We start from the raw sequence: 72,089 nt of genomic DNA on the forward strand, positions 1-72,089 counted from the left end.
TCACACTTCAAAGTTGAGGTCATTACATTGTGTTCAAAGTTCAAAATCTCACACCACAAATCATCTCCTTATCACCCTCAGACTAATGGAGCGGTCGAAGCAGCTAATAAGAATCTCAAGACTATCATTAGGAAAATGTGTCAATCACATCGAGATTGGTCAGAAAAACTACCATTTTCATTATGGGCATATCGAACTTCAATTCGATCTTCTACTGGAGATATTCCCTACTTTCTAGTGTATGATATGAAAGCAATCTTACCAGTTGAAATGGAAATCTGTATCTCAAGGCCTTCAAGGAAAGTCAATTGTTAGAAACTGATTGAGTTAGTTAGTGGTATAAAGAATTAAACTTGATCGGAGAAAAAATGACTAAGAGCTTTGTACCACTTGCAAGCTATCAAAGAAGAATCGCCCGTGCGTTCGACAAAAAGATCAAGGCCCGGATTTAAAGAAAATCGAACACCTATCTTTGACCCTAGAGGGAAGTTCAAACTAAATTGGAGAGGTCCGTTCATCATCAAGAAATATTACCAGGAAAAGCTGTCAAACTTCAAGATCATGATGGAATCGAATTACCAGAGTCAACCAACCTTGACCAGATCAAACGGTACTACATTTAAGGAGGCCATCTTTGGCCGAATCAATTTTCCTGCTATCCAGTTCAATATCTTCTTTCTCAGCCCTTTACAGCCTTTTCAAGAAAAAATGATGCCTTTTTCTTTCTCAGCCCGTTCACCTAACCTAGGGGAGGAAAAATTTGAACTACGTTTTGGTCTGATCCCAAAATTCTGGGGTACGTAGGCAACCTGAGAAATTACTTCAGGCCCGACCACATCAAAATAAAAAAAAATAAAAATAGATTCCCCGACAAAGAAAAAATCTAAAAAGAAATAAATTCAAAAGAAAAAAATTGTCAAAGTGGGGAAGAAAATTCAAGGAAAAAGAAAATAATTTAAAAGGAAATGCCACACAAGGGGCATTTGGGTTTTTGAGCCTCAAGATTCCTTTCTTTTTATACCCAGTCCTAAGATTATCCATGAAAGTCCTCCTAAGTACCATGCGAAAAGTCAAAGAAGATAGCAAAGCATGATCAGACAGCAACTCCAGAAGTTCAGACAGAAATAAAAAGAGCCTGCTAGGTTGAAAACCCAAAAGGGCAACTTAGGCAAAAATTAAGGCAAGCTCGCGAGGTTAAAAATCTGAAAGGATGACCTTGCAACAATCAAAGTAAGAAAAAAAGAAAAAATTGTAAGCTCACTAGATCGAAAACCTAAAAAGACGATCTAGGCTAAAGCTAGAGCATGCTCGCTAAATTGAAAACTTGAATAGGCAATCTAGGCAAAACTTAGAGCAATTAAAAAGTAAAATAAAATCTCCGTTGAGTTGAGAAGCTGAAAAGGTAGCCCGTGCCAAAATATCAGAAGTCTGAATGATCAAGTTTCAATATCCAGTTTGAACCAAATATAGACTCAGTGGATACAAGTATCTCGTCTATGATTGATCTGAAGAGTTTCATGTCCCTAAGCGAACCGACGGGGAGAAAGAACAAATTCTATGATGAATTTCAAAAAGAAATATTTTGTTCCAATGTCTTTGAGCCTGACTCAAAATCTTCAATATAAAAAGTCAAAATTAAAAGTTAAACCTTTATTACGCTTGCGGTAATCAAGGATTTCAAACTTTCATAACAAGGGCACTTCCTTTTTCTAAAGAGTACAGTTTCCCCCCTTACACTAGGGGCATGTATTTTCAAATTATGTTCAATTATCCCCAGTGCAATGTTCCTTGTCAAACTAGGAGCATTTTTGTTCTGATGCCTGGTCAATTTCAATCCCAAAGGATAAGGTTAACTTTGAATTAAAGGTTACCCTCTTGATAGCAATTTTGAAAACTCCTCAGATTCAAAGAGAGTAAAAATGTTTACCGGACCTTCGCAAAATCCAACTTTTTATTAAAAAAAAAAAAATCAAATGCGAGGTTAATCCCCCGTTTGTTCCCTCAAAGCTTAGTTCATTATTCTTGCACCCTAGGCAGGTAGAATAGAACTTCCTAAAAAAGAAAAAATTAGTTCATAACTCTTTTACTCCGAGTAGGTAGAGTAGAACTTTCCAAAAAAATTAGTTCATTACTCTTTCACTCCGAGTAGGTAGAGTAGAACTTCCAAAAAAAATTTAGTTCATTACTCTTTCACCTGGGCAGGTAGAGTAGGACTCCCAAAAAAATTAGTTCATTACTCTTTCACTCCGAGTAGGTAGAGTAGAACTTGCAAAAAAAAAATTAGTTCATTACTCTTTCACCCTGGGCAGGTAGAGTAGGATTCCTAAAAAATTAGTTCATTACTCTTTCACTCCGAGTAGGTAGAGTAGAACTTCCCAAAAAAATTAGTTCATTACTCTTTCACCCTGGGCAGGTAGAGTAGGACTTCTAAAAAGCTTAGTTCATTACTCTTTCACTCCGAGTAGGTAGAGTAGAACTTCCAAAAAAAAAAAATAGTTCATTACTCTTTCACTCCGGGTTAGTAGAGTAGAATTTCCCAAAAAAAATTTAGTGCATTACTCTTTCACTCTGAGTAGGTAGAATAAGACTCTCAAAAAAATATAAATTCATTACTCTTTCACCTAGAGTAGGTAGAGTAGGACATTTAACTTTCTCCCAACTTTTGCTCAGATTTGTCTCAAATATCATTCAAATTTTCTCGAGTTTTGTTTTACTCAGATTTTACTCAATTTCACACAGTGCACACACTTGCACATTTGTTCTTTTAGTCAGGGAGAATTCTCTAAAATTCAAGGATCTGACACTGTCAGTGAGAGCTCATGCTCAAGGTCCTGACAACCTTTTAATTCGGGGAGAGTTTACACTCAAGGATCCGAACACCTCGACGAATTGCTAAATCAGGCTGCAAAATGAACTGTCACTAGCTTTGGCATTCAGATATCGCACTATCTACCAAAATAGATTTGCTATCTAGTTTGCTTCAACCCTCTGCCAAAGAGGGGCATCTATAGACACCCCATTTTTGCACTCGCCTAATTAATCAACTCGTCAACCCGATCGCAATGATTCCCAATGATGGATGTTATTTCCATTGTTTTATTTTGTTACCAGATATGTTTCAGAAATCCGGATGAGGTATCTCGAGCTGACAAAACTTTAGAAACCACACTACACTAGGAAAATACGACCCCAAAAATATAGAAATCATCATCTTGCAGACCAAAAAGAAGCTTCACGATAAAAATCACTAAAAATGACCAAATTACCAAAATACCCCTAACATCAAAACAACCCTAGAGCTTACGTTACGATTAGGAAAACTCATTAAAACACATAAAATAACAAATCGAAACTAAATAAATTATTTCACCAATTTTCACAGAATTTGACAAAATTACAAAAATACCCCTCATAAAGTTCATGACCATTTCACACAAAAATTTTTATAAATGACACAAACTAATATTTCCATTGAATTCCTTACGAAAAATCGATTCTAAAACATCGTGGAACATAAAAAACCGACTTAAAACGTGAAAAGTCCTCTCCGGGGGTAAAACGGTAATTTCACAATTTTCATAATTAAAAATTTCGAAATTAATAAATAAAACATTAAATAATTAAAGTGAAACATTAATGAAATTAATTTAAAATTTTGAACTAAAAAAGTCGATCAATCGGGCTCTCATGAAAAATTGTTGAGGGTTCGTGAGATATTTCTTTAAGACCCCTCCATTTGGGGGTCCAAAGAATTAAAGATGTAATAGAGGGGGGTTCTCCAAAAATTTAAAGCCAATCAAGCAAGACTAAAGTCAAGGTATTAAAGTCAATCAAGTAAGACTAAAGTCAAAATTAAAGTCAATCAAGCAAGACTAAGGTCAAGGTATTAAAGTCAATCAAGTGAGACAAAAGTCAAAATTAAAGTCAATTAAGCAAGATTGAAGTCAAGATATTAAAAGTCAATCAATTAAGACTAAAGTCAAAATGTTAAAAGTCAATCAAATAAGATCAAAAGTCAAAATCATAATAGAATTCTAATTAAATAAGAACTCTATCTAATAGAGTTCTAACTAAAAAATAATTCTACCTAAAACAATTCTAATCAAAACACAACTCTACCTAAAACAAGTCTTATTAAAACACAACTCTAATTAAACACTAACTCCATCAAAATCAACCCCTAAAAAAATCTATAAATAGGGGTGCTCAAACCCTTTTTTCGTAAAAAATCATAAACCCTAAGAGAAGTAAGTCTAAAAGCCCCCTAGCCTCCCATAAACCCTAGTTTTGGAGTCCCAACTCCTTATTTAACATCCCTCCTTCGCTTTTAGCCTAAAGAACACCTAAAAGCCCTCCAAAAATGTCCCAAAATCCACAACAAACTTGAAGAGTTCAGATCTAAGAAAGTAAAGATACCTTACCTCGGAGATCAGAAATCAAATCCGGAGATAGAACGAAGCAAGGAGTACAGTACAAGGAGCAATTTCTGTCGGATCTGAGGGAACAAAGTCTTTGCTATCGGAAAGGTATAAATTTTTTTTATTATTTATTTATTATCATCTAGGTTTTTAGCAATGTAATTTATTTGGGAAGTTAGTAGAGACCGACTTTGGCCGGACGGGATTGGTGCCTAACACCTTCCAACCCCGTAACATGATCCCCGAATTCAGTTTTTTTTGTTCTAGATTAGTCCTTTATCTGTTTAGAGTCATTGATCGGTTCCTAAACCGTAAAAACTAGGTGACGACTCCCAAACCTCAAGGGTCAAAAACGGATCCGCGCACCCCACGGATCAAGGGCGCTTTCACTATGATGACTCGGTAAAAACCTGAACTACCCGATCGTATAGGATATCGGACGATCTTTCGACCTAACTAGCTGTTCCTATTGCTAGGGGATTTATTCCTCCACAATAAAAATGGTACTTTTGATAATTTTGAAAACTAAGCAAAGTGATAAGACTGTGGCATTGGAACTTTCTTGATTTTTTACCCTATAAAGAAATAAAGAAATTTCCTTATAATAGTAAAATAAGATATAATTTCTTTTACCCAATGAATTAATATAAAAGCAAATCAAGAAATTTCTAATAAATGTAAAGGTTATCATAAGTCAGTCGTCTTCCAAACGAACCAATCTATCATAGTCTTCACTTACACCCGTCACTTTATTTTTATTATATATTTTTTGCTTGATTCAAGTTGATACGCTATTTGTGTATAGGATTCATGATTTGCTATTTTTCTTAAAATATAAATAAAGATTTATTTACCTTCTTTATCTGTAACACATGCCATTCCCTTCAAGATGTACCACAAGAAATTTTCTTTTAAAATTGATGAGACAGAGAGATCCAATATTATTATTTTGAGAGTGCAAAATAGTTTCACTGAAAATTAATTATTGTATTTATTACTCTTTTTTTTTTAATAATGGCTATTCAACTTATTTAAGGGCCTAATTTTCAAGTCAATGACTAAAAAAATATAATTCATTGGTTAAGAGTCACCGATGAAGTTGTTTTTTTTATCTCATTCTAATATTATTTATTTTAACATTAAATTTTTATGAATAAAATATGTGATTGTGCCTAGCATCATCTTATTATATTGTAGTCTTTGATTGAATTTGAACCATTCTTACTCTCTTTTATTTGACTAAAGTTAATTAATTTTTTAATTCTTAAAATAATAATAATAATATATAATAACATATTCCACAGGACGGGCAATTTACTAGTATTTTACAGAAGTGGTTAGCAGTTGTACAGTCATTTTGATGGATTTACCTTTATACCCCTCAATTGAGTTTATGTGCTGGGACTCGATTTTTCCAAAGATAATACCTATTTAACTGAAATAATCTTAATGCACTCTGTCTTCAACCGTCAACAAATGCTCTTATATAGAATGGTATTTTCTAGTTTCTTGAAAAAAAAAAAAAACAAAAAAAATAATAATAATAATAATAATTCTTTTACATTATAGAATAAGAAATTAGAAATACCGGAGTCTCATGATCATCATTCACAATGTCTTGGACCAACTATTGGGACCTTCACAATTTACTCAGATTAACTAGTCTGGCTGCTCGTGAACTCCTCTCAGCCCTATCGACCTGATAGAGCTGACATAGCAAATGAGTAGGTCGATGTGAGAGGGGGCTGACTCTCATCTTGACGTGCTGGGCGCATTGGTCTTTTAGGACCGTCTATCGGGTCATGATCTATCGACAAGAGGTCAAGAATGATCATCTCAGGTTCAGGTGGCTTGTCGACAATCCGACGCCCTTCGAGCATCTCAACGACATGGGTCATGCTAGGCCTAAGCCTAGGGTCCTCTTGGATGCACCACAGAGCCACATGAACTAAGACCCTTACTTCCCTCTCATCAATTTCCCCACTCTTAACCAACCTCTCATCAACAACTTCCATAAGCTTCCCTTCTCTTAATTTCTCAGTTACAATTCTAGGAAAATAAGACCATCTCCTCTGCGAATTTTCTCCCTCTTCAACTCTACGCACATTTCTCCGACCCCCAACAATCTCTAAAAGTACCATACCATAGCTATAAATGTCGGATTTCTCCGAAATTCCATGCTCCAATAGCCATTCTGGAGCCAAATACCCCTTGGTCCCTCTCACCGTAGTAAAAACTCTGCTCTCATCTTTCCCCATTAATTTGGACAACCCGAAATCCGACACAACCGCTCGAAAATTCTCATCAAGTAGTATATTTTCTGGCTTGACATCAAGGTGTAATATTCGTGAGCGACAATCATGATGAAGGTATGCAAGGGCCTTAGCAACATCTAACGCAATTCTATACCTCAAGTCCCAAGGAAAGCATGGCTCCTCTGTACCCCTTCGCGGGAAAATCCAAGTATCAAGTGACCCGTTATGGACGAATTCATAAACAAGAAAACGGTAACCTCCGGGGACACTAGAATATCCGAGAAGGCGTACAAGATTAACATGTTGTACACTAGCAATAGCGGCGACTTCAGCTCGGAATTCCCTCTCCCCATGCTCTACCCCTTCAATTCGTTTCACGGCTATGGGTGTGCCATCATCAAGAATTCCCTTGAATACTGAACCAGAAGCACCACGTCCAAGTAATGCTTTGAAGTTATCAGTTGCTACTTCAAGCTCGTTGTATCGAAATTTCGTTGGAACTCCAGCTACTTTTCTAAGGAAGCTGTATTCAATTCGAAGCTCCCGTCCCTCCGAAACCAATTGTAGCTCAAACAATTTTCTCCTGTGATCCATGCGGTATTGGATGAAAACCCATGTGATTATGAAGAGAATTCCCGCAATATCGGCTCCAACGATGAGGAAGAAGGTCTTGGAGAGTCCTAGGCAAACACGAAGAATGATGAGCAAAACCACGAGAGCAACAATGGCCACGATGGCGATGATCTTCAATTTCTTGAACGTCACCATTAAAGCTTCTTCATTATTTTAAATGAGAAGGGAAGAAGAAGAAGTACTAGAAGACTTCTCCTTTTCTCTTTGGTGTTGAGAAGATACAGAGTGATTCTCTCCCCAATGTTTTTTCTTTTCTTGACTAATGTTAATGGTATTAGGTAATTCGAGACTTTATTAATTTTCTGTATCACACATTCTACCTCTCATACGTTGAAAATTAAAGAAGGGAAGGTCTTTTTCTTACTTTATTTATATTATTATTGTTCACTCTATCTACCCTCAACACCAAATCATTTTGAAGGAGTCTTTCAAGAATATTTTTTTACCCATATTTAGTCTAAAAGTCAAAAGGTAAACTTTCATCGTACTTGTGAAGCCTAGAGCCATAAAAGTTCAAGGTGATTGGAGATCTTATTTTACAGGTCTAAGGATTTACTTATTTCTTATTGATTAGAATCCACATGTTAGTGAAGATACTCATAGTAGTACTGTAATCCAAATTTGTCTAGAAAGAATTTTGTGTCATATATATAGGAAATTTTTAACTGGACTAGCTAGGCTTCGTGATTTTTCCTGCTTTCACATTGAAAGGTTTTCAATCATAGTATTTCTTTCATAATTTGTTTTACATGGGTTGATTTCCATTGATTTTTGATATAGAGATAAGGCTTTGTGCGTGGTAGTTTCCCAACATCTTCGTTGAGCTTTGTTTTCTTCCTAGGAGGTGAAAGAGTCAAATTTGTTTTAAAATTTTAATTTTAGGAGGGACCCCTTCGCATGTGAGCCAATTAACGGTAATATTATGCGATTTTGGATTTATATATATATATATATATATATATATATATATATATATGGGGGTGGTCCAAGGGCCATATGAGAAAATATATGAAAAAACTTTTGTTTTTCAAAATAAGAGTTAGAGGTTTTGGATTGAGCTGGTTTTTTGCAAGGATGGTCACTATGATGAAAAGATCATCCTCACAAAAAATCAGCTCAATCAGAAACTTCTAAATCCATCAAAAGTGATTTACAAATTAGTGATAAAAATTGGTAAAAAATCGACGGTCCACATTCTAAATCACTTTTAATGGGGTTAGAAGTTTCAGATTGGGCTGATTTTTTTTTTTTTTTTTGATGATCTTCCCATCATAGAGAGCATCCTCAAAAAAAATCAGCTCAATCCAAAATTTCTAACCCATATTTTAAAATTTTATTAAAAACGAAAGTTTTTACATATGTTTTCTCATATGGCCCTTGAACCCGACCCTATATATATATATGGGAACGGATAAACAACATAAACAAACATATGTAAAAATAATGTAACATTAATAAATTTTCAAAATATGGGTTAGAAGTTTCGGATTGAGCTGATTTTTTGTGAGGATGATCTTTATGATGGGAAGATCATTCGAAAAAAAAAAAATTCAGTCCAATCTGAAACTTCTAACCCCATTAAAATTGATTTAGAATGTGGACCGTCGATTTTTTGTCAATAATTTGTAAATCACTTTTGATGGATTTAGAAGTTTCATATTGAGCTGATTTTTTGTGAGGATGATCTTCTCATCATAGTGACCATCCTCACAAAAAATCAACTCAATCCAAAACCTCTAACCCATATTTTGAAAAACCATGGTTTTTACATATGTTTTTACATATGTCCAATGAACCGCCCCAATATATATTACATCTAACAAACCGGGTCAAATTTACCCTTCTTTTTAATATTTTTTATACAGTTGTCTTCTGATTATTTCAATCAATAATTTTTCAAATAATAAAAGGTTTCATGGAATGATATATTCTCCTCCATCTCTATGGTAAACATATTATCTTACATAAGGATAGTTGCTAACAGTTTTTAGTAAAATTTGCTGGTTAGTTAGAGAGATGGTGTGTATATATTGCTTATGTAAATTATTTTTTTTATTATTATAAATATGCCTTTGCACATTAAATGACACAACACATTTTAAAGTTATATTATCTTTCAAAAAATTTAAAATTAATATTAACGATAATTCTAACCTTACATATATACTAAATTTTATAAACCACCCACTAGTTAAGGCAATCTCACAACGTTGTACATTATGTAATTTCCTATAACATCCATTTTACTGTTTTTAATGATCACTTTTAAACAAATAATGGATTGTTATAGATTATTTTCTAAATTATTAAAAATGTTTTTAATATTTCTTTGAAAAAAAAAACAATATTTTAATATATTCTTTTATAAAAAATAATGGCCATGGATGTTGTTGAACTTGTTAGTCTTTTTTTTTTCCCCAAAAGAAAAATGCTGAAGTAACATTGAAAATGACATCATTTCACACATTGCTAATGCATGTGTATGTGTATACAAAACAATAGATGCTTTTCATCGAGATATGAGTGAGAAGCATCTATGGTTCTGGGCACACGAATATGTGAAATCCGGGATGTTAATTTCAATGTTCCTTCGGCACGACTAATTTGAAAATTTAAAAGTCGAGTGTAAATGTCATCTCACTCTAGCTACATTTTCTTTTTTAATTATTTTGTGACGTACCATGGACAAAGTCATGAGTATTTGATTATAACCTTGATTTTATGTTTTTATCATCCTCAATCTAAATATCCGTTTTATTTTTACTTAGAAATTAGAATAGTTAGTGTTGGTTTTGATAGGGATATCCATGTCGGCCTCATCTTTGTAGCAAACATCCAATTAGGTCTCTTCCAATTGAGAGTTGGTAAGAACCAAGTCAACCGCTACAAAAAGAGGATGTGAACGCATAAGAGAAGTGGAAAATTCTCTTGAATCTCCTCTCTTTGACCTTCTATCTAAATTTGTTGGGTTTTTTTTTTGCTGAATTTTTATTTAGTAGTACTGTAGAGATTTAAGGCATGAATATTACAGTGATCTATGTTACCGGGTTCATTAATAATTGTAACGAACAACAAATTGGTACAAGTCTAGCCAGTTCGTTTCGTAGTGGGTTCATAAAAACCAGTGAACCTTGTAGACACCTCAATTTGTCTAAACCGAGTCCTAGAGCTCTTCAAAATCCAATGAAGAAGGATGGAATCTAAAAAACTTTAAATTCACCAAGTGGGACTCATTTCAACAAAGCTAAAAGGTTTTAAAAATTCATTTAAGCATGACCTTTAGTGACAACCGATCAAACTTAAATTTACCTTGGCCGTTGATCACCTAATGTAAGGTTAAAATTTTTTTTTTACCTTCACTTACCAAATGTTAACTATCCTGACCTTCACGCACCTAAGGTACTTTACAAATTTATTCTGGCCTTCACTCAAGTAAGGTCCAATCGGTTGGGTAGTTATGCTTGGAATGATTGCACTAAAATACTCTAGATTTGTTTAGGAAAATTACTTCTTCAACCCCTTCTTAATTAATTTTAATTTTCTTAAGAAAATCCAAGCATTTTCCCATGCATTAAGCCTTCACTAATTTTGCAACCTTAATTTTCTAGTAATTGTCTAATGTTATTGGGGGATTTTTATGGAATAGGGAGTCGCCCCCTAGTTTAGGTCTTGGAACAAAAGATAACTCCAATCATGGAATCTGGCCAATCAACAAATAAGAGATGAGGGCAAGGGATCAAGTTATGGGTTTCAGAAGGTGTTAGACACTAAATCCGTCTGATGGAGGTGATTGGCATTACAACAAATATGGCAATTAGGAACGGTTTATTACCGTTCCTAAGCTACTATGAAACGGCTTGCAGACCGTCTTTAATCAAGGCGTCGTTAATGAGGTTAAACGGCTGAAAGCCGTTCTATATTTCATGAGTTGGAACGGTTAAAAACCGTTCCAGATCTCGGAATTTGGAACGGCTTAGAACCTTTCCTAATCTGCGTCTTTATACAACAGCACACAATAACCCAAAAAGATTTGAGACATTGGATTTTATAGAACTGATGTCCTACGTCTGAGACTTTAGACATCGGTTATAAACCGATATCTAAAATTGTTATAAATTGATATCTAAAATAATTTTTTTTTTTGCTACTTGCCTATTACCCACGGTTAAAATGGATCAAAATAGAGAACATCGAGGTTCTCTATCGCATTAATTTATACACACAAAGAGTTACAATGAGTCATAATTTACAAATCTAAAATTACAATACATCGATAAATCATTCACAATCATTACACAAGCACAAATGCTTACAAGGAAGCAATGCCATCACTCCCATCCCTCCCTATCTTCTTTAAGATCCCCACAATGCCCGCAACTACCAATAAAAGAATTCTTTCGTGTCACCACATTGCATACTCTCACGATGAGTTTCCGCACCTTCAAAAGAGTGTTTGAAACAAGTGCTCCTGATCAACCAAAGATGATGCAGATAAGTTTCCACTCTCAAAGATGATGCAGATAGCTGTCTAATCAATTATTTCACCATCTATCGAACACAATAAATAGCTATTGTTTTACAAAGAATTATTGATGGAGGAATGTGATTCATGTCAATATAGTTGGGATAGAGGTGGTGATGATTATATAGCAAAAATTTTCGTGGGTCATAATGGTGATGATGATGATGATGATGATGATATAGCAAATGTAGTAAAAAGTCATTTTCCCAAAATGTGACTCACCTGAATTTCACTTTTATAAGGATCCCAAATTTATCAAAGTCCATGTCATGCTCATCTGAAATACATTATAAAAAACGAAATAAAGAGCAGGGGAACTGTTTTCGAAGTAAATTTGTTAACAGCCGTGGGAATGAAATTAAGTACCCAATGAAACTTCTCCAGCAACAGCCATCTCTTGGAAGTTTCGACTGAATGTCTCGTTTATCTGAGCAACAAGGTTTCTCAAAGTTGGAAGCCAGTTTTCCTGCAAAATCTCTTGGATCAGAAAATTGTTTTTCAAGCAATGACAACTAATTTACAATTCTATTAGATTACAAATGGATTAGGAACAAGCATATAATAAGTAAGGTCATCGGCATTTTATTAGATTTCCACAAATTTCAGAAATATTTCCATTTCCAAAGGAATTTGACAAACTATTTCGTGAAACCACTGTTGAAGTAGATGGTATCAATGTATGACATCATCATTTCAGGTCAATTACTAGACCTATAAATGATAGTTACGCATGACTAAAATGATAGTTACGTTCTGTAATTTTAAATTATAAGTTACTGATCTAAAATGTTTGGGGAGTAGAATGAAAGAAAAACGTATATGGGCCAAGCAGAATCATCAAATTTGTAATCAAAGAAACCAACAATATAGAATGTAGGCCTTACCTTATGTGTTCGAATGCGATTAAGCAATTCCTTGAGAGATTCTTCCATTGCCCTGATATCAGAATTCGACTACCATCAATGATATCTTCTAATAGCTTCACCAATCTATATTTATAACACAAATCAGAACCAATCCAATAATTATCACAGAAAAACATAGAGAACTGCTACTGGCACCCCAACTTTTACTTATTACACCCCAATTAAAAAATAAAGAACATAAGTAGTTGAGAATAAATAAAAGTTGGGGTGCCAATAGAAGCTCTATATTTTTTTGGGTTTAAGATTTTACATGAGCCCAATCATAATTGTAAAGAACTGAAATTGTTTCAACAAGTGTAATAATGTTTTGTAATGTTAAGATAATAATTTGTGCCCAACCTTTGTATTATTTGAATGGTGTGTTTTATCTTTAATTGGGGTGTGATAAAGAATTTAAGAAATTGGGGTGTATTAAGTAAAAGTTGGGGTGCCTATAGCAGCTCTCAAAAAATATTATAATGATAATAATGATCATCAAAGAAATTTACATTCAGCCTTACTTGTTATATTTCTGATTCTCCGAAACAATATCCACAAGTTGGCGAATTGCATGGTTAGCTTTCAAGTCTATGGAACCAATGACCACCTAGACCAAGTGAAAGAGAAGCCAATTAATTTATTTTATAGCAAAGGGACTCGGGACATGATACGCCTGAAAGAGTCCACCACATACTTCTAAGTAGGGCTATCAATGGATCAGGTCCGGATTGGATCGGGGTCAATTTGGTACCGATGCAATAAGGATCAGATGGGATCCAGAAATGACCCGATAAGTATTGGAACTCGATTTGGGAATCGTTTCATGATTAGCATGGACAACCGTTGGCAGAAACTAAAAAATAACACCAACTAGTCTACTAGGGGTGCCTCCAAGCACTTCTAATATGTAAAAATGAAGTGCAATGGCACTACCCTAGGTACACTAATAAGAAAATTTTCCACCGTGTTGTTGTACATTGATACCTATAATTTTGCACAGATATCTCCATTTCATTTGCAAATTCTGATAAGGGCGTTATCATTCAAACGAAATCCCAGTGCATATATAGCCCACTTTTTATGAAGCATGAAAATTAACAACCCATATATATATATCACAATGTGAGCACCAACCTGTTACCAGTAAGAGAAACACCTCTCAGTCTCTCAAGAAGCCTTTCCCTTGCAAGTAGAATAGCTCCAGGAAGTCTGTCATTCTGCACATATTGCAGCCTATTGACTCTACTACTTGTAATTGATAGTAAAACAAATCCTATTTCCAACAACTATGTGTGTCCCGTCTGGTTTATATGTGATATTGATGTTTCACCCACTGAGCTTCACATGATCAAGAAGTAACCAAGGTGGATATGCAAACTTGTACTAAGTTATCATATATACTTCAATGCAAATTGGATCACATTTATATAATACATAAAAGGCCTGTACTATGCAATCCTAGATATTGTTCAAGGAATAAATTTGTTGCAGAAAAACATGCATTGGTATTAAGGGATAAAACATGAAGTGTAATGAATCATATACTTTTATAAGCTGACATTTATTCAGAGGTGGCTGAAAGTTATAATGCAGCTTGAAACTTTTATTAGAGCTCCTGTAAACCAACATGAAGTTTATGGTTCACCAAGGTCCGGATTCTTGATCTTTGTTCAAGGGGAGTACTATTTGTTCAAGGGAGGAAAAATAGAGAGAATGGTAACTAATATAAAATAGAATTCTAAGAATAAACAATTGGGCTTGACCTCTATCAAGAATAGTTTCCATAGAGAACAACTTCTTCAATTGCTATGGATAGGACAGATTAAAGCACCTGAAATTTGACATCATACAAATGTAGCAGCCTCCAAAAAGGTTCAGATAAACAATATTTCAAGTTTCTCATTATCAATCAACGCTATCAATAAACAATATTTCAACAAGGGGAGCGTAGGATTACTGTAAATCTGACATGTAATATTTTCATCAGAATAATGCCCTCTTAGGTGTACCTTGTCATTGAATCTACCAACATTGCATATCCTCTTAAAGAGCTCATCAATAGCAGCAAATTCCACAACTATGCCAAGATGAGTAGGTGTAAGTAGGATCTGCAAGAAATAACCCTTTTTAGTCCTAATTTCAAAGAATATAGAACCTACTACATAACACTTATTTCCAACGAAACAAAAAAGCAAATAAGTTAAAGCATGTAGTTTATTTCTCTTCTTCAAGAGGACAACGTCATTACCTTAATAAGATTAATTATATGCACTTGCAAGTTTATAAAAACAGATGTAAGGCTTCAGTCATTTAAAGGGGAGGAATCTAAATCTATTATTTCTTAAATATTGAGGCTGCATCAACTTCCTCGAAACGAAAGCTAGAATTGGGTTCTTTTTATATGATTTAGTAACAGAAATGCTTGCCTGCTACAAAAGCTTTGATAAATCCTCCGAAGAAAACAATGAAAGCTAGAATCGGGTTTTAGTCATCTGATTTAGCAACATAGCTGCTTAATCACTATGAAAGCTTGTAGACAATTCTTGATCATCCAAAAAAGAGGAAACAAGTTGAATTCAAACATTTCATTCCCAAATTCCTGTTGGGTATCTAATTTCAAGAACCAACCCTGGATTCCTCCTTGAAAAGGTAGAATTGTAATTTTGGATGAACAAATTCACAATGATAAATGGGATCACTGATAGAATCATGATCCTTGCAGTATAGCTACCATTTTAATACCCTGACCTGTACTGAACATCCATACATTATTAAAAATAGAAAAAATGTTCAAGTTTAATATAAGAAGCTCAAGGTAACTATAGTACGAAATTTTAATGACCATTGTGAGAACATTATATCATCATCCACTGGTAGGGCTTATGCACAACTTATGGTGCCTTTTATAGTTGATTCTTCGAAGAAAATTGTTTGAGGTTATTGTCGAATGCTCTAATTAATGCATTCTCATATTTTCATGGAATGTGTGTGGAAAGAGAACAAACCAGTTAAGCATGATCGATGTTTTCTAGACTGTGAATCGATCAAAGTTGAGCTCTCTGGTTCTTTAGAAGTTGACCGCTCTGAAAAATTGCACTTTCCGACTATGACACAAGTTCCCCATAGTATGGTCAAAAGAAAAATTGTGGATCCGGCCAACAATAATGCTCAAGTGATTGACATTTAAAAGGACAAAAAATAAAAAAATAATGCTCAAGTGACCTCAAGCTGGAACCTCATATGGCACATCTTGATGTTAAAGTGTGTGGGAACCATAGATGTTGTTCATCAAGATACGAATGAAAATCATCTATGGTTCCTATCCACTTTCACGTCAAGAAGTGCGATATGAGGTTCTAGCTTGAGGTCACTCCAACATGACTTGTTTTTTAAAAACCAAAACATTCTAAAGAACATTTAGAAATAGTTATAATTTTTAAAAATTAAAGTCTTCCCCAAGACACTGGTCAAGGGTCATGGCATAAGTTTTAATCAAATATTTAACAAAACATGCAAGAGGGAATCAATTCAACAAGAAATAAACTCTTCAAAACCCTATCATCCATAATATTGATCAACTAAAAAAGATTTAGGCTAAGAGAGGAATATATGAATTAATCAACATAATTGATCTATCTGAAACACCTAAATATAGCCAATTACAATATAGGCAATAGGGAAAAGAGGGAATCAATAAAGAATCTGATCACCTTGGCAAAGTTGCCTTTATTTTTTTTTTCAAAGATCAAATCAAATTTATTATACCCACCATTTTCATTTAAATTCAACCAAAAAAAAAAAAAACACCAATACAATTTATTCTCCTATCAAAGTAACTATGACAAAAAGCCTCACTTGGATTTTTTTTTTTTGTTTAAAAAAAAAAAAATCCATAGCTCATGACAAGTATTCATCATTTAGGGCATCATTTTGTACACTAAAAATCGTAGATCTGACTTTTTTATTTTTTGAAGCAAATGAAAACTACATAAATAATTTTCACATATTAGAAAAGAAAATAAAAAGTGTGAAAGAAAAGTAAACCTTTTTTTATAAGAACAAGCAGCAAAATGAGGGGATTGGAGTTGTTGTTAACCTCTTGACATTTAAAAATGATTTATGTTTTCTAGGATAATAACTAAAAAATCCCACAAACATTAACATGAATAAGCAGAACTAGTACATTTAAACCACATTGTTTCTAGTACAAAAGAAAATCAAAAACATCAAAATAAAGTCGAGATCTAAGATTGAATCTAATGTAAATCAGAACTGTGAGATAATAGAACTAACAAAACTGTGTTTAATCACATCTAAAAACCTAAATCTGCAATCCAAATCCCTAATACAATTTATATAAAGAAAAGAGGGATTAGAGAGAGTACCTAGCCCGAGAGATCGATTGAGCAAGTGACGGAGCAAGAGATGAGATCGAGGGAGAACGACTGAGCGAGAGACTATCGGGCGAGTGATTGAGTGAGAGAGAGATGAGATCGAGTGAGAGAGAGAGATGAGATCGAGGGAGAGCGACTGAGATCGAGAGAGAGAGAGACGATCGAGCGAGCAACTAAGCGAGAGAGAGATAAGATAGAGGGAGAGCGACTGAGATCGAGAGAGAGAGACGACCGAGAGAGCAACTGAGATCGAGAGAGACGATCGAGAGAGACAATCGAGTGAGAGAGAGACGATCGAGAGAGAGAGAGAGAGGAGAGAGACGAGTGAGAGAGATGACAGAGAGTTCTATTGGTCTTTCGTTCCATCTAAAGAGATAGATACGGGTCGGATAAAACGGTTTTTAAAAATAAAACGGTTTAATACCGTTTTTTAATAAAAATGGCTTAATGCCATTTTACCCTTATGTTCCAATTTCGCAATTTTTTTGTAGTGTGGTCTCTACTACAATCCAAGAAAGTTCAAAGGTTAAGAAAAAAATACTATGATCCAATTATCGTCATTTAGGTCAAGTCGACCAACTAAATACTAAGTTAAAGTTCCCAGAAATATTACACAATTCCTCGAATTTTGCACACAAAAAGGGAATGAATAATTTGAGAAAACCTAAATCATGTCAATGCCCTAAGGCTCACGTGACAAATTCGGATGTTACAAGTGAATCCCAATACACAAAAAAAATCAATCAATGGGTCAATTCAAATATTGCATTTTATGGATATAAAAAAAATTAAACCTTTATGTGAGCAAAATCAACAAGTCAACTCATTGACCATTTTTATAAAAGCGAAACTTAATTTCAAATGTCGCCTGCACAGAAATTGCCAAGCCAATTCGCTTAACAAAAATCAATGTTTTAAGCATCCCTCACTCCAAAAAAAAACTCCAAAAATTATTGACTAGGGTTACCCAATTTCAAAATAAAATATCAAGCCCTTAAACACTCACTCTCTCTCTCAAGCCCTTAAACACTCACTCTCTCTCTCTCTCTCTCTCTCCAAAAGAATCACTGAGTTAACTCATTGACTAGGTTTTGTGAAAGCTTTCCAAATTAAATTGATCTAGAATATCCCAAAAGTTCAGTGAGTTGTCAAAATATTTTTTTCTTTAAAAAAAATTGACTTGATTGATGAAAGTGCCACCCTGAAAGGTGAGCCGACTCATTGCTTTGGTTGTATTATTCAAAGAATCCATGGTACACTTATTTCGAACTATCCAATCGATTTATTCAAAAAGGGGGAAGAGTGTTAAGGGATCCACCTTAGCAAGTTGAATGCAATCGCACATTAGATGGCGGTGTGATTTTATGTGGAAGCATAATTAACCGATATGATTTAAAGAACATGAGAAGCGAGTGAGGGCATCGTAACTATATTATCAACTTTTCAAGGAATGAATGCCTCATTGCTAACCTGTAAGAAGGGTTAGTAATAAATAAAAAAATAACCTCAAGTTTATGAGAAAAATAGACACGTCCATGCCTTAGGACCAGCGTGAGTACCGAATTGGTTGCGATAAACATATCTCATAATGAGTTAAACCTCATCAAACGATGCCTTCCACCGAATCAGCTATTAGCATTCCATATATAATGTTAGAAATATGATAAATCAAATAATATAAATTCTACCTTTTAATTTAAAGTTGTTGCTGTGATGCATTCAGAATTTAAAGATTAAGTTGAGTCCCGTGTGAGAAATGAAGTGCAAAGACGATTAAGATTGATATGAATAAAATAAAATAATTGAAAATAGAAGAGAGGAGTCCACAAATTCAATGGGAGCGAGAAGGAATAGGTTCGATTTGATTGCACAATAAAGGTTGAGATAGGTCGTGAATGAGAGGAGGTGGTTGAGGACGATGGAGTGGGGGTTTTTCTGGGTGATTGCTATAGAAAAAGAATGAGAAATAGGTAGGATGAAAAGAAAGTCTGTGAGAGAGTGGGCTGTTGTGGGGTGAACACTACGGGCATATTTGACGGGAGTGTCCGTCAAATTTTTCAAAATTTGACGGGCTAAGACCGTCAAATATGGGCTTTTTTCACATAGTGGAAGTGAGTGATATTGTGCTATTTTGCAAAGGTACAAAAGTTGGATGCTATCAATAGTGTTAAGATAAATGTGTACAAGGGGGTTGTTGGACAAGAAAGAGAGAATGACATGAAACAGACTGAGAGGGCCAAAACAGAGAGAGAAATTGAAGAACGTAAGGGTTGTTATGTGGGCTTGATAGAGAGGTGAGGTGGTTGCATGGGAGTGACTAAAGAAGAAGGTAGTTGAGGTATGGATGTTGGGTGGTGCTAATGGAAGTTAAGAGAGAGATGATGGAGGATTAATTTCTAAAAAATTTCTCATTATCCATGTTGCCATGTATCTTCCCCTTTTTCATCATTTTTTCTTGTTGATAAATAATGAAAAGGAGAACCTTTTTTTCCTATTTTTGGCTGAACCTACCTGGGAAGGATGTTGGGACATGTGTGTGAATGTGAAAAATGGAAGGGGTGGTGATTTTGTACTTCTCGGATGTCTCATTGGTTGATTGATCAGGATATTTTAGTTCAATCATGGATTTGACAATTTTTCAAGTTGATCAATTGAATTTTAATTCATTAAATGATTTTAAAATTGATCGGAGGTCAATTACAATTAGTTGGTTGGTTTGTTACTTTTAGGATTGGCCAATTTTTTATCTTTTAATAGTTAATGATTTAGGTAAATTTGATTGGTAATTTTTGGATTTGATTTAGATTTTACTTCTCGATTAGTTAATATTTTTAATTGATTGGTCGGTGTTTTAATTTGTTGGTCAGTCAATGGTTTAAATCGGGCAATTGATTGGTTGATTATGAATTGGTCAGCATCAAGATTAGTTGACTTTGAATTTCCTCGGTTCATGTATGATGAATCCTAACAATTACTATTGGCACCTCACCTTCATTTAATTTGGACTTTGAAATTTGGATGTAATAAGTAAAGTTTGAAATATCCAATTTTTTTATTAAAATTAAAATTTTATTATTTCGTTACGATTGATTGTTGTCATCTCATATAATGAAAATTGTCATTTTATGTGATCAATTGGTGTCATTCCACGTGGTGGAAATCGTCATTTCATGCGAAAAATCTCGTCATTGTATGTAAAAAATCATTATTTCATACAAAAATTTTGATCTTCCTAAGCATGGGGGTTTCTAGATGTGTTCTAAATTCTAAATTTTATCTTTTAGCAACGTGATGTTTCAAACTATGAATTTATTGTCAGGAGTATTCAGTCATTTTTTCATATTTTTGTGAATTTTGGCGAATGGCTTATTTCAACCCCAATATGATTATTTCTAACTCTCGAAGTCAGATTTTCACAATATTCTGAAGTTTCTAAGTTATCGAAATACTTGGTAAACTTAAGTGCATATACTTGCTAAATCGAATGTAGAGTATGAAAATCCTAAGTGTGCATAATTTTATGTTGAACGTGCCAAGGAAAGAGAAAAATAAAATTATGAGGGTTGAAAAGGGATTGAAGAAAATTAAGAGAGTTTCTCACAAGTTTTCGATTTCTTCGCATATTTTACACTCATAGTTAGAAATCCATAGCAACTAGGTGATAGGTTGCTAGATCTGATAGATACAAAATGGAGTGTCTACAGATTCTCCTCTTTGGTAGAGAGTGGAAGTAAATTAGATGGAAAATCTACTTTGATAAATAATGTGACATTCGAATGTCAAAACCGATGAAAATTTATTTTGCAATCTAATTTAGCAATTCGTTAGAGTGTCCGAATCTAGTAAGGCAAAGCTCCCACTGGACTAAAATGTGTTAGGTCCTTGAGTGTGAGCTCTCACCGACATTGAGAGTGTAAGATTCTCGAATTTTAATCATTCTCTCTGACTAATGCAAAAGTGCACATGTGTGTGATCATGTGATACTTTTAGATCATTGAGAATAAACTCTCCTCGATTTAAAAAGTGTCAGATCCTAGAGATCTTTTCTCATTGATAAAAATGATAAAAATTGAGGTGCACGTATGCAACGAAAGCAATGATTTGGTATTGAATTTTAATTTCTTTAAGTCATAGTATAATTGGACTACAAGATAGTTGGAGTCATGATATTATTTGACTTGGATGATATAGTCGTAGTATCTTCAGACTTAGATTGAAAACCTCGATATTTTTGAGCTTGAGAGATTGTCAAAGTCAAAATATTTTAGGGCTTAAAGGTTGATGGAGTCACAGTATCTTCGAGCTTGAATTGGTAAGAGCTTCATTAAATCTTATTTGAACTTCTTTTTCTAGAGTTTGAAAAGTTAAAGTCTCGTTTCTCGAACTCGAATTCATGAGGGCCACATTTCTCGGGCTTCGATTTTTAGGAGCTTTATTAAAACCTACTTGAACTTTTTTTTATAGAGTTCAAAAGTTAGAGTCTTACTTCTCAGACTTGAATTTATAAGGACCACGTTTTTTGGACTGGGGTTTGTAGGTACTTTGTTAAAATCCCACTTGAACTTGAATTTTTGGATTCAAAAAGTTAGAGTCTCATTTCTCGAACTCGAATTTTTTAGAACCATGTTTATCAAACTTGGATTAGTTGGAAGTTCGGTATTATCGAGTTCAAATATTGAGATCTTAGGCCTTTATCGGCATTGAAGACATCCCAATTTGAACGGGCCCCTACTCGAAAGGGTCCAAAAATACAGATTTTTCAAATAAAAGGGCAAACGGGCCTTAAGAGCCCAAGTCATTGAAAAGTGACATTTTGATTGAACCAAGGCCCCTAAGACCTCTTAATGGTTTAGGGGGCCCACCAAAATGACTCGGCCTACCCTACGCTTTCCCAATATTCGTCGCTTTACTTCCAAAATAAAAAATGCCAAATTTTCGATAAAATTCATCAACGGGCCTAAAACCCCGATTTGCTAACACGTGACATTTTGATTAATCCAATAATTTCAAAAACTCAAAAAAAAAAAAAATAGATAAAATTAAAATGAGACTTGGGACACCTATAACTTCCTCTACCCTTACCGCTCTATCTCCAAATCTGAAAAAAAACCTAAGCCCATCTAAGGCCTACGAATCCGCAAATTACCTAAAATGTATTTCTCACATCATCCCCTAACCTAAATCTAATCCCATATCATTTAAAAACTTAAAACGTATCCACCCTCCCAAATCCAATCTAAAAGGATCCCAACCAATTCCTAAAACTCAAAACCTATCTTAAAACCCAAGTCCAATGCCCTTAAGCCCAAATCCATATCCAATTCATATCTAACCAACAACTCTAACCTATAAACCACAACCTACATCAACCAATCACTCTTTTATCATCAAAGGGTGACACATGTCATCACCCCCTCTCACCTCCTTCATCAAACCACCCATCCCATCACCTCTCTCTAAAAAATTAACTACCCACATCACCTTTGCTCTAAAAAATCATATCAACCCACACCCTCTCCTACCTTACCCTCATTACTCCATATAAACCTTCATTCTCTCAAATCAAACACCTCCAACCCACACCCTCCCCTAACCTACCCTCATTACTCCCTATAAACTTCCATTCTCTCAAATCAAACACCTCCAACCCACACCTCCTCTTAACCTACCATCATCATACCTTCCCCTAATCTACCATCATTATTTCCTATAAACCCATCTCTACAACCTAAACCTAAACCCATCCTTTCAAATCAAACACCTATTCTCTCCCATCAATCCATCTAAACATCTAATCTCTATACATTTTGCCACATGTCACCATCTCCCTCACCCTCCCAAAACCTAATTAAAACCCACTCCCCTCAACTCACCAAACACTCAACCACCATCTTACACCATCCATTCTCTTTAATCAAACCACTCAATCAATCAACCACCCTCTTAAACACCCATCATCTCACCTTACCAAACATTCCACCCAAATGGTTTGGGTAAGATCCAAATCATTTGGATCAAAATACAACCCATTTACCTTCATTACATAATTATTCTTCTCCCAATTCCTGATTTCATACCCCCACCTTTAAAACATGTGTCATTCTCTACTCTCCCACACTTTACCCTATTATATCCCCAAAATATATTCCCAACACCTATAAATACCCCTTTTCTCTCCTAAAAATGGTTATCAAGTCTCATAAAAAAATTACTCTACTCTCTACTCATCTCTTCACTACTCTCTCACACTAATCTCAAAAGAGTTACATTCTTATAACTCATTAAGGACTCAACTCAAGAAAACATAGAAGAAGAAGAAGGAAGGAAAGAAAATAAAAGAAAAGAAAACCTTGAAGTTTCAAGGTGGGTCAAAAGAACACACTCCCCTTCCTCTCTACCTTCTCCATACCCTTCTTTTACTACCCCCTTTCACCTCTCTTTAATTTTTATTTTAGATAGCCCATAAGATGTAATGTTTCCCTCCCTTATCTCTAGTAGATCGAACTTCGGTTTGGTCGAAAGTATAAGGGTTGTAACCACCTTAAAAAGAAAAACAAAATCGATTTAACTCATCAAATCGTTTTGAGGCAATCGATTTTTGGTTCCTTCTCAACTCATGAGAATGGATCCATAATCATCGTCAACAATTTTAAAAATATGTTATTCCCAAGGCTAAGGATCTATAAGGATCATCTCCTTCAATGGGATGATCTTATAATCAAGCCAAAAATAAATCCCTACCTAGGGTATAAGTTATCGACACGTGTAACTTATTTTATTTTACATTTTTTATCAAAAAATTGATTAAGTTGAGTTGAGGTTACCACCACATGGTGGGGAGAAAATGGTGCCTAACACCTTCCCTTTTCTCCAACCGAGTCACTTACCCCGATTTCGAGGTTGATCGGTATTTTATCCATCGTGAGTTACTAAAACGCTAAAATATCACTTTTCCAAAATGTGCATCAGGTGACCATTCACACCCACTTACAATATGAATGGTCGCGACTCCAAACCTTAGTAGATGTGGTCATCGTAATCGTGAAAACAAGTATCTACAGGCTTATCATGTATCTGGAGTCATAACTAGCATTGGACTCCAACATATTTTTAGATTTATAAGTGAGATTTTTCTTTTTAATCATGTGATTTAAGAATGAAAACTTTGGAATCATGGTGACTTAAAAAATGCCCCTAGTTGAGAGTTTACTTTTGATCGAAACTAGACTGGAAGTTGATGAAGTGCATTGCACTTGGAGAATATACACGAGAGATTATGGACTCTAATAAATGACAAACAAAAGAACCGACATTCCTTTAAATTTTTAAGATTTTCAAAATTATCATATGCTTAGTAAGAAATTGATCATTTTCATTTAAATTTCTTCTGAGAAGTACTTGAGCTAGACTTAAAATCTTCATAATTATTGGAATAGAAGATATTTCTCCTCAAAGTGGTCGATGGTTCTACATTCTCCATTAGAGAATACTTCAATAAGTAAATATACTCTTGAAGGTCCAACATGTTTGAGATGGCTTATGTGTTTTGTCGACTTCAACTCCAATAGTCTTAACTAAATGAGAATTCTTTGCCGAAAAATAGATGATGCAACCTGAATAATTTTCTATATTTCTTAGCTTTCGTGTAAACATCTTTTCAGATTTTTTATGCAATGGGATCTTTTCTTTTTCTCTTTTAGAGCCATAATTTTTATCTAAGTCATTTTTTTAGGTTTTCAACCTAATAGACTTTGCTATTATATTTTGAGGATGCTTTGACTTTTGCCTAGGTTGCCTTTTTTAGGTCTTTAACCTAGTAGGCTTTTTTTATGGTCATGCCTTAACTTTTGTCTAAGTTGCCCTTTCGAGTTTTTAACTTAGCAGGCTTCCTTTTTTTCTTAATGATCTCAAAAATTTAGTTGGACAACCTTTGGCTTCTTTCACCTTGACCAAATCAATTAGTATTTAGGAGCACTTAATAAGTGGTTTAGGACAGGGTTTAGAAAGAAAGGGTCTAAGGTTTGATTTGAAAAAGGCCCATAGACTGGCATTCTCTTTTTATGTTAATTTTTTTGATTCTTTTTTTTTTTCATAATACCCTTGGATTTGCATTGTTGTTTTTTTTTCAATTTTTCAATAGGAAATTTTCTTTAGAATGACATTGTCCATGAGAGAATTGTTTTTTGTATTTTTTGTGTGATCAGGCTTGAAGTAACTTTTTAAGTTGCTTACAGACCTTAATTTTCTTTTTTGATCAGGTTAAAACATAGTTCAAGCAAGACTATCCTACCAAAGTTGGTTGGTGTGGTTTAGAAAAAAAATGTTATTGATTTTGCAAAGAAGGGCAGCTGTAAACACCCCAATTTTAACGGGCCCTCACTCGAAGGGGCCCAAAAATACCGATTTTTTAATAAAATTTGCTAACGGACCTCAAAAGGCCCGAATCAATAAAATTCGACATTTTGATATATTTGAAGGATCATAAGAACTCCTAAAGGCCTAGTAGGCCCACCCAAAAAGATTCGGTGTACACCTTCACCGCTCCACCCCCAAATCAAAGATACCAGATTTCTAATAAAGCTTGCCAACGGGCCTAAAAAATCCAATTTGTCAACGCGTGGCACTTTCATCGATTTAAAGTCACTAAAACCCCCTTAATTTTAAGGGATCCACCAAATGAGACTTGGGACCCCCCATCTTCCAACATTCACCTCTTTGCTCCCGAAACCAAAATACCAAATTCTCAATAAAATTCACAAACGGGCCTCTATAGCCCAATTCGGCAAAAAATGACATTTTGATTGATCCGATGATTCTCAAAATCCCTAAAAAGATAAATAAATGTAAAATGAGACTTGGGGTACCCACCATCTTCCATAACCCTCACCACTTCACCTCCGAATCCTAAAAAATTAAGCCCACAAACCTTCAACCCTCCAAAATTAATTTCTCACCTTATCTCCTAACCTAAACCCAATCCCACACCACCTAAAATCTAAAACATACCCACCCTAAAAAATTCCAATCCAAAACAAACCCTACCCAATCCAAAATAACTTACAACCTTCCCAAAACCCAAGCCCAATACACTAAAGCCCAAAAACCATTATCCATATCCAATCCACATCCATACCCATAACCCTAACCTACTAACCATTATCCACCTCAACTAATCACCATTTTTTATCATAAAAAAATGACACATGTCATCACTGCATCTCACCTCCCTCATCCAACTACTTACCCCCATCACCTTTTCTAACCATCCATCTAGCCACATCACTTATCTCTAAAAATCACTTCAACCCATACCCTTCCCTAACTTACTCACCTTACCCATTTTCTAACACAATCAAATACCCACATCACAACCCCTATCCCCTAAACCCTAACCCATCACCTTTCTATAAACACTCCACCAACTCACATCACAACCCATTCTCCTAATCTAAACACCTTACCTCTTCAACCAACCTAACACACAATCCAACACCTAACTCCTTACACCCCCATTCTCTCCATCTCACATCACTCATCTCATCTCACCAAACACTCTATCCAAATGGATTGGATAAGATCCAAATCATTTAGATCCAAACACAACCCACTTACCTTCATTACATAACTACCCTCATTTCAACCATAAATTTCATACCCTTCACCTTTAAAACCAATGTCATTCTCTACTCTTCCATCAATTTACCCCACTATATCCCTAAAGTAACCCCTAAACATCCATAAATACCCCCTCCTCTTCTCCAAAATGGTGACCAATTCTCCCCCCAAGATTCACATAAAAGTATTACACTCACCTCAATTCTCTCATCATCTCTCTCCTACTCCTTCAATCATACAAAAAGTAACATTTTCATAAATTACTAAGGACATAAACAAGAAGAATCTAAGAAGAAGAAGAAGAAAATATTAAAGGTTCAAGGTGGGTTCAAAGAAAATCCCCCCCCTCTCTCTCTCTTTTTACCCTCTCCACCTCCCTCTTTTATAATCACCTCCTCTCTTTATTTTATTTTTAGAAAGACTTAGGATGTAATGCTTCCCTTCCCTTATTTTCGGTAGATCGGACTTCGATTCAGTTGAAATTATGGGGGTTGTAATCTCTTTCAAAAATAAAAATCAATTTTAAACCTTTTAAAACATTTTGAGGCAATCAAAATCCGAATTCTTCTCAACTCATGAGAATAAATTCGTAACCATAGCCAACACTTTTTCAAAAATACATGTAATCCCAAGACTAATTGTTTATAGGAATCATCTCCTTCGATGGGATGATCCCATAATCGAGTCGAAAAAAAATCCCTACTTAGGGTACAAGTTATGGACACGTGGCACTTCATTTTATTTACATTTTTTTATCTAGTTGAGTTGAGGTTACAACCACTTGGTGGGGAGAAAAGAGTGCCTAACACCTTCCCTTTTCTCCAATCGAGCCGTTTACCCTGATCTCAAGTTGATTAGCACCTTATTCAAATGAGAGTCACTAAATGTCGAAAATGGCAATTTTTCAAAAATGTACATCAGGTGACCATTCACACCCTCTTATAAAATGAATGGTGGCGACTCCAAACCTTCGTAGAAGTGGACTCATAATTGAGAATCACGTATCTACATCTGGCGACTCCACTGGGGAAGAAGGCTCTACTCTCGTGTCAACTCGACCATTTTGAAAAAAAATATATAAAATACAAAATACAAAATACTTTTATTTGCAAGCTAACATTGTTTGTTGTGTTTATTGTTTATATATTTTTTTTTTGCGCATGACATGTAATGTTTATTTACTTACTTTTGTTTATTTGCAAGCTAACATTGTTTGTTGTGTTTGTTGTCAAGGTGTGTTTCTTTTTATTTATTTATTCCCCTAGGTAAAAAGGAGAAATCTATTTTTTTCTTTAGTTATCCGATTTTTAGTCATGCATATCATCAAAAAATAAAAAAATGAAAAAAAAATATTTTTTTTATTGGCTCAAGGAAAAAACCAGAAGCAATGTACCTTTAGTTTGGACTAACAAACTTAAAGAAAAAAAAAAAAAAACTTTTTTTTTTTTTGCCAAGTAAACAGTAGAACTTAAACTAACTATACTTTTTTGATCCGATCTCCGATTAACTATTATAGAATATCGATTTGTGGTATGATGAAATTTTCTTTTAAATGTGACAAAGTTAACGAGATTTTCATAAGTCAGAATCAGTTTTTGAGTTCATTTACTATCATTTCTATGTTTATTTTTACCTCAGATGGCAGAACTTAAACTGACTGTAACTTTCTATTCCGATCTCTTATTAACTATTATAGTATATCGATTTGGGGTAGAACAAAATTTTCTTTTAAATGTGACATTGTCAATAAGATTTTGGTAAGTTAGAATCAGTTTTTGAGTCCGTTTACTATTATTTCTACAAATATTTTTGTTATACTTCTTGTAGGGATACAAAATGAATATATATATATTTGTGGCCTAAGACAAAAACTAGAGGCAATGTGCCTCAAAAAAAAAAAAAAAAAATAAAAATAAAAACAAAATAATTTTTTGCTCATTTTGTTCCTTATGTCAGTCCTGATAACTTTCCTCTTGGATTTTATTTTTGTTTTAGTTTTAAGGCTTCAAAAGATCAAATGGATTACTTTTTCGTTAAACTTAGGGCGTACTGCTTGCCACTTTTTGATTGATCAAAATGGAAATTCAAAGTGATCCTCGATTGGACCATAAAAATAAAAAAAAGAGTCATTTTATTTTAGTTTATTTGTTTTTTTTAAATAATAAAATAAAATAATTTTTTTTAAAAATGGGGTTTGTTTTTTATTAGTCGATGTTTAACTATGAATGTGCTATCTTTGTTGATTGATTATCTGAAATGCCATGATTTCTATAGATATATTTTCCATGTGCTTACTAGATCTTAATGTTGATGTGATAGATTTTATATTCTTTGATCTATGTGGCATCCATATATTGATGGTGTGATGGTTTGATTTGGCCTACGGGCCCATTCATCTAGAAAATGCCTCGAGCACACCTCATCCTATTTGCATACACCACTAGCACGTTTACTTTATTGCATTGCATGCTTACATGTCCCTAATAGCCAACGGGTACTATTGCGTCGCCTGGTCTCCTCGGAGATGCGACGTCATTCATGAAAACCACAATTCTAGTCACGTACCTTAAGATATATAAAACTGGGACATCAATACCATTTAATCAGGTAATTCTAAAAGGTATATCGATACACCCATGTTGGAGTGACCTGAGCCTTTGTCTTATTGTAAGTCGCACAGTCACATGTCCCAATTGTCAATGTAGTACTAGTACGTGGTCGATCCCCTTGCAGGATGCTAAGACCATTTATGAAAGCTACAACTCTAGATTCGTACATATACGGTATATCAAAGTAATCTAAATTCACCAATTGTACTTCTTAGTCAAAATCAGTGCCTAAGCGAGATCTTGCCCCGCTGTACTATAATAGTACTAAGGGGATAGACGATGTCTATTCTAGACGAGAGGTGACTTAAGAGTGTCCTTTCTCAGCATCGTACGTCACCTCTCAACTGGGGATTAAACTAGTTGTTTTTGACTTTAGAGATTTGAGTTTGAGTCTTAGATTATCACATATACGGTATATCAAACCAAGTCATCACATACCATCTGATTGAGTATGCTCAAGAGGTATATAGGTGCATTTGGGCAAGGGTGGCCAGATAAATTGTATTGCACGTAGTAAACCTAGAGTCTAAAAACTTCCCTATAGGTCACGACTCGAACTTATCGTGGGTGTTCCTAGGTTGCTTTTCGGAACTGAACATTACAAATTGTTGAGATCAAGAAGTTACAGTTTTATCCTCAAGATAATTAAACTATTTGTTTAACTTGATTCAAAGCTATTATATTAATGGGTTGGTGTACAAAATTCAATAAATTCTCAAGATTCATTAAAATGTTATCAAGGGGGTAATACTGAAATTGGTAATCCACCTCAACTGGGTCCACGACCCATATCTACCTCCAAATGGGTCATGACCCATATCCATTTCCAAATGGGTCACGACCCATATCCGCTTCAAATATGGGTCCACGACCCCTATCCATTTAAAAATGGGTCCACGACCCGCATCCATTCTAAAATCATGATCCATATGTGATCCATCAAGGTCAACAATCAATCCAAATGAATCTAAATGTTTAGATTTGAAAAAATAAAGAATTTTAAAGCACCAATTGCAATTATTGATCAAAATCGGTGCCTAAGAACGATCTTGCCTTATTGATATGAGGGGGATAAACTATGTCTATTCAAGGAAATGAGGTAATTTAAGAGTACCTTGTGTGCCACCTCTTCCTTGGGGATCTGACTAACCGATATTGATTTCAGACAATTGGATTGGAGGCTACAAAAAAAGATGTTTTTCCAACTCAACTTGTTTGTAGCAATCCACTTTTTCAAAATGTTATGTCGACTCCGTGCTGATAAAATTTCTTTTTCAAAATGTTTTATCTACTCTGTGTCAATGCCAGCTCCGTGCTGATGCCAACTCCATGTCGATGTCGATCCCGTGTCGATGCCAGCTTCTTGTTGATGTAATTCTATTTTTTCAAATTATTTTACCGACTCTGTGTCGATGCCAGTTTCGTGCTGATGTAATTCTTTTTTCAAAATATTTTACCGATTTCGTGTCGATGCCAGCTTCATGTTGATAAAATTCCCATTTAAAAATATTTTACCGACTCCGTGTTGATGCTAGCTCCGTACTGATTAAATTATTTTTTCAAAAGATTTTATCGACTCCGTGTCAATGCCAGCTCTGTGGCGTCCCGCCAAACGCTAACAGGAGGCCCCATGTCAGATCTCGAGGTACTCAGTGGCGCCTCGAAATTTCGGCATGGTCTCTTCTGTTTCTGTTAGCATTCCAAGGCGATCAATCTGCACCCAATAAACGACATATAATCCTGCATATATACATACAAAATAGAATACTAACAGAAGCCTATATACATCTAATAACGTATGAAAATTAGAATGTGGAAAAAGAAGTTTATATACATGATTATATAGAAATTCCTCACTCTAACAAAATTCCTAATGCTAAAAATTAAAATCTATATTACTCTTAGACAATCGACACCACTAGGGGTAATAACCCCAATACTCACCAGGTAATAGACTCTGGTTGTCTATCTGACTCACCAGATGATCCCCACTCTAGTTTTACACCCACCTCGCCAATTGTAGGCTCGGAAGCTAAAAAAATAGGAAAGAACGGGTGAGTAACAATGGTTACTTAGTAAGGAAGCAAACAATTTCTGCTAATAACCCCTCCTAACATGAACGAATAAACATACTGAATCATTTTAAAATATACAAAATTTTACAGAAGAAACTATGATTAATTGATACATATAGCCAGGGATGAGCAACTAAACATTTTAAAACTGACATTACATCAACCAACAGTACTCACTATAGCATTTTCTTTATATACAAATCTAATTGACCAAATAGAAACATTAAACATGCATTTCATTTTATAAATTAAAGTAAGGCAACAGATACATAATACACTATGGTGGAATATTGAAATTAGAGAGTTGGGATTCACGACTAGATCGCTCTCAGTCAGGACATGATGTTACAATTCTTCTCTAGCTTTTAGTTCCTGATTTTGTGGTCGATCGTTGCACTTACCACACTTGGTTGACCATTTATCCTGTTCAGGCTGGCCGTTTGACGTGACCATAAACAATGGGTCTCTTTTCGATGTGTCAGAACGTTCGACTACTATAGATTGTTAGTGATCACTGACTAATCATCTTCGTCTATGCCTATTAGGCGTGTATGTGATTCCCAAATATACAACCAATTCATATACGACCACCTTTACATTACAAGTTCACTGGTAAAGATAGAGAGGAATAACCCAGATTCCAGTTGTGACTCCACTCTGATATGGGTCCAATACCACGTATGAGCTTGGTGGTCCCTACCGTACATCCCAAGATAGTACACCACTCCGGATGATATGACGCACTATCCCTTCAGGCATTCACAGACTCTTTAACAATTCATAAAATAGTTACATATATATATTATTTTCATTTGAAAATAAAAAGAGAAATTAACAATACAAGATTGAGAATGGATATTCAGTTTCCTACCATGCAAGTGTAACCACCAGGCCTAAAATAAATAACATAACGGAAAAGTAAACAGCGTCTCGCGCTAACAGAAAATAAATAAACATGCAACTAGTAACATTATCCCTGGATATCCGTTCACCAACCTACACACAACATAACAACGTAAAATGCAGACATCACCCCTCGGGTGTGACTCTGACATTTTACCGTTTTATACCCTTTTTTCCCTTTTTTTTTGATCTTTTACAATTTTCAATCTCTCAAATAAAAAATCATTTTCTGATATTCATCAACTCAATATGAGTTCATTGAATATTAAATCATATTTTCCAACTATGGAATTCATTTTTATCAATAACATTGAAAAAGTACAAAACTCACATCAAAACAGGGTCCGAGCGGTGCACAAGACCTAACTGACGAAAATAACCTAGTGAGATATCCTACCCACGTATATTTTGTTATAAAATACAGTAAAACATATCAAACATGCAAGTTCTGGCGTGAATTTGAAATAACCAATTGAATTCTATATTTTTGGAAACTCACCACAAATTTTTAATAAAATCTCAAATGCAATTTTCACAATCTACGATTACTAATAGAAATTGAGAGTTCTTTACAGTCTCTAGGCGATAGGATTGAAGCACATGCGCGGAAATCATGACGAACAACACGAAAATTGAGGTGGTCACACTTTGAAGTGGTTGATTTTTGAATCAAATTCGATAGTTTAGAAGATCTCGACGCCATTGTCTTTTCTCCTTTCTACGACGGAGAACAGTTTGATCCCGAAACGGATGAAATCCGAGGTCAAAGTTTCGAAACTCCCATATATAAATACGACTAATTTTTTACGATACGGGGTGAAAAATAAAGTGAAATGGAAAGAGGTTGGGTGGGTTTTGTAGAGAACACGGCTGCGGACGTTTCTCCTTTCTACGTCGGTTGACAACGGCGAGCTATTTGTCGTGAATCTGAGGTTGAAGTTTTAAAAAAGAATAATTTTTTTTTAAAATTTTGTTAGCTGTTTTGGACAGGTTGGAGAAGACGAAGAATAAAAAAAATTAAAAATTTTATTTATATAAATTTTGGGATGAAATCGGTATTTCACTTATTATTTTGTTCGACGATAACTTGACCATCCGGATTCCAAAAGTAACAAATGAATATTCTATTTTGCCTAATTTTTCATTCCAGATTTAATGGTATGGTTAATTTCTACAAATTCTATCTCTAACAAAAATTTACATTTTTGGCCTGAGGTGACCCCTAAAATTAATGTCATTTTCGTTTTTGACGATAATTCAAATTTCTATGCTCCAAAAATGATAAATAAATAGTCCATGTTCAATAATTTTTTGTTACAAACCCAATGGTGTAACCGAATCTTAATAATTCTTTCTCTAGCAAAAAAATCACTATTTTAGCCTGGTCCGACTCGATAATCGAGGATTTTACAACTTTTATGTTCGGACTCATATTTGAGCGTCCTTACAAGCTAATGTATTTTTTCAATCATTTTGAATCCAATGGTGAGGTCAGATTCCATTAAAAATGATCAGAAATATCATAAAGTTTTACCCCTAAGTCCCACATTCAAGATTTTCTCAAAATTCTATTATTTATATTTCCTTGAGATACGAATCAAAAACTCAGGGTTTTACAAGCTCCGTGCTGATGAAATTACTTTTTCAAAATATTTTACCGACTCCGTGTCGATGCCAACTCCGTACTGATAAAATTACTTTTTAAAAATATTTCATCGACTCCGTGTCGATACCAGCTCGGTGTTGATAAAATTACTTTTTCAAAATGTTTTATCGACTCCGTCTCGATGCCAGCTCCGTGCTGATGAAATTATTTTTTCAAAAGATTTTACCGACTCCACATCGATGCCAGTTCCGTGCTGATGAAATTATTTTTTCAAAATATTTTACCGACTCCGTGTCGATGCCAGCTTCGTGTTGATGAAATTAATTTTTCTAAATGTTTCATCGACTCCGTGTCGATGTCAGCTCCATGCTGATGAAATTATTTTTTCTAAATGTTTTACCGACTCCGTGTCAATGTCAGCTCCGTGCTGATGAAATTACTTTTACAAAATGTTTTACCGACTCCGTGTTCATGCCAACTCCGTGTTGATGCCAACTTTGTGCTGATATAATTATTTTCAAAAGTACACAACCCAACTCTGTGCTAATGCCAGCTCCGCGCTGGTGCCAACTGCCTGTTAATGCCAGCTCCGTACTGTTGTAATTATTTTTAAAAGTAAACAACTTAGGTCCGTGCTGATGCCATCTCCGTGTTGATACCAGCTCCGTGTTGATACCAGCTCTATGTTGATGTAATTATTTTCAAAAATACACAATCCAACTCCGTGTTGATGCTAGCTCCGTATTGATGCTGGCACCGCACCGAGAAATTACCTTTCCTTTAAAACTCATTTATCTTATAATAAATAACTTTACCCGACCTAATAAAACATCATGCATCTTCTTTTTTTGTAAACAACTCTTGGTATCCTGTACCCAAAGGTGGCCAAACGAAAGAAGTATAAGTAGTCAGAGGTGCCTTCGTATTTCCTTAGATCTTCAACCGTTACCATGAGTTCTTCCGAAGTAGCACAGCCCACAGTGGCCGAAACGTCAGATGTTGATACAAGGATAACAACACTATTGAAAATGACTGAAAGGCAAGAAAAGATGTTGAGTGTCGTGTAAGCCAATGCCAGCTTTATACAGGTCCAAACAATTCAACACCAGGCATCAGGTTCAAATCAGGATTTACCCAACCAACTTCCACAAGGGCCATAGACCACCCTGCTACCCGCAACTCCAAAATACCAAGGGCCCCCGCTTTATATTCCACAGAATCAATCACCCCAGGTGATCTTTCCTGATGATGAATGCGAGTATAGGGCCACAAAGGCCAAAAACCAATAGACGAAAAGATGGCCCAGCAAATCGAGTCTCTCAAAGAAGAAATGAAGAGGATGAAATGCCTTAATACTATGAGTAGAACTCGGTTTAAGGACCTCTGCTTTTACCCTAGTGCACAGTTGCTGGCTAAGTTCAAGTGTTTGGAATTTGAGAAATATAACAGAGTAGGGTGTCCTTCGTCACATCTAAAGTTATATTGTGGGTCCATGTGTTAGTACGGTGAAAATGACAGGTTGTTAGTACAATTGTTTTAGAAGAGTCTAACTGGGCCGACTCTCAAGTGGTTCTCCGGATTGGACCACACATTCATCAAGAATTGGCAGGACTTGGCTGAAATGTTCTGGCATAATTATCGATTCAACACAAATGTGAGTCTAGACCAGAATAAAATGGCCAAAATGACACAAAAGTAAAGGGAGACGGTAAAAGAGTATGCCCAGAGATAGCGAGAGTCTGCTTCACAAGTGAGGCCTACAATTACTGAACAAGAGATGAACACCACGTTTATCTCGACACTAGGGCACTCCTTTTATACCCATCTAGTGGGGCATACTACGGGCACATTTTCAAATCTGGTACAAGTAGTGGATCGGGTCAAGGACGGGATCCGAACAGGTTTGATATTTGACTTTACAACTTGGGGGCAGCAACAGGGATCCCCTCTCAGAGAAAGCCAGTGCCTGTGACAAAGAAGAGAGAAGAAACACAGGTTAACAATGTACAACCAAATGACCCCTCTTCATCCTGACACCAACATCAAGACCTCAGGCTCTATCAACTTCTTGGGCTCCGGCTCCTCCACCAGTTTGGACTTCTACACCTCAGAACCCATTTTAAGCAAACCCTCCACCAGTTGCACAGTAGGCACTACAGTACAGGTAGGGTCAGCAAGCACGGCCTAACAGGGTTAACAAGGTGTTTACTAGATTGCCAATGACATTATCAGAATTACTCCCAATCTTGCTTAGGGGAGAATATCCCGCTAAAAGGCCACCAAATCCAGAAGCTGAGAAAGGACCTGGGTACAATCCTAGCTTGTTTTGTGAATTTCATATGGGTGCTCCTAGGCACTCTACAGATCAGTGCTAGCAACTCAGGCACCAGTTGCAGAATTTGATAGATAAGAAGGCACTCATACTAGACGGACTAGCAAATCCCACTCAACAGTAGAACATCAATCAAAACCTTCTACCCACTCACAATGGAGGGGGAAGTGGGCACAGAGTGAATGTCATTCTCGGGGAGCTCTATTTTAATCCATCAATTTTGATAGTTCCCATAAAGACAAAAATTAGGATCCATCTGGCAAGGGAATCAAAGACCTCAACAGTTAATACCGTCAACCGATACACAACAAACTCACCTCAAAATTCACGCTTGTCACTCAGAATGGCTGATCTCACCATCCATCCTACTCATCAAAATACAATTACCCAACCACCTCTCATTATACCATATACATCACCAAGTCATCAAAATATAATTCGACCCCCCTTCACATCCCTTACACTTCATCTTCACGACTACCATTCGTCATTCCTTACATCTCACCAACTCCTCAAGCAGCTCCTTCCACTATCACAATATCAAAAGCACCACCACCACTCCTTATTCTCAACGTAAAATCCAACCCATCTCCAATGATCATACGCACACCTAAACCATTCCCGTATAGCTCTAACCAAGCAATCTCATAGAGCTACGAAACGACTATCACCACATCAATAGGGATCGAGACGATGAAGAAGACAATTGCCGAACTAGGCAAATGCAAAAATGGCGTGTCTAAACAACCTTAAACTTACTGTTGGGTAGACCATGGATCCATATTGCTGGGGTAATGCCTTCCTCTTTGCACTAAAGAGTCAAATTTATCATGGGGCAGATGATGATTTATCTTAGCAGAAAACCTGATCCTAGTTGGAAAGGCTCTGGACGTTCCTTTTATTGACATAGAAATGACGAAGGACAAGGTGTTGTCCCACTCCTATCAATTTGTTGTTGTTAATCATGTCGAGAAAGGGAAAGAGAAGAAGAAAACAGAGATATCCAGGGCAAATCTGATGATCGAGCGAGTCTTGAAGAAGGTCGATTACCAACCCAAGCAAGGGTTAGGACCAAGAGGAAAAGAAAAAGCTATACCAGTTGAAGCAAATAAGCACACTCCTTATTTCGATTTGGGGTTCAGGCCCATGAAAAATGATATATCAGATATGAAGGACAAAAAGAGAGAACTCCAGTTAGCCAAAAAACAAAACCCTGAACCAAATGTCTGGAATCTGGGTGAGATCCCTCATATTAGTGATAACTTATCAAAATCTCAGGTCAGACCTGACAGTCTATCAGAACCACTATCAACAAAGTCAGGCAAAAAGAAGAAAACAGTAAGTTTCAAACCCCAACACATTTCAAAAGACTCAGTTGTTGAGTCCCAACCATCCCTCGTAGAGGGCATTGATGTATTATTCAATGGGGATTCCAATGAAATTCTACATGTACTCGCCGAATCCCTTGTAAGCAAAGAAAATAAGTCACCTTTCCCCATTGGCATCGACTGAGCATCGGTCATCATCCCACCAAGTTTGGGAGGAGTTATGCTCGATTCTAACAACAATCCACTAGAGATCATGATTATCTTCGAGCCACCAAACAAACCACTTTCTCACCTCATCCGCCCCCTCAAAAAAGGGGAGATCCTGAACAATTTGAAGGAATTCCATTTAACCTTTGAGGCTGCTGAGGCCTCCAAAAAAATGCCATTAGACAAATCTAATTTGTCCGAGGATCATAACGAGCCCTATCTTTATTAATGAATTTGCATGATTGTTCTTCTTATTTCAGATATCTAGAAAATCACAAAAAAATAAATATTACTCAAAAATAAAAAATTTCTCAAAAGAAAAAAAATCAAAATTCTTTCAAAATTGCAAAACAATAGATACTTTCCAAAAATCAAAAAAAGAGTTTTCAAGGGATTTGTCTCGATCAAATGAGTACCTAGATAGAAAAGAGTTTGAAAATGATGAGTATGATTTCGAACTCAAACTCGACTTTGACCTCATGGGGATCGAAGAAGAGTCTGATGACAAAATGAAGTACCCACCCAAAGAAATCAAAGACTTGGTAGAACGTCACGAGAAAGGTGTCCAACCATACATTGAGGATACAGATTCAATCAATCTTGGTACTGAAGAGGGCCCACGAATCGTCAAGATTGGAGCTTTGTTAATGCAACAGTAAAATAAAAAAATGATCGAACTTTTATAGAATTATCAAGACGTATTCACTTGGTCATACAGAGATATGTCTGGTTTAGACACTGATATTGTGGTCCACAAACTTCCAATTGTTCCGAAAAGCAAAACGATCAAGTAAAAACTAAGAAGACTGAAGCCCTAATGGACCCTTAAGGTCAAAGATGAGGTCATAAAGCAGTTCGAAACCACATTCCTAACAATCTCTACGTACCCCGAGTGATTAGCTAACGTCGTAACAATACCTAAGAAAGATGGACAGGTGCGTATGTGTGTTGACTACCGAGACCTGAATAAAACCAGTCCTAAGGATGATTTTCCACTACCACACATCGACACATTAGTCGACAGTACAACAGGACATGCATGTTCTCGTTCATGGATGGTTTCTCAGGCTATAATCAGATAAAAATGACAGAAGAAGACCAAGAAAAGACCACATTCATCACACCATGGGGTACTTTCCACTACAAAGTCATGCCATTCGGGCTAAAGAATGTAGGAGCAATTTACCAATAGATAATGACTACATTATTCCACGCTATGATCCATAAAGAAATGGAGGTTTACGTAGACGATATGATCGCTAAGTCCAGCATAGAGGAAGACCATATAGTAAATCTCAAGAACTTGGTCGATAGACTAAAGAAATATAGCTTAAGGCTCAATCCAGCAAAATGTGTATTCGGGACAACATCGGGCAAGCTATTGGGATTTATCGTCAGCAGAAGGGGCATTGAGATAGATCCAGTAAAAACTAAATATGTCTTCGAGATGAAGGCATCCATTTCAAAGAGAGATGTTCGGGCATTCTTGGGAAGAATACAATATATCAGTCGGTTCATAGCTCAACTCATGCCTATTTGTGAGCCAGTCTTCAAGCTACTCAGGAAGGACACGCCGAAGAAGTAAAATAAAGAGTGTCAGGAAGCATTCAACAAGATCAAACAATATCTGCTCAATACACCAGTCTTGATTCCTCTTATTCCAGGGCGACCTCTGCTGATGTATATCTCAGTACAGGAAACATCATTGGGGTGTGTACTAGGACAACATGATGAATCAGGATGGAAGGAGCCATCTACTATCTTATCAAGAAATTTACTGAGTACGAAGCAAAATATTCAACACTTGAGAAGACTTGCTGAGCATTAGTCTGGACATCTCAACGATTGCGTCACTATTTGCTTAGTTACTTGACTATGCTTATTGTCAAGATGGACCCTCTGAAGTACCTTTTCAAAAAACCAGCGTTAACAGGCCATACTGTAAAATGGCAACTATTATTATCCAAGTTTAACATCACCTATGGCACTCAAAAAGCCATCAAGGGGCAAGCTATTGGAGACCATTTAGTCGAGCACCCATTGTCTGATTACGATCCATTAAAGACGAACTTTTTCAATGAAGCCATTTTACTCACTGAGATTGAGGACGATGACGATGAACCATGTTGGAAAATGTACTTCAAGGGATCAGCTAATCAAAAAGGAAATGGAATAGGGGTAGTCTTGATCAAACTGAACGGGTCCCATGTACCAACTGCTATAAGATTGAAGTTCCAATGTTCTAATAATGAAACGGAATACAAAGCATGCATAGCAGGGTTAAAAGCAGCATTAGATCTAGAAATAGATGAAATCGATGTATTCGGAGATTCAAGTCTAGTAGTCTATTAGACAACTGGAGAATGGAAGACCCGAGAATAGAGATTAATCCCTTACCATGAGTATCTCAAAGAATTAAGCTCAAATTTCAACGGGATTTCATTTACGTATATGCCAAGAGCTAAGAATCAATTCGCAGATGCACTAGCTACGCTTGCTTCCATGATCAGTATCTCAAAAGATCTAATCATCAACCCCATTGAGATTGGAATTCAAGATGAGCCAACTTACTGTCTACCTATCGAAGTAGAAGAATCTGAAGAAAAGCCATAGTACTCGGACATCAAGGCATGTCTAGATATTTTTCGCCAAGAGACCTTGTTTTGAAGAAAATTCTACCAATCCAAGAAGACGCTGGAGGGAAGTTTCGACCAAATTATGAGGGACCCTTTATCATACAGAAGGTAATGATGGGAGGAGCTCCAATCCTTATAGAAATTGACGGACAAGTCTTTCCTCAACCGATAAATGCCGACACTGTCAAGAAATACTACCCCTGTGAACTGATCCTGAGATGATGAAAGGCCATCTTTGCTATCCTAAACTAACTATCTACCCTAGTCATCCCTTTTGAGCTATCACGTTCATTTCTTAACCTAAAACTAGGACAAGTCAATAATTACAATACAAAACAAAACAAAAAAAATACAGAAAAATAAAAAGCATCAAAGTACTCCCGACCCACATGAGGATAAACTATGAACGACTAAAAATTCAAAAAAAATCGAAAAAGTCTAAAAACTCAAACACTTGATCTTGGCTCAACCCAAATCTCCAGCCTAAATAAGTTCGAGAGATGTTGGAAGGAGACATAGATCACTTTTTCGAAACAAAAATAAATGAACCCCATATCTAACACATTCTAAAAAGACTTGCACTTTAACCTTTTTATATATTTCCACTACAATTAGCCTAAGCCAACATTTCAACCCAACAAAAGTCCTTTTCTAATCAGGGAATATTTTAGAGCAACACAATGACAATGACAGTACCAATGATCTTGTAACTTGATCTAGACCTCAAAGTCTTATTAGTCGTCGGAAGACTCAAGAGGGGAATCTAGGTCAGATATTCGAAAAAAAAAATCTCTTGGATTGTAGAGTAATTGATCTAACGGCTCAACTTGAGTTGCCGAACCACGTAAAGTTAGCAAACTCGAGAGGGGAATCCAGATCGATTACTCAAGAAATAGCACCACTACAAGAGTAGAGTCATCGATTTCGCAGCTCAACTTGAGTCACCAAGCCACAAAGACACAGAGACTCCGAACAAGAACTGTAATGTAAAAAATCAAAAAAATTTAAGCATAGTCTGAAAGAGCATAGTGAAAACCTGAAAGGACGCTATGAGTAAAAGAATTAGACTATGGTAAGATCAAAACCACCGACACAATGAAAACCCCAAAAAAGGGCGTCGATGCACAAATATGTTGAAATCGGATCTGGTGAAAATCGAAACTAGAGTCAGGGCCAATAAAGGTTAAAAAAAAAACTCCTGGCCTGTAAAAGTATAAATTGTGAACGGCAAAAACTTTCACAAATCCTGAGGCCCGAACAGATAGTAGTCTTCCAATACCAAGGCACTAGGTATAACTCTAAAGGAATTAAAAGAGTGATTGACACTTGTATTCCCTATGTTTGACAAAAATACTGAAACCGACACAACCAAAGATTTTACAAATTCTTAACTTATCGTGCTCATTTGATAAAGACATTTCATAAAATTTCAAAACAAAACTACTATTTTGGCCAATGATGACAAATCTAGGACCTATTCAACAAAACTTTGTGTTTTCAAGAACAATAGCTATACTTGAGGCCAAGTACAAAACCTATTTTCTTTGCATTAATCCTTCAACATTTTGCATACATTCAGATAATGACAAGAAAATACAAAAAGTGGGAGTACAATGTAATTAGTCAAACATCATGGTAAGAAATGAAAAATGAGTTAAGGCGTTCCTCCAAAGTACAAATCCGAGCAGCCTGACTCATCATCACTCTTTCAGCATCTGAAGGATTATGACTCACCAAATATCCTGCCAATTCATCAAATTGAGAACACTGGGCAAGTCTATCCCTCAACTCAACAACTTCGGCTTGAAGCCTAGCCACTATACCACTATCATTGGATCCCAACCGGGCAAGTTTGAATGTCAGTCGAGTAAACTCTCTTTGCATTTTCTTCTTGAGTTTGAGCTAGATAGCTTGAATTCGACGATGATCAGTTTGGAACTCCTCCACTCGATCTCGATAATAAAAAAGGATGAAGTACTAGGACGTGTTTTGGGCACTATCAAAACCAATGGCCTCCCAAAGATGAGTTCTCGAATCCAATGCAAGTATGACGAAAACAGGTGTGCTGCGAAGATGGGTCGACTCAGAACCTCAACTTGACCCCATTATTTCGCAAGTCGACTCAGAAGTGCAGTTGATAAATGACCAACCAACTAGCTAAAGTCCTCAGGAATGAATACACCTTGATCATTGCCAAATTGTCGAAGAACCCGAAGTGGCACATAGTGGGTTGTCCCTTTGAGAGCAATCAAAAAAAGGAAACAGACCCCATCAAATGCAACCACAAGGGACCCTTGAGGTTGGAATGCACCAACCCATCTCACCTCCTCATCATCAAGGTTACAAATGAAGGCATACCATTCCTCTTTACCACCCGAGGCCAAGAGAACAACTCACCTCGACATCATGACCACGAGATCGGCATTAATACAAAATGGACGGTTAACGACTTCGGTTGAAGCTACATGGTCCATAAACCAAAGCTACAAAAACATGAACATTCTACACTTTTGAAAAATTGGTAAATTTAACTTCAAATATATGCTAAGTTTGGAGTTTACCTACATAAGTGGAGCACATCCCTGAAACATCTCACACAAAAGTATCGGCGCCAACCGACGTCCCTCCCGGACTTGTTGTATCACATGAATTAAGGAAAGGTCCATAATGTCTCCACCACCCGAAAATAGGAGTTGACTCACAACCATTAAAGTGAGGACATCAAAATGAACCAATGGTCTCGAAGGATCCGTAAGGCGCTCGACCAAGAAAGATGTCAACATCGTCTTCAAAACCAATCCACCATCCGGGATCTTTAAGAACTTGCTATTTATCCCCAAGAAATCGAAAGCTTCGCCTCGATAACCATCTTACAAAGGTTGAACAATAACCATACCCGACAACTTGAGACCCAACAACACTTCAACCTTCTCAATGGTGGGAGTCACTTCATACTTCCCAAATCAAAAGAGGTTGAGGTCGGGAACCCAACACCCCAACATTGCCTCAATCAAGCTCCATTGCAAAGAAGTCTTTGGCAAGGAAAGTGTGAATCTCAATTTATTCAAACCCCAATGAAACTTCTCACCAAAAAAATAAAAATAAATAATAATAATAAATACAAAAAATACAAAATATCAAAAATCAAGAAAATACAAAAAGGTCTAAAAGATAAAAAAATCAAAAACCTTTTCGAGTTGTAATCCGATTTGTCAAAGCACGACCGAAGAAATATTCGAATTTCAAAACTCATCAAATTTTATAGGGATCATCCCCTTTGATTGGATGATCACATAATCGAACCGAAAAAAAATTCCTACTTAGGGTACAAGGTATCGACACGTGGCACTTCATTTTATTTACATTTTTTTGACCGAGTTGAGTTGAGGTTACCACCACTTGGTGGGGAGAAAAGGGTGCCTAACAACTTTCCTTTTCTCCAATCGAGCCACTAACCCCGATATAAAGTTGATTAGCACCATATCCGAACGAGACTCACTAAAAGTCGAAAATGACAATTTTTCAAAAATGTACATCGGGTGACCATTCACACCCTCTTACAAAATGAATGGTGGAAGTGGATTCGTAATCGAGAATCATGTATCTACAAGTTGTAAGGGGTTAAAGAATGTTATTTTTTTCTTGGTAAGAGAGGAAAATAGCTCGGCCAAAGAAGGCCTCATTTGGTAAAATACTGATTGATTTTGTAGACATGAGAATTCATCGTGGAACCTCAATGTTGTACTACTTGAAGTTGCTACCATTCTTTTTTAGAAATAGGTGTGAATAGGCACCAGAAATGATTTTTAAAATTGATTTTTACCATTGTAGTGACTCTCATTTGTTGGAAAAGATAAAGTCTACTTAAGATCTAGTTAAGGAGGTCTGGTTAAAGGATGGGAAAGGTATTAGGCACCCCATCCTCTCCACCAAAGGTGGTTACCTTGAAACTTAGTCATTATTTTGAAAAACTTAAGAAAACAAAAGAAATGTATGAGAATGCTTGTTATAGGTGATGTGTGCATTGAGTGAAATGTTCTCTTAGAAAATGATTTTAATTTCAATGCGAGATTAAAGGGCATCCTATGGAAAAAGATGGCCCATGTGACCACATTATTTTTACGAATGTGAATGTAGGTTTGAACTTTTAGAGAGAATCCATGATGGAGCTTCCTTGAGGCCACAACCTTAATGCATGTATGCAAGGCTATAAACTTAGTGTTTCACTCCAACAAAAGGGTGACACATTTCTTTATAATTACCAAACATAGGTGAGTGTGTGCATTATGTGCAATATGATGCATGAAACATATAGATAGGGGAAATAAAGCTTCAAACCCCACCCTTTCGATTAAACCTTAGTCCAACTTATTAGAGGTTATGTCCATATTCGACAGTATATCCAAGATCTCAAATGTCACTTCAAATGTGCATGAACCTATGGTGATAAAAAGATCAAATTCTCCTAGCGACTTAGTTTTTATACTATCAAAAGTTATGACGATCCTTCTAGTTGGCCTGATGTGAGACATATCTGTATTTAGCTTGTGCAAAGTTTGTAGGGGATAGACATTTAAATTTGAGCCATTGTCGATCAACACCCTTGCTAGCATCATGCCCTTACACATTACTATGATGTGCAATGGCTCAATATGACCATGCCCTCCGTTGATAAAATCATCTTCTATGAAGATAATCAGATTAGGGGTCATGATCTGTCCCACTATCTTCTCCAACTCTTCCGGTGAGGTAGTCTTAGGCACATGTGCACCACTAAGCACTTTAAGTAATGTTTCGTGATGTTTCTTTGAATTTAGTAGTATGTTGAATATACTGATCTGAGTTGGTTTCTTGTTCAACTGCTCCACTATGTTATACTTACTTTTTTGAATGAGTTCGAGGAGATCAGTTTCTTCTTTTTCTGTTACCTTACTCTTCTTCTTCTCTGGCTCTATTTGTGGTATCTGTTCCTCTTCCACGAACTTTTCTTTTCCTTTTCTTTTTTTCCTTCCTCTTCTATTTGTTTCTTCATTCCATTATTTTCTATTCTTTTTCTAACACTTTGTAGCATCTCTTTAATCTGTTCATATGCCCAATGTCTATGACCATAGCTTTTTTTGACTTTTCAATCTTTGTCAATGTGATGATCATCATTTCATAACTTCATGAAATAGTTTGATTTGAGCGGTACAGGAAATGTTTAGGGGATATGATGGTCATAGATTGAGGATCTGACTTTAAATGAAGGATAAGAGGTGGTAGACTTGATTTGATGGTTTGTGTAGCGATATCAAGGATTTGTGGGTTGGTACAGGATAGGATGAGAGGTGGTCGGGAGAAGAAACTTGAAGTTTGATAGGTCGGTGCATTGGAGGGTATGACAAAGGATGGTTGAGAGGAAAAACTAAAAATTGGAATGGTATAAGGTATGATGAGTGGTGACCATGAAGGATTAGAGGTTGGAGGGTTGGAGTGAATAGTGAGACTGGTCATTCTACTTAGGAGTTGGGATGGTGATTGATTTGTTACTTCTTGAGGTACAACATTGACACTTGAGGAAATGGATTTTTTCTTGAAGTTGACTCTAACCTTTGAGTCAACAGGTGCTATCAAAGTTGAAGGGTCGAAGCTTGGTTCATCTCCTTCTATAGTATTGACTGTAGGTCCATTGTTTCCCAGGTTGCGCATCGGTAAGGGGTTCTGATTGATATTTTGTTGAGGCGCTTGGGCTACTGGACCATCCAGGATAATTGTTTTCCTGTCGATTAGATTTTGAACTTAGTGTTTAAGTTGCCAATATTGGTCAATGGTATGTCCTGGTGCACCCATATGAAATTCAAAGAATTGATTGGGATTGTACCCTGGTGAAATCGCCTCAACACTGCCGTCCGTTAAATAGCGGATAGGGGTCCGATCTACGTATCTCGGGAATTTTAAAAGAATAGGGAGTCACCACCTAGTTTAGGTCTAGGAACCAAAATTAACTACAAATGGATATGGGTCGGTCCACGGATCAGAGAGATGGGTATGGAGTCAGATTATGGGTTTCGGAAGGTGTTAGCACCGAACCCGTCCGATCGAGATGATCGGTCTCTACTACGATCCAAAACTAACCTATGGTCAACGGGATAAGACTAAGGTCAAGACCATGGTCCAATCATCATCATCAATTTATGTCTGGTTTGCCAAACGAATCTTATGGTTAAGATAATTACATAGATTCTCGAATTTCGCATAAAAGGAATCACACGATTTAATAAGGCTTACGTGGCACCAAAAATTAATGGATCAATTCGGTCACATTTTGAATAATATGAAATCGATTCTCAATGCCACGTATACAACATTAGTGAATTGACTCATTGATGACATTTTATTAAAGAATTTTGATTTTTTGAATTGCCACGTGATGATATTTTATCAAAGAAATTTGATTTCGGAATCACCACGTGCATCCTAAAATCAATGACTCAACCCACACATGTTTTTGAATTAACGAAATCTTGATTTTTTGAAATGTCACGTATATTAAAATCAGTGAATCTACTTACAAATTTTAATATAAAAAAACTCGATTTTTGAAATGTCACGTATATTAAAATCAGTAAATCGACTCACAAATTTTTTATTAAAGAAATTTGATTTTTGAAATGCCACGTGTATTAAAATCAATGAGTTGACTCACATGCTCGATTTTGTAGAAAATCTCAATTTGGAATTTCCAATGCACAAAAAAAAAAAAATCAGTGAGTTGACTCATGCGCCAATTTCATAGAAAACATCGATTTGAAATTTTCAATGTATACAAAATCAGTAAGTTAGCTCACATATCCATTTTATAGAGAAAAAAATCGATTCAAATTTTTAATGTAACCAAAATTAATGAGTCAACTCAATAATTTTGATCAAGAAAATTTTAATTTTTCAAAATCGTCACGTGCGTCAAAATCATTGAATTAACTCACATATCCATTTTATAGAAAACAAAAATTAATTCAAATTTCTAATGTACTCAAAATCAGTGAGTAGACTCAATAATTTTGACGAAGAAAATTTTGATTTTCCAAAATCGTCACGTGTGCCAAAATCATTGAATTAACTCACATATCTACTTTATAGAAAACAAATCGATTCAAATTTCTAATGTGCCCAAAATCCGTGAGTAGACTCAATAATTTTGATCAAGGAAATTTTGATTTTTCAAAATCGTCACGTGCGGCAAAATCATTGAATTAACTCACATATCCATTTTATAAAAAATAAATCGATTCAAATTTTTAATGTACCCACAATCAATGAGTCAACTCAACAATTTTGATCAAGAAAATTTTGATTTTTTAAAATCGTCACTTGCGCCAAACTTAATGAATTAACCCATACATTTCGTAAAATCAATGAATTGATCCATTAATATTACAAAATGAGAAAATCGATCTGATAATATTAATAATCAATTGGTTGATCCATCAATATTTTAGAAAATTTAAAAAATTACCATTAGTGCCACGTACACCTAAAAAATCGACGAATCCATTCAGATACATTAAAAATTATGAAGTCAAGAATAAATAAATGAAATAAATAAAGTAAATAAAACAAGAAAAATTACCTTTGTCGAATGATTTTGGATGCTTGGATTCCTTCGACAAAAACTCGAAATAGCTTATGAGTAGTGCCGTGATCTTACGAGTTTGATGTGTGAATCTTTCTCTAAAATCAATTTTTTTTCTTTGAGGCTAAAGAAGAAGACGATAATGGAGGTGAGGCTGTGGTTGGTTTTTTTTTTCGATAGTAAGAGAGAGGGAAAGAGGAGTTGAGGATGTTAATGGAAAAGAAGGTGTGACTTTTTTTTATTTTTTTTAAGAAGGAAGAAGAAGGTTGTAAGTTTAATGGTGAAAAAAATGTTGTTATTTTTTTTAAAAGATAGCCTCAAAAATATTTTTTTTCAATGGTTCCTTTGATCCTCTTTTATGGTAGTTCTATCATCAAACATGAGAGGGAGAAATGAGAGTGATGGTGGAGGATATGGGTAGTTATGAGAAGTTGGAGAGAGAGAGATAAAGGACATGGGGAAGAGAGAGTTGGAGAAGAAAATGTGTGTCCACGTATTTTCTTTCTCTTTTTTTATTTATTTTTTATTTTTTATTTTTGGAGAATGGGGGTGGTGATCCCACGCTACTCGCTTTAATGATCTCTCATAGACCATTAAATTGATTGGTCGGTTAGAACTCAATTTTAATTTTTAATCGGATTTGGATTTCAATTTGATCGAGTGGATTTTTTTTTTATTGATTTAATTTTGAATTTGGTTGATCGATTTTAATTGTTTGATTGTATTTTAATTTCAATGTTAATCGATAGATTGGATTTTGATTTAAAAGTTTGATGGATTTTAATTTTCACTTTGCTTAATCAATTGAATTTTAATTTGACTTTTGTTTGATTATGATTTGATTTTGAATTTTTTTAATTTGATTTTGAATTTCAATTTGATTTGATTGATTAAATTTTAATTTGATTTTGATTGCTTGATCGATTTGATTAATTCTAATGATTTTCAACTTGATTTTCAATTTAATTTTGAATTGAATTTAGATTGATTTTTGTTGATACTTTAATTTGATATTTTAAGTTTGATGTTTAAATTTTGATTTTGATTTTGTATTTAAATTTGATTTTAAAATTTGATTTTGTATTTTAATTGGTTAATTAATTAGATTTTGATTTGATCGAATGTATTTTAATTGGTCGATTTGGTTGATTGATTTTAAAATTCAATTTTACATTTTGATTGGTTGAATGATTTTTTACTTGATTTTCAATTTATTTTTTATTTTGATTTTATATTTTTAATCGATTTCTTAATTTTTAATTTAAATATAATTTTTATTTTATATTTTAATTGAAATTTAATTTTATTTTACGATTTTAAATTTTGGATTTTAATTGGATCTTAGTTAAATTTTAGTTTAATTTTCAATTTGAATTTTATTTTGATTTAATTTTTTATTTGAATTTTATTTTCCTAGGGATCAAGGTCTCTATGTTAGAGTTGGATGTTAAGGGGCGTTTTGATCATTTTTATGATTTTTGACAATTTTTCTTGAATTTCTCTATTTTCATCAATTTGAGTCCCGTTAGACTCGAAATGACATTCTGAGTGCAATGGAGGTACTTTCGAGATTTTTCAAAGGTCCGAAATTTATGAGGGGTATTTTTATCATTTTTTAGATTTTTTATGATTTTCAGCATGAGGTTTCTTTCGGTCACCGTGTGAGTATTTCTAAGTTTCAAAATTATATTTTCCTAGTGTAGTGAAGTCTCTAAGTTATCGAACTGTGTAGCGAACCTAAGCGTACGTGCTTACTAAATCGGATGTAAGGTGTAGCGATCATAAGCGTGCGTAAATTTCTATGTTGATTCGTGACGAGTAGAGGGGATGAAAAGACTAGAAACAGAAGGGATCAAGCAATACTAACAAATCTTTGAGTTCTTTTATGCTCATCATTAGGAATCCACAATAGTCGACTAACAAATTGTCGAATTAGGGCAGATGCAAAAATGGGGTGTCTACACTTGGCCCCTTTATCGCCTCTGGGTTTGCTTGCCTCTTGCTGAAATATTCTTCCTTGAGTAATGCTGGGAGTAGTTTTCATAGAGTCATAGAAAAATGAGTAAAAACTCGAGGGTTTTTTTTGGGTTTGCGCTATTCAACTTGATAATTCTAGGCGAATTATGGGTTTGACCAAACATCGGGTTCTGACCAAACTGAAATGTTGGCTGGATAGGTGCTACTTTAAGTGGATTAACTCTGAAAGGGACCTGAGGAGCTAGTGGCCTCTGGTTCACTGTTGGTGCAGAGATGATGAAAGGTTGAACATGTTGTACATTGTTAATTTGTATTTCATCTTTTTGCTTATTCAAGACTATCGATTTTCGTTGGGTATGGCTCCCCCTATTGGTGCCCCTAGATTAGACAGGTCATAGATCAGTCCTGACCGAATACCATCTTTAACTCGATCTGCCACTTAAACCAATGACGAGAAACTTATAGTTGTATGACCCACCAGATGCGTATAGAATGAATAGCCCAGAGTCGAGATAATATGTTGTTCACTTTCTATTCAATCATTGGCGGCTTTACTTTGGAGGTTAATTCCCCACATCTTTGGGCATACTCCTTCATGCTTTCTTTTGGTTTCCAGTTCAATTTTGCCATATCATTCCTGTCCAATCCCATATCAGTATTGAATCTATACTCCTCCAAAAAAATTATAACCAGATTTTGCCAGCTCTTAATTCAAGAGTGATTCAATTGAGAGAACCATGAAAAGGCTACCCTTGTTAAACTTCTCTGAAAGAGCTGGACCAACAACCTGTCATCATCACCAAATTGGCACATAGATCTACAATAAAGCTTTAAGTAAAATAGAGGGCATCTGATGCCATTATACTTCTTGAAGTCAAGATACTTGAATTTTGGTGGTAATAGTGCATTAGAGTATAAGCGTAGATCTTTGAACCTCATTCCATTTGTGGAGTCCTTTCCCTTCTGTAGACACCCCATTATTGCATCTACCTAATTCGACAATTCGTCACCCAATTTTGGTGGATTCCTAATGATGAATATAAAATAACTCGAAGGCTTGTGAGTACCGCTTGATTCGTTCCGTTTCTAGTCTTTTCATCCCCTCTACTCGTCACTACTCGACCTAGAAATTTACGCACGCTTAAGATCGCTACATCTTACACTTGACTTAGCAAGCACGTACGCATAGGTTCGTTACACAATTCGATAACTTAGAGATCTCGCTATGCTAGAAAAATACAACTTTAGAACTTAGAAATACTCACACAGTGACTGAAAGAAACCTTACGCTGAAATCCCTAAAAATTTGTAAAAAATCATCAAAATGACGAAAATACTCTTCATAAATTTTGGATCTCCAAAAAGTCTCGAAAGTACCTCCATTGCACTCAGAACGTGATTTCGAGTCTAACGGGACCCAAATCGATGAAAACAGAGAAATTTGTAAAAAATCATCAAAATGACGAAAATACTCCTCATAAATTTTGGATGTCCGAAAAGTCTCGAAAGTACCTCCATTGCACTCAAAACGTGATTTCGAGTCTAATGGGATCCAAATCGATGAAAACAGAGAAATTCAAGAAAAATAGTCAAAAATCGTAAAAATGACCAAAACGCCCCTTAACATCTAACTCTAACATAGAGACCTTGATCCCTAGGAAAATAAAATTCAAATAAAAAAATTAAACCAAAATAACATTCAAATTGAAAATTAAACTAAAATACAAAATTTAAAATTAATTTAAAATCATAAAATCAAATTAAATTTCAATACAAAATAAAAATTACATTTTCAAGAAATCGATTAAAATACAAAATCAAAATCAAAATCAAATTGAAAATCAACTTAAAAATCACTCAACCAATTAAAATGCAAAATTAAATTAAAATTTTAAATCAATCAACCAAATCGACCAATGAAAAATGTAATTAACAAATTAAAATCCATTCGATCACATTTAAATCGAAATCCAATCACCCGACCAATTAAAAATTGAAATCAATTTAAATTTCAAATTAAAACGCAAATTAATCAACCCATTCAAAATTTAAATTAAAAATTAAATTCAAACTCAAATTAAAATCGAATCACCCAACCAATTAAAATGTAAAAATAAAATCGAACGATCAATCAATCAAAAATCGAAATCAAATCAACCAACAACCAAATTTAATATCAAAATTCAAATTAAATTCTAATCTGTAGACACCCCATTTTTGCACTCGCCTGATTAATCAACTCGTCAACCCGATCGCAATGATTCCCAATGATGGATGTTATTTCCATTGTTTTATTTTGTTACCAGAAATGTTTCAGAAATCCGGATGAGGTATCTCGAATTGACAAAAACTTAGAAATCACGCTACGCTAAGAAAATACACCCCAGAAACATAGAAATCATCACCTTGCAGACTAAAAAGAAGTTTCACGATAAAAATCACTAAAAATGACCAAATTACCAAAATACCCCTAACATTAAAACAACCCTAGAGCCTACGTTACGCTTAGGAAAACTCTCTCAAACACATAAAACAACAAATCGAAACCAAATAAATCATTTCACTAATTTTAAAAGAATTCGACAAAATTACGAAAAGCCCCTCATAAAGTTCATGATCATTTCACACAAAAAATTCCATAAATGACACAAACTAACATTTTCATTGAATTCCTTACGAAAAACTGATTCTAAAACATCTTAGAACTTTAAAAACCAACTTAAAACGTGAAAAGTCCTCTCCGAGGGTAAAACAGTAATTTCACAATTTTCATAATTACAAATTTTGAAATTAATAAATAAAATATTAAATAATTAAAGTGAAACATTAATGAAATTAATTTAAAATTTTGAATTAAAAAAATCGATCTATCGGACTTTCAAGTAAAATTGTTGAGGGTTCGTGAGATATTTCTTTAAGGACCCCTTCATTTGGGGGTCCAAAGAATTAAAGATATTTTAGAAGGGGGTTCTCAAAAAATGTAAAGTCAATCAGGCAAGACTAAGGTCAAGGTATTAAAGTCAATCAAGTAAGACTAAAGTCAAAATTAAAGTCAATTAAACAAGACTGAAGTCAAGATATTAAAAGTCAATCAATTAAGACTAAAGTCAAAATATTAAAAGTCAATCAAATAAGACCAAAAGTCAAAAGTCATAATGGAGTTCTAATTAAATAATAACTCAATCTAATAGAGTTCTAACTAAAACACAACTCCACCTAAAACAATTATAATTAAAACACAACTCTACCTAAAACAAGTTTAACTAAAACACAATTATAATTAAAAGAACTCTAATTAAATACTAACTCTATCCAAATCAATCCCTAAAAAAATCTATAAATAAGGGTGCTCACAACCTATTTTCGTATCAAATCATAAACCCTAAGAGAAGTAGGTCTAAAAGTCCCCCTAGCCTCCTATAAACCTTAGTTTTGGAGCCCCAACTCCTTACCTAACATCCCTCCTTCGATTTTAGCCTAAGAAACACCTAAAAGCCTTCCAAAAACATCCCAAAATTTACAACAAACTTGAAGAATTCAGATCCAAGAAAGTAGAGATACCTTGCCTCGGAGATCAGGAATCAAATCCGGAGACAGAACGAAGCAAGGAGTACAGTACAAGGAGCAATTTTTGTCGGATCTGAGGGAACAAAGTATTTGCTATCAGAAAGGTATGACTTTTATTTATTTATTATTATCTAGGTTTTTAGCAATGAAATTTATTTGGAAAGTTAGTAGAGACCGACTTTGGCCGGGCGGGGTTGGTGCCTAACACCTTCCAACCCCGTAACATGATCCCCGAATTCAGCTTTTTTTGGTTCTAGATTAGTTTTTTTTATCCATTTAGAGTCATTGATCGGTTCCTAGACCGTAATAACTAGGTGGCGACTCTCAAACCTCAAAGGTCAAAAGCGGATCCGCGCACCTCGCGGATCGAGGGCGCTTTCAGTGGCAACTCCGCTGGGGATATTGAGGATCAGACTTGAAAAACCCCAAGTATGGGAGCATTGCGAGGATGACCTAGTTTATTTTATTTTATTCAGTTTATTCTACTTCTTTGGTTGTTTATTTATTTTGATTCAATTGCGAATTATTTGTATGAACTTTGAGTATTTTGTCTTAGCATGTTATTTCCCATAGCTCAATCGAGGGTTATTTCAAATGACCTTAGGTGACTAAAGAAGTCAAGAGGTTTAATTGAGGACGGGGTATTGATTAATGAGTTAGGAAATTCTATTCATTTTTGTTTTTTTTTTTGTTTTGTTTTAAGGTTTTATCCTTAAATTAAAAAAAAAAATATAACAACATAAAAATAAATTTTTGTGTGCATTGCACCCTTCGACAACACTTTGGTTTTTAAAAAAAAAACAAATTTTTTTTTTATTTTTTAGCATGCTGTCCATTGACAGCAAGAAAAAATATCGAAAACGAATTTTTTTTTCTTTTTTTCTGTTGAAGGCAAAGCGTGCTGAAGGGCTTGGTGTGCCATAAATAACGTGGCATTTTTCGATTTGCACACCAACTTACCAATAAAAGGGTGCTGGCGATTTTGGTGTGCCACAATTAAAATCATTCAAATTATTTTACACATCATCTTCCCCATTGTTTTTATACACAATTCTCTATTTTTTTATCAGAGACCGATTCTGTCTCTTCGTCCTCTCGATACAAGATCAGCCCAATCGATTAGAGCCATCAATTAAGTCATTTTTTTTTTAGTAAGAAGAAAGAATAATCGGTCCTCAATCTGCCCCATCTTTCTCAACAGTAGAGATCGACTCTATCTCTGTTTTCTTTATCCAAAACTAGCCCGATTAGCTTAGAATTGTGGACAGTTTTTTCGACTTCTTGGTGTAAAAATCGGAGACCAATGGTTGCTGTTTTTTTAATCGCTATAACGATGGGTATGTTCATCGATTTTTTCAAAGAGAGGGTTGGAGATTAACGTTTTGTTTGTTGATGGAATCTCAAGATTAAAAAACAAAGGTTTTGGGGGAAATTTAAAGGGAGAAATCAAAACTCGTTGGGTTTTGTCAACCCTTCTTCTTCCTCTTTGAAGAGTGATTTTTTTTTTATCTGTAATTTCTGGGAAGGTTCGTTCGAGTTTATTGAGACAGAAGGGGAAAACCGTGTGTATTCAACGTTGACAAGGAGAAGACTTGGAATGGGTCATCCATAATCCTTCTTTATCTTCGCTTTTCACCCAATCTAACAGAAATTGGTAATTTTTTTTAAAAAAAAGAAAAAACAATTCTTTTCTTTGGGTTGCATCCATGTTTCATCTAAGGCCGTTGGGAGAGGTCCAATCTGAAAGTTTGAGAGTGATAACGCAATTCATGAGTGTTGGATGGACGAGTTGGAAACATTAATTCATTGATCAATATTTGGTGCACCACCAATATGTTTGTTAGAAACAAAGTTGATATGTTTTTCACTCAGTTAAAAAAAAAAAAAAAGAGTGTTGTCTTTTAAAAATAAATAAATAAATAAATAAATTTCTTAGCTCATCAATCATTGTTCTATCCTCAATATCCCTTGAAATTTTGGATTATTTCGGATTGTCAAAAATGACCCTTGATTGGACCGTTAATTTTTTTTGAAAATCTCAAAAGATAAGCTTGTGGTATATCATGTGATGCTCAATCTTTCTTGGGGTGTTATTTTGTCGTGATACATGGATAATTGCGACTTAACAAAGCGATTAATTGATCTTGATTGGCATATAACCTGATTATTATTGACCTTGGGCCGCGTTTTGATGTCAAGGGTGCATCTATCTTTTTTTAACACCTTGATCGCGTGCCATTGATGGATAATCAATTCATTTGTTGATTTGATAGTGAATATTTATGGGATATCTCGTATACGTGCCATGACCTTGATAATGATACCCTGATTTTGATCTCGATGCTATGGTTGGTGTTTTTTGACATGTTAACGGTTTGATTGGGTCCATTGGCCCATTTTTTTATAAAAAAAAAAAGGCCCCGGGCACACCCCACCCTGTTTTGCACACACCACATCACGTTTACTGTTTTACTCACTTACACGTCCCATATAGCCAACGTGGCACTAGTGCGTGGCCCGGTCTCTTCGAAGATGTGAAGTCATTCATGAAAACCACAACTCTAGTCACGTACCTTAGGGTATATCAAACTGGGACATCAATATTGTCTGATCAGGTGATTCTGAGAGGTATATTGATGCACCTAGGCTGGAGCGACCTGAGCCTTTGACCTATTGTGAGTCACACAGTCACATGTCTCGATTGCCAACGTAGTACTAGTACGTGGTCGGTCCCCTCGTGGGATGCCAAATCATTTATAAAAGCTACAACTCTTGACTCGTACCCATAGGTATAAAAGATAATCTAAGTATATCAATTGCACTTCTTGGTCAAAATCGGTGCCTAAGCAAGATCTTGCCCCGCTGTACCCTACTGTACGAAGGGGATAGACTACCTCTATTCTAGACGAGAGGTATTTAAGTGGGCCATTCCTCAGCATTGTGCGCCACCTCTCAACTGGAGATCAAACTGACTATTTTTGGCTTCAGAGAAGTGAATTGAGGTTTTAGATTATCACCTATACGGTATATCAAACCACGTCATCACGTATCGAAAGGTATATAGGTGTGCCTGGGCAAGGGTGGCCAGATAAAAATGCATTGCACGTAGTAAGCTTAGAGTCTAGAAACCTTCCCCGTAGGTCATGACTTGAACTTATCGTGGGTGTTCCCGGGTTGTTTATTGAATGGAGCCTGTTGATTGATGAATGTATGTGAGTGATGTGAATGATGAGATCAAAGTGTATGATTGTCCTCAAGGATCAAAAATTTATTTTTGAAAATTAAAATGGGTGCACCAACCCAATAAAGAACCCATTCTTTTACAATAATGACCCAGTCCATCCCGATCCAACAATCATGGTGGGCCGAGCCATTTAAATTGAAAATGGAAATCAAATTTTCAAAAGAAGACAAATAATTTACAGAAAAAAAATATTTTTCAGAAAAGATTGTTTTCCAAAAGAAGTGTTCTCTAGAAGAAATGATTTCCGAGAAAAAATAATTTTCGAAAAATATTTTCTATAAGAACAAGATTTTCTGAAAGAAAAATATTGATATTTTACATGGACCTTGGAAGAGTACTAAAATACCCTTTTGTGTCAAACCAGGATGCTAGTCGCAAGCGATAACCCAATCGATCAGTTAGTCAAAACAACCGTCGTAGGGATGCACCCTGTAGAGAAGATCAATTTTGGGAGATTCATGTTGAGGAGTGCTCTCTACTTCCATGAGTTTGAGATAGACTGGAACCATTTATATGCTATGGTTAAGCGATGGAACCCCTATCTTTATATATTCCATATGGGGTTTATGCATTTGTGCCCCACTCACGAGGATTATTGTGGCATCATGAGGATATCCACTTCAGGACCTCTAGTCAGGCCCTCATTGAAGACCGGATATTCTGGTGAACTCGTCACAGGACTAAACATTTCCAAGGAAGAAGCCAAGGTCTTAGTCCATGACGGGAGATTGAACTTAGTACCTTTACTGGGCCCGTATCGCTCCCGCAGTCACCCTATCAATGTAAAACCCGAAGCCTGGCGAGCTACTAGAGATTATCGATTGTGCCTAGGAATCCTAGCCCAATACATACTGACCTCCAATAGTGATGGCCAAACCATCCCTGAGTCCTTCATAGATATAGCCTCTCAACTCTCAAGGAAAGCCAACCCAGTACCTCTCATCCTAGCTGAAACCTTCTCAAGTTTAGATGTCATAAAAAACTTGTGATCGTCTCAAAATCGTAGAGGTTCCATCAAACCTCGAATATGGGCCAGCACTTTTCTAAGAGAAACCTGTTAGTGCATCACAACTCAGTCAAAGCTTGGAGCAAATGGTTAGACTCTCGCCTCGCCTGTCATATCGATTTTAGGTGCCCTTGGTGGATGACTGATCCCCCCATTCTAGGAACCAAAGGATCCTACTATATTTGTCTGATTGGTTTAGAAGAAACATCTTTTTACCATCCTAATCTGATCCTAGAACAGTACGATGTACCTACAGAGTTATCCTTACCTCAGCACAAAGCTTTCTTTTCCCCCGAGCCTTGGATTGAAAAGTTAGTACACCTCATTGAGAAAACTTGGAACAAGCGCACCTTAGGATATCCAGACGGACCAGCAGAATTCAAAGAGCCAGTTGTTAGAGCCAAGAGGGTCAAGCCTGACAGCAACCTTGATGACCATCAAGACAAAGCCAAGCGTCCATGTAAAAAATAATTCAAGTCAAAGTTGTTGAAAGATGTTTTTAATAAGAACATATTCGTTGTTAATCATTTTTAATAAAACTATCTTTCTTTTTGAATAAATATCTATTTCATTTTCGAATATTCATTGTGTGAATGGATTGATTAATGGATTGGTGCACAAACCTCAATAAAATGATTTTCTAAAATGTTATCAAGGGGGTAATACTGAAATTGACTAAATCTACCTTTGATGGGGTTATATAGGATTATCATTGCGCCCAAACTCAAGTGTCCACCTCCTAATTGGAGTCGTAAGTCCAGTCGGTTAGAACGAACCACGGTACCAAGTCAACAAGCAGAGATGGCTTCAAAATCTGAGCTCACAGAGATCCGTAAGATCTTGGCAGCCTTTTCCAATGATATCAACAATATAAAAGGCAAGGTAGAAATGTTGGAACAGACCTCGGAATCGACGGGAATTCCTCTAGATGACCCAAAAGGAAAAAGGTAGAAGAGAAACGTCTGCGTGAAATCTTCGAACTCGACGGAGACGAAGAGTATGTTGATGAAAATCCGGCGTTATCTAACAGAATGTCTCAATTGGAGTTAACTATGAAGAGTATAAAGGGTATTGATGAAATTGCAGCAGGCATTGAAGCTCTGAACCGCATCCCTAGAATCCATTTGCCAGAGAAGTTTGTGATGCCTGAGATGGACAAGTTCAGTGGGATAGGGTGTGCGAAAACACATCATAAGGTGTATGTTACCAACATGCGCACTATGGGGCTCAGCGACGAACAGATGACATTATTGTTCCAAAGGACTTTATCAGGATCAGCACTACGTTGGCTAATGTCTCAAGATCCAGTTACTGTGGGTACATGGGAGAACATGTCGAAGGCCTTCTGGCATCAGTATAAATATAATACTGAAATTGAGAACTCAAGAAGGGATTTGGAAGCAACTAAACAAAAAAATGGGGAGACATTCACTGATTTCATTGGTCACTGGAGGGCCAAGGCTTCTCAAATGTGGGATAGACCTTCAGAGAAGGAATAAGTAGCAATTATCCTAAAGAACCTCTCTCAAGGATATGCTCAGCACCTAGTGGCCCAATACCTCCCCACTTTTGAATCCTTGTTACAAGCCGGAAGCCAACTCGAGGATGCATTTGCCTCTGGGATTCTTTCCAACCCCTCAGATAACAAGCCTAAGAAACCATATGTTCCCAAACCCAATATCAACCATACTTACATCGCCAATACCTCAGTTACCCCAGCTCAACCCCCGGCCCGGGCTAATAACCAGGTTCACCCAAGTCAACCTCGAACTCCGTGTCAATTTACCAATTTAGGGATGACCCTTACCGTAGCTTTGCAAAAACTGTTGAAAAAAGGGTTGCTTACCCCGATTCAACCCCGACCTTTACCAAATCCCTTGCCAGCCGGACACAACCCCAACTTATTCTGTGAATTTCATCAAAATCCTGGCCATCACACAGATCGATGTATCACCTTGCGCCATGCCATTCAAAACCTTATTGATAACAAAAAGATCACAATCCCCAGCCCACCAAATGTCACCACTAATCCACTACCTACCTACCAACCTCCACCAACCCTAAATATGGTTTCTCACACATCATTGCCATTTGATCCCGTCTCTCTTATCTACTCAGTCCAAGTCAAACCACCTAGTTGCCCCCTTACCGGGATAACTTTCACTGATGAGGTTTTCACCACAAACTATGAACCATTTGATCTAACCTCGGACGATATATATTGTTTATCCCCACCTCGTTACGATAGTCCCGCATTCACTAGTTACCTGCTAGCTCAAATGAATTTGAAAAACCCTGTACCTTTGACAGACGAAGATCCATACTTGTTGACTGAAGAAGATGAGCCTTTTTCCCTTTCCTGTGATGAAGTTAGACATATGACTCGAGGGGGAAGAGTTTTTAAGCCACAAGAACTCTGTGTTGATAATCCTGCAACCCTGGCAAGAAAAGAAAGAGAAGATCCCACTAAGGAGAGCATCGAAGAAGATAACTCCGTGATCAAGCAGTTGAAAAAATCAGGGGCCAATATCTCAGTATGGGGTTTACTCATGGCTTCCACTGCTCATAGGGAGGCTGTTCTCAAAGCACTAAACACAGCCCAAGTCTCCCTTGAAACTTCTCCAGATCAGCTGGCCAGTATAGTAGGGGCAACTTACGTGGAGAATATCCTATCCTTCTCGGACTCAGATCTCCCAAAAGAAGGGGCAAGCCACACTAAGCCGTTGCACATCACAGTTGACTGTAACGGGATGAGGGTACCTTTGGTTTTGATCAATAACGGGAGTGCACTGAACGTTGCCCTCTGAAAACTGCTACTTGTCTTGGGTTTAAGGCTGAAGATCTTAAGCCCACTAATCAAGGTGTTAGGGCCTATGATAACACCAAGAGGGATGTACTGGGAATTTTGCACCTTCGACTGTCCACAGGCATAGCTGAATTTCCTATGGAATTTCAGGTTATTGACATCCAGTCTTCTTTCAATTTACTGTTAGGGAGACCATGGTTACACCAAATCAAAGCCATCATTTCTACGCTACACCAGAAGGTCAAGTTTATCAAGGATGGGCTAGTAATTACTCTTCATGAAGACGCTGAAATTGTAGGGATCGTAAATAGTACTGAGGCCAAAAATGAGCCACTGCTTGAGATTCAGCCAGAACAACAGGGGATAGAACTTAATGGGTTCGACTTCGAAAAGATATGCTCAGTCCAATGGGATCAAGTCATGAAAGAACATTTTCCAATGGAAAATACCTCTAATTGCTACATGGCCAATATATTCAAGAAAATGAGATTCTTCCCTGGTATGGGCTTAGGTCGCAAGCAGCAAGGTATTAAAGAGGTACCAGTGATTAAAGAGGCCATCGACACATTCGGACTGGGATATAAGCCTACTAAGGAAGATTGGGCCCAATACTGGAAGACAAAACGGGATAAGGCCATTGCTAAAAGGCAAAGGCATACCACAGATCTCATTAAAATGAAGCCCTATCGAAAGACCCTCAATGGTTATTTTGTGAAAGAAGGAGAAGACTTCCGTTACTGTGGGTTCCCAGAGCCTTTCATTGATCACATCACAGGTACTCGTTTGCCGGGGTTTGAAATCTTGTTTGGCATGGAATGGCCTGAAAAGGAAGCAAGCACAGAAATTAAGGAGAAGAAAGTTGAAGACTGGCAGCTCGATCTAGACTCCCTCAACATCGATAAGCTATTCATTGAAGATCATAGTATCTTAGTGTTGTCAGTGGAGAAAGGGATCCCAAATCCTCAGTCTGTAATCAAACCCGCTGTTGGGTCTCTATCAAATTATCATGTAATCAGTCCTGTGTTGCATGTCAAGGCTGGGTCTGTCGGTCCCATTAGTCCTATTCAGTCTGACATGCCAGTTGAGTCCTTTATTTCTGTTGAGTCAAGTAAGTTAGTTGTTTCTGCTGAGTCTATTATTTCTAGTGAGTCTGTTTTTCCTGCTGAGTCAAGTAAGTCTGTCAAGTCTGCAATGAGTCCTGTTACCCCATCTCCTTTTAATGAAATGAAAGAAATTTTTGATTACCCCGAGCGCAATAATAATTTAACTAATAATCTGTCTTCGGAGGGAGAATCTTCTGACGAAGAACCTCCCCCTGAAATAATCAAATTACTTGAACAAGAAGAGGAACGTCGGACTCAACCTCTAATAGAGGAAGTAGAGGTTATCAACCTCGGAACAAAAGAAAGTCCTCAAGAAATTCGTATAGGGGTCACTTTATCTCCTGATGAACGTAAAGGGATAGTAGATTTGCTCAGAAAGTTCAAAAACGTGTTCGCGTGGTCTTACGAGGATATGCCGGGGGTAAGCACAGATATTGTTCAACATCGGATTCCGTTATATCCTGATGCTCGACCAATCAAACAGAAAATTCGACGTATGAAGCCGGAATGGACTTTGAAAATCAAAGAAGAAGTTACGAAGCAGATTAACGCTGGATTTTTGGAAGTAGTAGAATACCCTGAGTGGATTGCTAATGTCGTTCTAGTGCCGAAAAAGGATGGAAAAGTTAGAATGTGTGTGGATTTCAGAGACCTAAACAAAGCAAGCCCAAAGGATAGTTTCCTTTTACCACACATAGATGTTCTAGTGGACAGTACAGCAGGACACGCGTTGTTGTCCTTCATGGATGGATTTTCAGGGTATAATCAGATAAAAATGGACCCTCGAGATATGCAAAAAACTTCATTCATCACACAGTGGGGGACCTTCTGCTACAAGGTCATGCCTTTTGGTTTGAAGAATGCTGGAGCCACCTATCAAAGAGTAGCCACGACTTTACTACATGACATGATACATAAAGAAGTCGAAGTCTATGTAGATGATATGATAGTCAAATCTAAGGAACGACAGGGGCATGTTACTGCGTTAGAAAAGTTTCTCACAAGGATTCAAAAGTACCAACTCCACCTTAACCCCCAGAAATGTGTATTTGGAGTAACTTCTGGAAAACTATTGGGATTTGTGGTCAGTCAGAGAGGGATCGAAGTAGACCCTGTGAAGATCAAAGCTATCCAAGAGATGCTGCCACCCGAGACTGAAAAGCAGATTCGAGGTTTTCTGGGCAGAATCCAGTATGTTAGCAGATTCATCGCTAAACTCACCAACATCTGTGAACCTATTTTCAAACTTCTCAAGAAGAATGAACCAACAGTTTGGAATGAGCAACGTCAAAAGGCTTTCGAACAAGTCAAGGAGTATCTCTTAAACCCGCCTATTTTGGTTCCACCCACATTGGGCGAACCACTTCTTCTTTATCTATCAGTCACAGAAGAAGCTATGGGATACATGCTTGCATAGTATGACAAAGATACTCGTAAAGAAATGGCCATCTACTACATCAGTAAGAAGATATTAGAGTATGAACGAAAATATTCGACTCTCGAAAAAACCTGCTTAGCACTGGTATGGGCTACTTAGAGACTTCGGCACTATATGCTGTCTCATTCAATTATCCTGTTATCTTGGATGGATCCTCTCAAATACCTTTTCGAGAAGCCGGCATTGACAGGGAGAACCGCGCGATGGTTATTGTTGCTATCAGAGTTTGACATCACGCATGTTACACAGAACTATCAAAGGGAGAGCTGTAGCAGAATACTTGGCAGATCACCCTGTAGTAGAAGGAATAAAGCCTGTCAATCAATTCCCAGATGAGAACATCTTGCACGTTAAAGAAGAACCGCAGAACCAAACATGGCAGTTGTACTTTGATGGAGCCGCCAATCAAAATGGGTATGGAATTGGGGCAGTCCTTTTTTCTCCGGAAGGATGCGACATTCCTATTGCTATTAAATTAGCCTTTTCGAACACTAATAACATGGTTAAATATGAGGCGTGCATTGCGGGGCTCGAAGCTGCTTTGAACCTAGGCATTACAAAAATTAAAATTTTTGGGGATTCAGCCTTGGTCATACATCAGTCATTGGAAGAATGGAAGACTAGGGATGAAAAGTTGAAACCCTACCATGAGTATTTGTTAAACTTAGTCAGTAAGTTTAAAGCTATCTTGTTCCAGCACTTGTCAAGGGAGGATAACAGATTTGCTGACTCCTTAGCAACTTTATCTTCAATGATCCATTTACCCCCTGGTATGGAATTAAGGCCGATCACTGTTGAAGTCAAAGACAAACCCGCATACTGCCATCAGATCAACATTGCTACTCGACTACCCGATGGGAAGCCATGGTACACAAACATAAAGAAAGTGTTGGAAAAACAAGAATTCCCCAAAGAAGCATTGAGGAAGGAACGACAAACCCTACTAAGATTAGCATCTCAATTCATCCTGTTTGTAGAAAGTTTATACAAAAGGTCTTATGATGGGATTCACTTGTTGTGTGTCGATGAAGATCAAGCTGAATAGATAATGATTGAACTACATTCAGAAGAATGTGGCCCTCACATGAGCAGGAAAATGTTAGCTAAGAAAATTATGAGACAAGGATACTACTGGCCCACGATGGAAACAAATTGTCATCACATGGTCAAAACCTGTCATAAGTGCCAAATACATGCGAACCTTATACATGTGCCATCATCTCAATTAGTGGGTCTGACTTTACCATGGCCATTCTCAGTCTGGGGAATTGACATTATTGGTAAAATATCGCTTAAGGCATCAAACGGGCATGAATACATTCTAGTTGCCATCGATTATTTTACCAAATGGGTCGAAGCTGCCTCTTATGCTGTCCTCACTGCATCTCGAGTTGCAAAGTTCATCCAAACAAACATCATCAATCGATACGGGGTACCTTCAGAATTGACATCTGATAACGGGTCACGTTTCAAAGTTGAGGTTATCAAATTGTGTTCAAACTTCAAAATCTCACACCACAAATCATCTCCTTACCGCCCTCAGACTAATGGAGTAGTCGAAGCAGCCAATAAGAATCTCAAGGCTATCATCAGAAAAATGTGTCAATCATATCGAGATTGGTCAGAAAAATTGCTATATGCATTATGGGCATATCGAACTTCAATTCGATCCTCTACTGGAGCTACTCCTTACTCCTTAGTGTATGGCATGGAAGCAGTCTTGCCAGTTGAAATGAAGATTCCATCTCTCAGGGTTTTGTTAGAAAGTCAGTTGTTAGAAGCAGATTGGGTTCGCCAACGGTATGAAGAATTGAATTTGATCGAAGAAAAATGACTAAGAGCTTTGTATCACGTGCAAGCTTATCAAAGAAGAGTCGCCCGCGCATTTGACAAAAAGATCAAGACCCGTCACTTACAAGTCGAGGACTTAGTACTCAAAGAGAATCGGGCACCTATTTTTGACCCTAGAGGGAAGTTCAAACCAAATTGGGGAGGTCCATTCATCGTCAAAGAAATATTACCAGGAAAAACTGTTAGGCTTCAAGATCATGATGGAATCGAATTACCAGAACCAACCAACCTTGACCAAATCAAACGGTACTACATTTAAGGAGGCCATCTTTGGCCGAATCAATTCTCCTATTACCCAGTTCAACATATCCTCAACCCCTTTGCAGTCTTTTCAAAAAGAAAAATTATGCCTTTTTCTTTCTCAGCCCGATCACCTAACCTAGGGGAGGGAAGCTTCGAACTACGTTTTGGTCTGATCCCAAAATTCTGGGGTACGTAGGCAACCTGAGAAGTTACTTCAGGCCCGACCACATCAAAGTAAAAAAAAAAAAAAAATCTATTTCCCTACACAGTAAAAAATCAAGAAAAAAAATTTAAAAGAAAAAGAAATCCAAAATGGGGAAGAAAATTTAAGGAAAAAGAAAACAATTGAAAAGGAAATGCCATACAAGGGGCATTTGGGTTTTTGAGCCTAGAAATTCCTTTCTTTTTATACCCAGTCCTAAGCTTACCTATAAAAGTCCTCCTAAGTACCGTACGAAAAGTCAAGGAAGATAGCAAAGCATGATCAGACAGTAACTCTAGAAGTTCAGAGGAGAAAAAGAAGATAAAAAATGATGAAGCCTGCTAAGTTGAAAACCCGAAAAGGGCGACTTAGGCAAAAATTAAGGCAAGCTCGCAAAGTTGAAAATCTGAAAGGACAACTTTTGCAACAATTAGAGCCAAGAAAAAAAAGCTCGCTAGATTGAAAACCTGAAAAGGCGATCTAGGCAAAAATTAGAGCAACAAAGAAAAACAAAAGAAAATCCCAAGCTGAGAGCTGTCCGAGCTGAAACATCAGAAGTCCGAATAACCAAGTTCAATACTTAACTTAAACCAGGCATAGACTCAGAAGCCACAAGTATCTTGTCTACGATCGATCTGAAATTGTTTACTCCCCCAAGTGAACCAAGGGAGATAAGGGTGAATTCTATGATGAGTCTCGAAAGAAAATAATTTTGTACTCTTGAGCCTGACTCAAAATCTTCAATAAAATTAATCAAAATTAAAAGTTGAGCCTTTATTGCGCTTGTGGTAATCAATTATTTCAAACCTTCATACAAGGGGCATTTTCTTTCTTCTTTTCCCCCTTACACTAGGGGCATTTTTTTTATTTGTTGCACGATGTGTTCAATTATTTTCAAGGCCATGTTCATTGTCAAACTAGAAGCATTTTGTTTTTTAGCAATGTTAATACTAAAAGATATTGAGAACCCCAAATTTAAGGTTACCTTCTTGATAGCAGTTTTTTGAAAAACTCTTGAGGTTCAAAAGAAATAAAAACTCAGGTTTTAAATTCATAAAACTTTTTGATAAATCCTTGAGGTTCAAACAAAAGCATTTTGGATCTCACATAGGAGATATGACATTCTTTCGTTCTCCAGATTCTTTTTCAGATCCAATCATTGATCATTTCTTTTTCAGATTCATTATCTTCCAGATTTATTCGTTCTCCGATTCGTTCTAATCAGTTTTCTCCAAATTCGTTCATTATTTTCCAAAATTCATTCATTCCTCTACCAGTTTTGCTTAGTTGCCGCCAAGGGTTATCTTGGATTTTGCTCAGTTTCTGCCAAGGGTTATCTTGGATTTTGTTCAGTTACCGCCAAGGGTTAACTTGGATTTTGCTCAGTTTCTGTCAAGGGTTAACTTGGATTTTGCTCAGTTTCCGCCAAGGGTTATCTTGGATTTTGCTCAGTTTTCGCCAAGGGTTAACTTGGATTTTGCTCAGTTTCCGCCAAGGGTTAACTTGGATTTTGCTCAATTTTCGTCAAGGGTTATCTTGGATTTTGCTCAGTTTCCGCCAAGGGTTATCTTGGATTTTGCTCAGTTTCCGCCAAGGGTTATCTTGGATTTTGCTCAGTTATCGCCGAGGGTTTTCTCCTAATTATGCTCAGTTATGCCCAGTTTATGCTCAGTCTATGCTCAGTTTATGCTCAGGTTATGCTCAAATTTCACAGTACACATACTTGCAAATTTGCACTTTTTAGTCAGGGAGAATTCTCTAAAATTCAAGGATCTGACACTGTCAGTGAGAGCTCGCGCTAAAGGACTTGACATTTTCTTTTACTTCGGGGAGAGCTTTACCCTCAAGGATCCGAACACCCTGACGAATTGCTAAATCAGGCTGCAAAATGAATTGTCAGTAGCTTTGGCATTCAGATATCGCACTATCTACCAAAATAGATTTGCTATCTAGTTTGCTTCAACCCTCTGCCAAAGAGGGGCATCTGTAAACACCGGATTTTTGCACTCGCCAGATTAATCAACTCGTCAACCCGATCGCAATGATTCCCAATGATGGATGTTAATTCCATTATTTTATTTTGTTACGAGAAATGTTTCAGAAATCCGGATGAGATATCTCGAATTGACAAAAACTTAGAAATCACGCTACGCTAGGAAAATACACCCCAGAAACATAGAAATCATCACCTTGCAGACTAAAAAGAAGCTTCACGATAAAAATCACTAAAAATGACCAAATTATCAAAATACCCCTTACATCAAAACAACCCTAGAGCCTACGTTACGCTTATGAAAACTCTCTCAAACACATAAAACAACAAATCGAAACCAAATAAATCATTTAACTAATTTTAACAGAATTTGATAAAATTACGAAAATGCCCCTCATAAAGTTCATGACCATTTCACACAAAAAATTTCATAATTGACACAAAATAACATTTCCATTGAATTCCTTACGAAAAACAGATTCTAAAACATCTTAAAACATTAAAAATCGACTTAAAACGTGAAAACTCCTCTCCGAGGGCAAAATAGTAATTTTATAATTTTTATAATTAAAAATTTCAAAATTAATAAATAAAATATTAAATAATTAAAGTGAAACATTAATGAAATTAATTTAAAATTTTGAATTAAAAAAATCGATCAATGGGGCTTTCAAGTAAAATTATTGAGGGTTCGTGAGATATTTCTTTAAGGACCCCTTCATTTGGGGGTCCAAAGAATTAAAGATATTTTAGAGGGGGGTTCTCCAAAAATGTAAAGTCAATCAAGCAAGACAAAGGTCAAGGTATTAAAGTCAATCAAGTAAGACTAAAGTCAAAATTAAAGTCAATTAAGCAAGACTGAAGTCAAGATATTAAAAGTCAATCAATTAAGACTAAAGTCAAAATATTAAAAGTCAATCAAATAAGAACAAAAGTCAAAAGTCATCATAGAGTTCTAATTAAATAATAACTCAATCTAATAGAGTTCTTACTAAAACACAACTCCACCTAAAACAATTATAATTAAAACACAACTCTACCCAAAACAAGTTTAACTAAAACACAATTCTAATTAAAAGAACTCTAATTAAATACTAACTCTATCCAAATCAACCCCTAAAAAATCTATAAATAGGGGTGCTCACACCCTATTTTCGTATCAAATCATAAACCCTAAGAGAAGTAGGTCTAAAAGTCCCCCTAACCTCCCATAAACCTTAGTTTTGGAGTCCCAACTCCTTACCTAACATTCCTCCTTCGATTTTAGCCTAAGAAACACCTAAAAGCCTTCCAAAAACATCCCAAAATCCATAAAAAACTTGAAGAATTCAGATCCAAGAAAGTAGATATACCTTACCTCGGAGATCAGGAATCAAATCCGGAGACAGAATGAAGCAAGGAGTACAGTACAAGGAGCAATTTTTGTCGGATCTAGGGTAACAAAGTATTTGCTATCGGAAATGTATGACTTTTTTTTATTTATTTATTATTATCTAGGTTTTTAGCAATGAAATTTATTTGGGAAGTTAGTAGAGACCGGCTTTGGCCGGGCGGGGTTGGTGCCTAACACCTTCCAACCCGGTAACATGATCCCCAAATTCAGCTTTTTTTGGTTCTAGATTAGTTTTTTTTATCCGTTTAGAGTCATTGATAAGTTTCTAGACCGTAATAACTAGGTGGCGACTTCCAAACCTCAAGGGTCAAAAGCGGATCCGTGCACCCCGCGGATTGAGGGCGCTTTCATAATCAAAATTCAAAATTTAAAATCAATACAAATTCAAATGTAATTTAAAATATCAAATTAAATTTCAAATCAAAACATCGACTAAAATAAAAATAAAAAAAAATTTTGAAATCAACTAATTGGAAACAAAACCAATTCATTAACCAATCACGACTCATTGACGGAGAATTACCGTAGTACGAGTAGCGTAGGAACCCCCTCTCTCATTCTTTTAAATAAAAGAAAATTCAAAAATAAAAAAATAAAAAAATAAAAAAAACCCACGTTTTTTTTCTCTTCTTCTTCTCCAACGCACGTCCTCTTTTTCTTCTTCTATAACACTTCTTCTCCAACCGTCCCATCTCCTTGATAACCACCCATGATCTCTCCCACTCTCCCTCTCCCATGGCTGATGAGTGAACCACTATAAATAAGCAACAAAAGACACTGTTAGGAGAGGGAAAAAAATATTTTTTAGGAAGAGCCATTAAAAGAAAAAAAAAACAGCAGCATAATAAAGGTAGCTCTTCTTTGTTTTTCAACCTACAGCCTAACAACCTTCCTCTCTATCTCTCTCACGTTCTACCCCCCACAACCTCTTATTTTTGCTCTCCTCTCCATCATCTCCATAAAAAATAGCAAGTCTCCATATTGATGGTAGCCATTAAACCTGCAACAAGAGTGCTTCTCTTTAGGTTTACCACATCTCTACCTTTCTCATCTCCATTGAATCTTAATCTATTTTCAATGTCTCCTCACCCAAGCAGCCCATAACAGTCCTTAAAGCTCCATTAATGTCCTCCACAGCCACGCCATTAAACGTGCTCCACGGTTCTTCTCCATTAATGTCTTCCACAACCACACCATTCTCTACATCTTCTTCACCGTTAAAAAGCAGCAGCCTCACCTCCATCATTGCTTCTTGAACGCCCCACAGTTTAGCCATCTTCAATCTCTGCCTTCTTCTCCAACTTGTCCCAACAGCAACACACGTTACTTTTTCTTTGTTTCTCTTACAGCCAGTTAACAGCCACAAAATTAGCAACATCAACGGCACTTTGTTTTTCATTTTTCCTCATATAGCCAACAACCATAGTCAGCCGCACGATACAACTCACAAGCTGTTCAAAGTTTTTTTGGAAGGAGTTCAAACATCCAAAGTTATTCGGTGAAGGTGAGTTTTTATTCTTTTTATTTTATTTTTATTTTTATTTTTATTTTTTTTTATTTCCTTGATTTTAGTTTTTTTGCACCTAATTCGATTAGTCGATTTTTGAGATATACATGATATTAATGGTGATCTTTATGATTCCAAAATATTAATGGAACGATTCGCTCATTTTTGGTGATAGATTGAACAAATTAACTCATATATATCAAATTGATGAATTGGCTCCTTGGGTGTTCATATTATCGAGTCAATTTATCGATTTATGATATTATTGGGCCAACCCGCTAACATGGATATTAATCAACTCACTAATATGTGGATTAATTCATGAATTTTGGAACACGTGGAGGGTAAAGAAATCGATTTTTTTTATCAAGATTGTTGAGTTGACTCGCTGATTTTGGGGCCATTGAGAATGCGAATCGAATTTTTGAAAAAAAATTAGGCACGTGGGTTAAATCACCGATTTAATACATGTGGTGATTCCAAAAAATTAGGATTCTTTTGGTTAACAAATTGCGAGTCGACTCGCTGATTTTGGGGACATTGAGAATTTGAATCAAATTTTTAAAAATTAGACACGTGGGTTAAATCACCGATTTAATACACGTGGCGATTCCAAAAAAAAATTATGATTCTTATGATATAAAAATTGCGAGTCGACTCGCTGATTTTGGGGACATTGAGAATGCGAATCGAATTTTTTAAAAATTAGGCACGTGGATTAAATCACCAATTTAATACACGTGGCGATTCAAAAAAAAAAAATTAGGATTCTTTTGATTAACAAATTGCGAGTCGACTCGCTGATTTTTGGGACATTTAAAATTTGAATCGATTTTATTTTAAAATTAAGCACGTGGTTAACTCACCGATTTAATACACGTGGCAATTCAAAATTTGTGAGTTAACCCACTGAATTTAATGCACGTAATGGTTCAAAAATCGAATCTCTTTGATAAAATATTGTCAATGAGCCAATTCACTAATCTTATATACGCGGCATTGAAAATCGATTTCGTATTGTTCAAAATATGATCGAATTGATCCATTAATTTTTGGTGTCATGTATGCCTCATTAAATCATTTAATTATTTTAACCGTAGGATTTGTTTAGTAAATCCGATGTAATTTGATGATGATTGGACCTTAGTTTGACTTTTAATCTTTGAATGTTGACCATAAGATATTTTTGGATCGCAGTAGAGACTGATCATCTTGATCAGGCGGATTCGGTGCCTAACACCTTCCGAAATCCGTAACCTAACCCCTTATCCATCTCTCTGGTCCACGGACCGACCCATATCCATTTGGAGTTAATTTTGGTTCCTAGACCAAAACTAGGTGGCGACTCCCTATTCTTTTAAAATCCCAGAGATACGTAAATCGGACCCCTAATCTACTATTCAGCGGACGGCTGCGGGGGTTGAGACGATTTCACCTTCATTCTTTGGATCTCCTCCTCAACTGCCTCAAGCTTGCTAGTTTTTCCTTTGTGGTGCTTCTTACCTCAATTGCTCTAAATTTGTCTTCTTCCTCTTGAACGACATCTTGTCATTGTGGGTTGTAATGAATATCAATTGGTGGTCCTTGATTAGTTGAAGCCATGGGTGGTAGGATATTCTGCATTGGTAGCGATTATTGTTGCGATTGTTCCTACAGGGCCTGATTCTAGCCTAAGGTTTGATGTTGAACAACCTCAATGATGCTTGGAT

The 72,089-nt window shown here is 36.1% G+C and overlaps 2 protein-coding genes across 7 annotated transcripts; both read right to left on the reverse strand.

The window, feature by feature from the left end:
* Nucleotides 1-6,011: 6,011 nt before the first annotated feature.
* Nucleotides 6,012-7,542, reverse strand: LOC147388921 (Protein kinase superfamily protein). The gene has a single exon (XM_086419503.1). It carries the CDS (start codon nucleotides 7,439-7,441, stop codon nucleotides 6,110-6,112), a length of 1,332 nt encoding a protein of 443 aa, XP_086275629.1. The 5' UTR covers nucleotides 7,442-7,542; the 3' UTR covers nucleotides 6,012-6,109.
* A 3,937-nt stretch (nucleotides 7,543-11,479) lies between these two features.
* On the reverse strand, nucleotides 11,480-17,415 carry LOC147388922 (structural maintenance of chromosomes protein 5-like). Of its 6 annotated transcripts, XR_015170910.1 has the most exons (9): nucleotides 17,119-17,192; nucleotides 15,739-15,816; nucleotides 14,743-14,841; nucleotides 13,868-13,950; nucleotides 13,255-13,340; nucleotides 12,713-12,817; nucleotides 12,195-12,294; nucleotides 12,051-12,105; nucleotides 11,480-11,774 (listed from the first exon to the last, which is right to left on the reverse strand). XR_015170910.1 is itself a non-coding variant. In XM_086419504.1 (7 exons), exons 4-7 carry the CDS (start codon nucleotides 12,758-12,760, stop codon nucleotides 11,684-11,686), a joined length of 294 nt encoding a protein of 97 aa, XP_086275630.1. In that variant the 5' UTR covers nucleotides 12,761-12,817; nucleotides 13,255-13,340; nucleotides 13,868-14,841; nucleotides 17,119-17,398; the 3' UTR covers nucleotides 11,480-11,683. The 6 variants fall into 6 exon arrangements, 2 of the variants coding, with proteins under 2 accessions (XP_086275630.1, XP_086275631.1); XR_015170908.1 differs by having other exon boundaries at nucleotides 13,868-14,841; nucleotides 17,119-17,415; XR_015170909.1 differs by lacking the exon at nucleotides 15,739-15,816 and having other exon boundaries at nucleotides 17,119-17,410.
* Between the last annotated feature and the right edge of the window lie 54,674 nt (nucleotides 17,416-72,089).

This window comes from Akebia trifoliata, chromosome 12, assembly GCF_017979445.1.
Source record: "Akebia trifoliata isolate Shusen 1 chromosome 12, ASM1797944v1, whole genome shotgun sequence".
Lineage (NCBI taxonomy): Eukaryota > Viridiplantae > Streptophyta > Magnoliopsida > Ranunculales > Lardizabalaceae > Akebia > Akebia trifoliata.

Bases quoted from the DNA above. Each gene is read 5' to 3' on its own strand.
- LOC147388921 (XM_086419503.1), bottom strand. From the start codon at position 7,441: ATGGTGACGTTCAAGAAATTGAAGATCATCGCCATCGTGGCCATTGTT.
- LOC147388922 (XM_086419504.1), bottom strand. From the start codon at position 12,760: ATGGAAGAATCTCTCAAGGAATTGCTTAATCGCATTCGAACACATAAG. The intron at 12,106-12,194 runs GTACTTAATTTC...AATGTATTTCAG, and splicing joins TGCTGGAGAAGTTTCATTGG to ATGAGCATGACATGGACTTT. The intron at 11,775-12,050 runs GTGAGTCACATT...TTGGTTGATCAG, and splicing joins CTTATAAAAGTGAAATTCAG to GAGCACTTGTTTCAAACACT.